This window comes from Littorina saxatilis, linkage group LG17 (genome assembly GCF_037325665.1).
Source record: "Littorina saxatilis isolate snail1 linkage group LG17, US_GU_Lsax_2.0, whole genome shotgun sequence".
In the NCBI taxonomy this organism is placed as follows: Eukaryota; Metazoa; Mollusca; class Gastropoda; order Littorinimorpha; family Littorinidae; genus Littorina; species Littorina saxatilis.
Window position 1 is genome coordinate 54,384,030 of NC_090261.1, and position 56,661 is coordinate 54,440,690.

General features: G+C 41.2%; 1 long non-coding RNA gene and 3 other non-coding genes across 4 annotated transcripts; 3 read left to right on the plus strand and 1 right to left on the minus strand.

Annotated features, from left to right (window-relative positions):
- Nucleotides 1-10,463: 10,463 nt before the first annotated feature.
- Trnar-acg (transfer RNA arginine (anticodon ACG)) lies at nt 10,464-10,536 on the plus strand. Its single transcript has one exon. It is a non-coding gene; the product is annotated as a tRNA-Arg (tRNA).
- Nucleotides 10,537-13,528: 2,992 nt separating this feature from the next.
- On the minus strand, nt 13,529-13,601 carry Trnar-acg (transfer RNA arginine (anticodon ACG)). Its single transcript has one exon. It is a non-coding gene; the product is annotated as a tRNA-Arg (tRNA).
- A 1,552-nt stretch (nt 13,602-15,153) lies between these two features.
- Nucleotides 15,154-15,226, plus strand: Trnar-acg (transfer RNA arginine (anticodon ACG)). The gene has a single exon. It is a non-coding gene; the product is annotated as a tRNA-Arg (tRNA).
- A 7,471-nt stretch (nt 15,227-22,697) lies between these two features.
- Nucleotides 22,698-26,454, plus strand: LOC138953989 (uncharacterized). Its single transcript, XR_011451660.1, has 2 exons — nt 22,698-22,816; nt 24,965-26,454. It is a non-coding gene; the product is annotated as an uncharacterized lncRNA (long non-coding RNA).
- Nucleotides 26,455-56,661: the final 30,207 nt, after the last annotated feature.

Consider the following 56,661-nt stretch of genomic DNA (forward strand, 5'->3'; position numbering starts at 1 on the left):
TTGTTCAATGTGAGTTGACCAAGACAGGTTGTTATCGATGTGGACACCTAGAACTTTGTGATGGTCGACTTTTTCCACTATATTGCCGTCAATCATTAAATCGGGACCAGTTGAGGTAAAATTCTGTCGTTTTTGTCTAGTTGTAATTATCATATATTTGGTTTTCTTTGGGTTAAGAGACATGTGATTTAGGTCAGTCCATTCTGTCAGCTGGTTTAGACTTCCTTGGAGGGATTCTGATAAGCGAGTTAAATTTTTGTTACTGGAGTGAATTGTGGTATCATCTGCAAAAAGTTCACATAAATGTTGAATATAAAGGGGGAGGTCATTAACATATATTGAGAAGAGCAGAGGTCCTAATACCGATCCTTGTGGTACACCGTAATCTACAGCTTGCAAGCTCGATGCTCTAGTGTTTGTAAGAACTGTCTGTTGTCTGTCAGAGAGGAATGAACTAACAAGATTGATAGTATCATATCCGACGCCATACAAACCGAATTTTCTAAGCAATAATGTGTGATCAATTACGTCAAAGGCTTTTGCAAAGTCTACGAAAATGGCACCACAGAATTCATTATCGTTTATTTTGTCCAACCACTGATCAACAAGAGAGATTAAGGCAGTGTGGCAGGAATGCTTAGCTCTAAATCCTGATTGTTTAGGATGGAATAAGTTGTTTTGGTTGAAATGTGTTAGGATGTGTTTGTTGATATGCTTTTCCAGTGGTTTTGATAACACAGACAAAATGGAAATTGGCCTATAATTTGAGGGGTCTCTTTTGTCACCTGATTTAAACAGAGGAATGACTTTAGCCTGTTTCAGGGCGACTGGAAAATATTTTTTGTCTAAACAGAGATTGTAAATGTAGGTAAGTGTTTCAGAAATTACGGGGGCTGACAATTTAAGAATCCTACCATCAAGCCCATCGAGCACCCGGGTGCCTGTTTGCTTGAGGTGTGTAAGTGCGTGAAAAACTTCAGGTACTGTAAGAAGGGGAATTTTTGCTTGACATGAAATTTGTTTTGATTTGCAAAATTCTTCTAAAACTTTCAAATCATTTAATTTGGACTTGTCATTTTTAATCACATTTTCAGCAATTTTGGAAAAATGTGTGTTTAAAGCATCGGGAGATATGTCCTTGATACAACTCGGATGACTGGCAGCCTTTTTATTCGTAAGTTCATTTATTGCCTTCCATATATTCTTTGAGTTTTGCTTTGAACTTGATGCTAGGTCACGAAAATATTTTATCTTTTTTGTTCGTTTAAGTGAATTTACCTTATTTCTCTGTTCTCTGTATTCCTCTTCCTTGCCAACCGACTTTAAAAAATCGCGATGGTCAATGGCATGTTGTAAATCATTATCAAACCATTTAGGTTTTACAATGTGCCTAACTCTCTTTATTCTCCACGGAGCATGTTTATCGTATATGTCATTGAAGGCACTAAGCCAATGTGTTAGGGCTTCGTCCGGATCCGTAAAATTGTAAGTATCAGATAGTGGGGAATTCCAAAGTTCATGTAGAAAGGTGTCTTCGTTAAATTGAGAAAAAGAGCGGTATTTTATTGTCTTGTGACCAACTTTAGACAGAGAGTGAGCGAGAGAGACACAGAGAGAAGGGGAAGGGGAGGGGCAAAGAGGCAGCAACTTTGATCAACAAGATAGACTCATGACGCCAAACCATGAAGGTGAACGGTTTTGCCGCCTGTGGATAGAACTTCAGTAACTAGCACGATCCCCTTCCTCTGCTCTCTGCTCCTCCCCATCGGTAGGAGGTTGTGCCCGACCCCGGGCCACTATCTCACGCCCCCTTACCCCCCAGGCATTCACATCAAAGTACCCGGGGAGGGACTATCGGGGCCTCACCACAGGGTACTTAGTTGTTCAGTCATACTGCCGGAGACTAAGGATTAAATCCTAAAGAATTTATTTTATAATGGCTGCGCTCAGCATGGAACACTTAACATGCATACACAATTCGACTCCATTTGAAGATCGCACGGCCGAGATATGATCGATTAAAAGTTCGATACAGAGAGATCATGGCATCACTCGCCTGCCATTCTGCAGCAGGAAGAGGGGGGGATGAGGGGGTTCCTGGATAGAGGGTAAGGGAGGCTGGCTATCAGTAATCTGATCGCCGTGACCGCGCGCTCGCCGGATGCTCTCACCATAACTCTGGTCTGACAGCACAGCCTGTCTTTGATACCATCTTGCTGGAATCTTCACAGTTTGATTATTTGAAGCAGTTTTTCACTTCAGTCTTTGTGATACACCAGAGCTGCATGGACGTTTATTTGTGGTCATCTACAACTTTAAAACAATGAAGGTTAGTTTTGGTTTGACTATTCCATAAAATACTTTAACTGAAGGTTTCACTGTCTGTACTGCCGCCTGAAAAACTCTCTTTAAGCAAGGATTTGTATGGCTGAACATTCCAGTCAAAATTCCTATTTTCATGTGTTTTAGTTGTTTTCCTCTAGAATCAACTGATTACATAAGTAACATGCAGGACGCACTATATATTATTGTGGTATTTAATGGTGGTGCTGTTATTAATGTTGAACATTACAAATTTGTGTTCATGAAAACTATTTTACTTGCAGCACTTCAAAGGCTACCACAATGGATGATCCATTAAAAACCTGTCCAATATGCAACGAACCATGTGACGTCGAGTTTAATACCCTGGGAAAGAAAGGATGTGCAAGTATGTTCTCTCTCTTGATTTGTTTCAATTCTTATGATAAATTTGAGTTTCTTAGTGTTCCGTATACTATAACGTTTGTTTGTTTGTTTGTTTGTTTTATGTCCTTTTTTATTTTGTTTGTTTTTGTTCTTTTGTTGTTTTTTTTCCCTTTGGTGTTCTTTTACATGTTGTGCTGTATTTGTAGTTTGTTGTATTACTGGGTGTCATCCAGTGAGACTTATCAAAGCAAGTGTGTGGGGTCATAGCCGGTTAACAAATTGCGTGCTTCTGTTGAAATGTCTATAAAAAAGAGTTTGTAGTGAGCAATGTTATTTGTTTGTTGATACAGGAATCAAGGATTCGAGCCAGAGAAGACAGAACAGAACCGTTCAGCCTACAGTTGGTCAAAGGGTGCATATCGAGTGTCGAAGGGATTACACCAACGACAATAATATCGAGAAAGACTTAAGACAGCAAAACAGAGATACCGATAAGACTGAGCTTGGAGAGCGAAGCACACGATCTAAGCAACACAGATTTGACTTTGCAAGTTGCTGCTTTTTCTGTGGGACTCGGGTAAATCTTTCCAAAACACGTGGACCTGATGAGGCATACAGAGTCAGAACATTATCTTTACAAACTGAAATTTTGAAAAAATGTTTCGAAAGAAATGATGAGTGGGCAGATATCGTCAAGGGAAAGCTTGAATTTGCAAGAGACCTGCATGCAGCAGATGCTGTGTACCATATAACTTGTAACTGTAACTTCAGAGCACTTGGCTGTCAATTCCCAAACGTTATAATGACAAGCCAGGTGCATACGCACTGACAAACGCTCCAAGCCGAAGTGTGGGTAGACCACCGGACACTGAAAAACTTGAAGCTTTTGAGAAAACAGCAGAATATCTCATTAACCACGATGACGAACAGATCACCATCGGAGAGCTTGTGCAGAAAATTCAAGAGTTCAGTGGAGGGGTAGGTTACACCACCAAATGGATGAAGGAAAAGCTCTTGGAGAGATTTGATGAAAAAATCATCATAGCGAACATTCTGGGCAAGTCTAATGTTGTAACATTCCGCACAACAGCTAAATCCATTCTTCATGATTTCTACAGTTCTCCGAAGACTAATGACGACGAAAGTGAAAAACTGAAGCTGGTGAAAGCTGCTGCAGCACTGATAAAGAATGAAATAAAAGCTGCTTCTGCAACGACAAACAAGGAATATCCAACATCAGAGGATATTTCTTCAGGGGCGTACAACCTGGACTTTGTTCCCCAGTCCCTTCAGCTTTTCCTGCGTTTGATTTTCAGCGAAAAAGATGCTGACAATAAAATTGCATCTGTGGGACAAGCAATTGTCCAGGCAGCTCGACCTAGGGTTGTCATCGCCCCACTTCAAATTGGACTTGGAGTCCAAATGCACCACCATTTTGGCTCCCGATATCTGATCGATGTGTTGAATGCGATGGGCTTCTCGTCTTCCTACACAGAGGTGCAGAGATTTGAGGCAAATGCAGCTGTGTCCCAAAGTACAGATATTCCAGGATGTGCCAAGAATGTGATTCTACAATACATGGCTGACAATGTGGATCACAATTCCTGTACCTTGGATGGATACAATTCTTTCCATGGTATGGGAATGATTGCTACCACAACTCCTGGAACACGACGAACAACGCCTATTCCTAGGTTGGATGTCACCTCCAAAGATTCAAAAGAAAAGGGAACAATTGACATCGTGTATTTCCAGTCAAAGGCAGTTCACTTTGGGAACACTACATACAGGGAACTAGAAAACCTGCGAGCTGTTGACCCATCTATACACCTTGATGTCTTGTGGAAGGTGGTGTGGCCGCTGAAGCCTGCAAGACCTTCATGGTCTGGAACGATGCAGGCTGTCCACAACGACCGTCACCCTGGTAAGTCGAGCGTTTTCTTCTTGCCAATGATCGACATGAACCCTGGTGATCTGACTTGCATTCACTCTACACTGCTGTTCACGGCGAAGGAAGCAAAGAGACATGGCTCGACTCCAGTGCTCACTTTCGACCAGCCCCTATTTTGGAAAGCCCATGAGATCGTCGCCAACAAACCTGATGATGCTGACTTGGCCTCCATTGTTCTAAGGCTTGGAGGTTTTCACATGGAAATGAGCTTTTTGGGCTGCATTGGACGTTTGATGGAGGGCAGCGGTCTGCAGGAGGTGCTAGAACTGACATATGCACCAACAGCTGTCAACTACATGCTTCAAGGCAAGACAGCAGTGTCCCGAGCAGTTAGAGGCCACTTTCTGGTTGACTCGGCTCTGAACGCACTCCTGACCTCACAAACGTTCAAAATCTCTCTGCCACTCCCAGACCTGGATGTGACACTAAGTGACGTCTCCATTGAGGAAATTGATAGCACAGATGTACCAGAAGATGTGCAAATTGCTGGGACAGTGGATGATATCGCGCCATCAGCAAATGAAGATGCTCCTGTCTCATGTGAGGAGCCTGATGGGGACCTTGCCCGTGCAGCCAACATGTGGGACTTGTTGATGAGTGGAGCTATCCCGCTAGGAGAAGTTTGCGTTGATGAGACAATCGCATCGATTCAGCTAAAACTAGAACGCCAAAAGCAAACCCTCAAGTGCTACCCCACAGCTGCACTGTGGATTCAGTACATGGACATGGTTGACATTCTGCGCAAGTTCCTCAAAGCTGAACGCACAGGAAACTGGGACCTGCATCTGTCCATTGTCCATGAAATGCCTTTCGTGGCAGCAGCAGGGCACAACCTCTACACCAAATCCCTCCACCTGTATCTCCAGGACATGCTGCAGCTGAAAGAAACTCACAAGGATGTCTACCAGAGCTTCCAAGCCGGTCACCATGTACGCAGGACGGATCGATGTTGGGCAGGCCTTTCTACAGACAGATGATTAAGAGAACAACTAGCATTGCTCTTTGGAGAATGTACAAATATGTATTGGAGACTTTCTTTATATCTATGACAGTGACCGGTGTGAGATGTTTTTCAAATGTACAAATGTGTATTGGAGCCTTTCTTTATTTCTATGACAGTGACTGATGTTGTGAGATGTTTTTCAAGGGACATAATTATTATCATTCCTGTTGTTTCCTGATTTTTTTCTGATTACGGAATGTGTTCAGATATTTGTATTCAGTGAATGCATTCATTGAGTGTTTTATGACTGCTTTGATGCTCAATTCTGCAGTCTGCAGTCGACCAATGCATGACTAACGCTGTGAATACATTATTGGTCAATAATGTTTATGAATGTTGTGCAATGTTTGTGTAATGATGTTGGAGTTATGTGCTTTGAATTTAAAATGTTGTCGATTATTTGATTATGTGATGCTTTATCTAATCAATTGCCTTGTTTACGTTTGTTGTTTCATTGCTTGTGTTTGAATGGTTTGCTTTTGTATACCCTGCCCCCTTGTCACGCGGTAGACTATCCAGCGACTTCCTGACATCATTCATCTTACTTTTCTTAGTTTACACTGCAAACTTTGTGGCCTTTTTACATGTTGCTTGAGTGCGCTTACATTCTCCTGTACAGGAATACTTATGTTTTTGTAGAACAAAACCTTCACAAAGATGATGTTTGGTTTAAAATGAGTACAGTATTCTACTTTTAGTTGAAAACAATAAATATGACCTTGTGTACCAATTACTTTGGAATTTCCCCTCTGTGTGTGTGTGTATGTGTGTGTGTGTGTCTGTGTCTGTGTCTGTGTCTGTGTCTGTGTGTGTGTGTGTGTGTGTGTGTGTGTGTGTGTGTGTGTGTGTGTGTGTGTGTGTGTGTGTTTAGCGCGTGTATAAACAAAATATTCGTTATGCTGCTGAAAATGATTACACAGCCTTCACTTCACGCATAAACAACAAATTTGACCTTATGACCCAATGACCTTGACCTTTTGATTTTTAATATCTTAGACATTTTTTTATATTGTAATCATAAACTGTGACTTGCATGTTATATTTGATGTTCGTGGTGTCAAAACAGTTCATACAATGTAAATAACGTAGAATCGCTTTGTGACAAAATACACACTGACAAACACACTTGATAACTTTTTTAAAAATAATTATATTTTTCTCGATTTTTGACCAGACATACTACAAACATAGCAGAACATGAATCTGAAAACAGAAATTCTTTAGCAATAAATCCTTGGTTATGGTGCCATTTTCCGTGGACTGACTAGGCAATAGGAGGCGTCAAACACAACGGAAAGAAAGGCGAGGAAAAGTTTTGAAAGGGCCCTCGGCATCGACTTTTAATAGTCACGGGTTGTCTCTTTGCTGAACGCGTACTGAAGGGTTGGGCTGTATTCATTCGACCTGAGCTAGTTCTCGATCATCACTTATCCACCTTGAGAAAAAGAAAGTATTAAAATGGAATTTTAAAAAACGTATTTTTCCTTAATACATTACTCTATAGTAGCCAGCAAACATTTAATCTTCAAAGATTTACATAATTATGAACCCAAGAATCTCACCTTTGGTCGATCTCACTAAATTGACTGACACATGCAAGTAAAAGAGCTTTCGAGAAATATATCCCAAATGCTGATATGTCTTCGTGAGATCTCTTAATTTCTGCTGTTCGGTTCATTGCAGCAACTGCAGAAAGAAAATCAATTTAATCACTTGAACTAAGCAAATGTGAAACCGGAAGAGGCTCTCAGATAGCACAGAAGACAGTCAAGAAACCTTTTCAACAAATTGGTAAGCCCAAATCTCAGCCATGTAAAAATTGGTAGACGACAAATTAATCCCATCTTGATTTATTCACCCACGATCCCAACACTTCGAAGACAGCCTGACACAGAACAGGTAAACGGATAATTCGTTCTGATCCGGAGACATGATAGCGTGAGACGGGGGTCCAGGTATTCTAATCCAAGGTTCTACCCCTGAAACAATAAAGCCGCTTGAAGGAAAGAGGTTTATGGCGAGGGAAGGAGGGTTTTATTGTGCCGGTGTAAGACGAAATTTTTACTCCACGTAAAATTTACTCCGGAGTAAATATTTCGTACAAAATTCTTACTCCGAGTACACTTTTCGTACGAGAAAAGAACTCCCCAAGGCACGAAAAAATTACTCCCTCCACGACATTTTTACTCCCCATTTTTACATTTTGTCAAGTTATGATTTTTTTACTTCCAGTAAAAATCTCGTACGCAAAAATGGGATGCGGGCGAAGGGATAATGCCAATAAGTGATCTCGCGCACACGAATGTCGCGCTACCCTCCTTCCACGCCTTCCACCACCAAGACTAACAGGGGACAAGGGAGTAAAAATTTCGTACACCTGGCATGGGAAGTTAAATTGCTCGTGTTGGGGTGAAGCAATTTATTCGTTATTTATTCGTCAGGGGAGTAACATTTTTGAACGAAATGTTTATTCGGAACTCACCTGTCTTGGGGAGTAATTTTCTCGTGCAATGGGGGGGAGTGCTTTTTTCGTAAAGGGAGTAACTTTTTCGTACAAAATGTTTACTCCGGAGTAAAAATCTCGTGGGAGTAATTTTCTCGTGTTTCACCGGCGCCGGAGCGCTGCCAGAGTTATGCAATAAGGGGCAGGGGTGGGAATCTGGGCTATAATTATTGTCATTCAGCTCTACAGGTAGAGAGAGACAATGGGAGGTCTTAAAAAAATTATATGTTTCGACTTGGCTTGCTTTTCAGTCTTTTGGGACATTTTGTCAAATCAAATTTGTGTGTGTTTATTTCTCTCTTTCCTTCTACTACTTTGTTCTTTCCTTCTTTATTTTTTTTCCTTCCTCCACTTTGCCGTCTTTCGTTAATTCCTTATTTCTTTCTTTCTTTCTTTTTGTCTTCCTTTCTTTCTTTCTTTCTTTCTTTTTTCTTCTAGTGAGTTTATTTCCTTCTGTCTTTCTTTATTCTTACTTTCTTTTTAACTTTCGTAGATTTTTTTTTTTTTGCTTCATTCCTTCCTGTCTTTTGTCTTCCTCTTTTGTTCTCTCTGGTCATGTTTTCCTTTCTTCCTTTCGTTCTACCTTTCTTCCTTTTTCGTAGTTTTTTTCTGTTTCTGATTTTCTTCCTTCTACCTCTCTTTTTACATTTAGTCAAGTTTTAACTATTGGCATTATCCCTTCGCCCGCATCCCATTTTTGCGTACGAGATTTTTACTGGAAGTAAACAAAATGGGGAGTAAAAATTTCGTGGAGGGAGTAATTTTTTTGTGCCTTGGGGAGGTCTTTTCTCGTACGAAAAGTGTACTCGGAGTAAGAATTTCGTACAAAATATTTACTCCGGAGTAAATTTTTCGTGGAGTAAAAATTTCGTGTTACACCGGCATAAATAGATCCCTGCGCCTTGAGTCCGAGTCTGGAGATACGCGCGCGATATAAGACTTCATATAATAAAAAGTTGTGTGCATGTATAGAACCAAACAAGTCGCGTAAGGCGAAAATACAACAGTTTAGTCAAGTAGCTGTCGAACTCACAGAATGAAACTGAACGCAATGCAACGCAGCAAGACCGTATACTCGTAGCATCGTCAGTCCACCGCTCATGGCAAAGGCAGTGAAATTGACAAGAAGAGCGGGGTAGTAGTTGCGCTGAGAAGGATAGCACGCTTTTCTGTACCTCTCTTCGTTTTAACTTTCTGAGCGTGTTTTCAATCCAAACATATCATATCTATATGTTTTTGGAATCAGGAACCGACAAGGAATAAGATGAAAGTGTTTTTAAATTGATTTCGAAAATTTAATTTTGATCATAATTTTTATATTTTTAATTTTCAGAGCTTGTTTTTAATCCAAATATAACATATTTAGGCCCCCAAAAAAAAATTGTCTGTTTCTGGTCACCCGACCGACCCTAAATTTCGGCGCCGACCCTAAACTTTTTTTTTCCAAACTCAAAAATTGTTTGGTTTTTTTTTTGTGGTAAAGGACAGGGTGAGAAAATGAACAACAAAAACGTGTGAAAACGAAAGTCCGCTGACGATTTGTAAATGTGTTGAGTGTCTTGTCTCTATGTATAGTGAATCCAGTCTCTTTGCGCGATTTTTAAAGTTAGTTTTATTGGTCTACATTTGGGGTAAAAAATTTAAAAAAAATAAAAAATAAAAAAATCCCGACCTACCGACCCTGTTTTTTTAGCCATGTTACCAGAAACAGACATTTTTTTTTGTTGGCCTTAAGTGTTTTTGGAATCCGAAAATGATGGAGAATAAGATGAACGTAAATTTGTATCGTTTTGTAAAAATAATAATTTTTTTACAATTTTCAGATTTTTAATGACCAAAGTCATTAATTAATTTTTAAGCCACCAAGCTGAAATGCAATACCGAAGTCCGGGCTTCGTCGGAGATTACTTGACCAAAATTTCAACCAATTTGGTTGAAAAATGAGAGCGTGACAGTGCCGCCTCAACTTTCACGAAAAGCCGGATATGACGTCATCAAAGACATTTATCAAAAAAACGGAAAAAAACCTGAGGATATCATACCCAGGAACTCTCATGTCAAATTTCATAAAGATCGGTCCAGTAGTTTAGTCTGAATCGCTCTACACACACACACAGACAGACAGACAGACAGACAGACAGACAGACAGACAGACAGACAGACAGACAGACACACACACATACACCACGACCCTCGTCTCGATTCCACCCTCTATGTTAAAACATTTAGTCAAAACTTGACTAAATGTAAAAATGGCCCTATTGCACAAAGTCAGTGTCAGAAGTTATAATCAGTTCTGTTCCTCATTGTATCGTACGGGGCTTGTGGCGCAATGGATAACGCGTCTGACTACGGATCAGAAGATTCCAGGTTCGAATCCTGGCAAGCTCGAAATCTTTTTTATTTTATTTTTTATTCATGTACGCAAAAGTAATTAGAGTCGGGTTTCATGGATATTTATTTATTGATCTATGTATTTATTCTTCTACTTATTCATTTACTTATCTATCTGTCTGTTTGAGGGCCAGTAAATGTAACGGTGTGCACCATATTTGCACGAGTATTCAAACACGTGTGGATAGTCAACTTTCGCATTTTTGCTGAGCTAGCTGATTAATATTTTGGCAAAATACTTTTTTTTCATAATAGGCTACCGCGCCTCTTTGTTTTTAATGACAAAAACATTGCAGCAATTCGACTAGTCGAAACTCTAAAATGGCCGTTTCAACAGAAAAACGGTTAATGCATCCTTTCAACATCCCGCTTATCAGATTCTGCTTTCTCACAAACGTGACAGCTTGGAAACTCCAGTAAAGACGTGTTTTGACAGTTAGAAGTGGCTCCGAACATTACAAGTGGAAAAACAAAACGGTGTTATGGCAGGGGATGGGAAGCTCTACACGTAAGCCGCTCGTCTTTCGCCAAGCTAGTTATGACAACTGCAAGAAAAAGAACACAATGCTAGATTAAAAACAGAAAGGATATACACGTGGGAAATGCGTGTGCGAACTGTCACGCAGAATTAACGAAGAAACGAGCATGCACGTGCGCCCGTTCTATTGTATTCAGGCGCGCGTGCGTATACACGACCACATGTGCGCATGCCGCTGCAGTACTATTGTATGTATGTATACGTGCGGGCCGGCGTACGATCTATATAATGGTACAAGTGTGCGCGGCAGGTGCGCATGCATACAAACACACACGTACAGGTTCACAATCGTACTTAACCAGGTGTGCTCGTAATCCGTTTAGTTTTGATTTGTTTTGTTCCATGCAGGTAGGAGGTATTTCTATAACATGAGTTCAAATAAACAAACCAAACAAAACGTGACAGGCAATAGGCCTACCACACCACAGTTTCACTGAAAGCCATCATCCCCAAATGACTTTTCCAGACTCATCACTAAGATTTAATCCCATAAGTTTCCAGACTTTTTCAGACACTTCACAGCGCCATTGTCATAGAGATTCAATCACACGAGAAGTCAGTGCGGTTAAAACAACAGCCGCTGAGAACGATATTGTTTTCTGTTGCCCGCGGTCGCTTGCGTTCGTAACAATGAAGCAAAAGTTACTCTCCAACCAAACAGCACAGCGGAAACGTTAATCTCTAACCTGAGAAAAAGAGCGAGTGTTTTGCATCTCATTAAGAAATCTTTGACTCACACGGGCCTGAGGGTTAGAGTGTGATGACTCCAAACACATGAGTGTTGACTCACTGGGGGTGAAGATGGTAATCCTGGAGGTACGAGTACTGGTAGTTGTGTCTTTGTTTTCTCGCTCTTGTCGTGAGCCGCAGGCGAAGTTTAAAGTCAGCTTGCCATGTCTTTCCCTTGCTACTTCTTTTCACCTTTTTTTTCTTTTCTTTTTTGACCGGCGCTTTTGAAAAGAGAACCTATATACAATAATTATTACTTACGACTGAACATTAAACACTCTCGCACACAAAAACATGCAGACACACACCATGACTGACATGTTGGGGAACACACAGCAGAGAGCACACACGCGCACACGCACACGCACGCACGCACGCACACACACACACACACACACACACACACACACACACTCACACACACACACACACACACACACACACAAGAACAGGTACAGAGACAAATTAACAGACATTACAATCCTGCATCATGGATGCATAGTGACAGTGTTTCTACTGAGTTGAAAAATTCAAAGGTGAACCGCACGATTCAGTTTCCCGTAACTCCTATTTCGCTTTCCTCATTGGCACTGTATCGAACAGAAATATTGAATATTCCTTCAGTCGAGGTGCAGCTTTTAAAATAAAAGGCGAATAACAGGTAGCTTGTACAACGTCCAATGTCCAAGTTGCAGTGTTTTCGCATCAAAGATTATTGTCTGGCATCAAATAGGCACATCATCAGGAAAAATATCCCCCCAAAATCCTTTAAATTAAAAACAAAACGCTTCTACAATGTCAAAAAATGTCTGGGTGTAAAACTAAAAGTGTATTTTCACTGCGTGTATGACGTCATGCACTCACAGACCCGTTGCTCTGTATTTTCCCATGCATGTATTATTTTTGTTTTTCAAAAAATAAAATTGGCTAAATTTCAAGCTAAAAGCGTTTCGAGCACAATCGAGAAGTGTCTTGCTACAGCAGTGACGTCACATTCCATTACGTCATACATTCAGACTCTTTGTTCAGTTTTATCCGCAGCCATGCTCTATCAAGCGCCCATTGGCTTACAAGACCCTGTCTGGCGGCAATGAAGAAACTGAGCATGAAGAGATAGCCAGTGGCGCAACTGGTGCCAAAGATTAGAGCATGCCCGCAGTTTTTAAACCCCCCTTCTCTCTCTGAGGAATTGCTGGCTTGCTGTAGCCGCGCGTGTTTATCGGAGCGGTCAAAACATGCCTCTCTAATCTTAATCAAATCGTAATCTCATCATGCCGCTACATGAGCTCCATGGCTAGCATTTTTATCCCAAAGCGCTTCTGTTTTGCTGACGCAGTTGCCTCTGTTATGCGATTCATATCTGCTGAACCTAAAATGAGTGCTTTGAAAATGTGTTCTTGTTCTAGAAATGTCAATATTTGTTTCTATTATACCATCTCCAGAACGGAATGAGATCTCTCTCCCTGTCTCTCCCTGTCTCTGTCTCTGTCTCTCTGTCTCTGTCTCTGTCTCTGTCTCTGTCTCTGTCTCTCTCTCTCTCTCTCTCTCTCTCTCTCTCTCTCTCTCTCTCCACCCCACAGACATGCATGACTAGAATCATCAAACTCAGATTAGTTAAACAAAGCGCGCTGTCGATTTTTTTAAAAATCAGGTTAAAGCTTTAATCATTGTCATCGGTTAAAAATGGAACCCTTAACTTTTTTTTGCCCACATACAAAATATCGAGCTCGCCAGGATTCGAACCTGGAATCTTCTGATCCGTAGTCAGACGCGTTATCCATTGCGCCACAAGCCCTGCCTGTGAACACGTGGAACAAAACCGGATTTATTCACAAGCTGTTCTATAAAATGTCCTGCATTTGTGCAAGGATCATGTCAGATTGTCTTCGCGAGCTTAGCGTAATCACAATTCCGAAGTTATGTGTGTCTCTGACATTAATATGTATTCGGTTTTTTTGTGTTTTTTTCCTTTCGGTTTTTTTTTCTCTCGAAATTCCACACTTTTCATGTGTGCGATAGTTGAAAACGACGTTAAACACCAAATAAAGAAAGAAAGATGTGTGCGATAAAGAGATCAACTTTTTGACACAACAGGTCCAAAGTTTTGGCAGAAACACCGACTTTACTTAAAAGCATTAGGTCTACACATCCAAGCGCGACAGCCTGTTTACTCCCAAAATTAACAACCCTGTACCAAAGCTTCGCGCAACGAGATTCAATCGTTAAGTAGACTTTACTCGATTAATATCAGGCTTTAAGAGACACCGACGGTGAGAGAAGACGCACGACAAAACTGTACGAACCATTTGACCTTCACATTACGTTCTGCCCAGCCTTTTCCTGTCAGTCTTCGCCGCAATGGTTTAAACAAACTCGCAGAGTAGCCTACGCCAAAAAAATACATTTACCCCCTAAAATAAGATAACAGTTTGCAACGCCCTCAAAAGAGTCTTTTTTCCAAAACAACTCTTACGGTATATTATGTCAAGAGGCATTCTGATAATCCTCGCTCCACGGCTATCGCCAGTTGTCTCTCTGACCGAACGCGAAAGTCCTACGCGAATCTATCAAAAGAAGAATACATAGTGATCTCCCATATGTTGTTCACGAGCCGTGTTCGCGAGACGAAAATGATTGCAGATTGGCCGACTTCGACAGTGATCTCCGTTCTGTTCTTCACAGTTATGATAAAGGCATCGTTCTAAGGTCAAAATAAGTCGAAATTTTGGGACTGCTGCCGGAAGGAAACCGTAATGCATCACTGTCAAAAAAATCGTCTGCTCCAGCGAGGGCCGAAACCAAACGGTTGATTATCACGTGACACTAATGCCATATTTAGAGTTGTTTGCACAGTAAATACATCCGCGAAAAATAGCTTGCTTGAAACTGTCTAAGATAAAAATTCCTCTGTAATTTAAAAATTACAAAACACCATGAAAAATCATTATCGACGATCGCGAATCTGCTTACATCCATAACACATTACAAAAAGCTCTAATATGGGCAAAATTCGGTTTCCTTGCCAGACAAGGAAACTCAAGGCATCCTGTCAGGGAGAGAATGAGCCGAACTCATTTTGACCTGAGCGGTCAGGATGGTCAAGAGGCTGATCATCTGTTCCGCAGCCACGGACAGACAATCAGAAAACTACGTGCAGATACTTACATTCTTCCACACTGTCTTTACATTTGTTTGCCAAAGCAAGTGTGACATCATCATTGCCAGAATAAAGACTTATTATAGACAAGCCTCAACACCAGTAAGTTGTGTTGCCTTCGCACAGTTCGACCAGGACTTATACGACTGTACCGAAATATAACACAAGCGATCACACCTACATTGCGACAGGGCTTGTGGCGCAATGGATAACGCGTCTGACTACGGATCAGAAGATTCCAGGTTCGAATCCTGGTAAGCTCGTAACTTTTTATTCGTGTGTACAAATAAACAGATGGATAATAATTTAACAAAGAGAAAAAAGTTGCAGTAATAACGAAAAACAAATTTTGAACTGATAACGTTTTATTCATATTTAATTGTCACCGTGATGTGTTTTGACCATGCACAAACTCAATGCTGAAAAACAAGAGACAGGCGGAACGAACTAAGATAAAGATAATCAGTGATTATGCTAGCCATATTCCAAAAAGTATTATATTCTTTACAAACCGTACGAATCCTGGTTCAACGAAAACAACGAAAATTAAACTAACTAAATTTACTCTTCAGTGCGGTTATATTTAGATACCCACATGCAGAGAACTCCGAGAAAAAATATACATAGCAGCCCCCAAAAATAAGAAAGTGCAAAAATGTGCAATTCCAAACATTGTTCCTTTACACGAAAACAAATCATGGCTCTAAAACAAAAATCAAAATAAAGATAGAAAAAAAATGGAAAAAAAGAAAGAAAAAACGAAGGAAAAAAGAAAGAAAAAAATGAAATTTACATTGAAATACTTTCATCAATACTGACTTGCTGAGTACCAAAAAAAAAACGACGCATACACCCCCTCCCCCCTTCGCCGTCCCCCCCCCCCCCCCAATTCTTCTCCCACCTCCCCTCCCTCCCCCCTCAAATAAAATAAATGTGCGAAGCCCTCAAAATAGCCTCTCTGCCAAAAACAGAACTGTTGTGTCAAGAGGGCGAATGAAGCTTTTATCGCGGACACGAAAAGTCTGGAACTCGGGAACCGTTCTGAATAGAGGCCGGAGGAAGGAGACAGGGACGAGCTGGAAACTCTCAGCACGCTGTCGTCAGAGTGACGTGAAGTTAGGGGTACACCGCTGAGTGAAAAGAATCGTGACGTCCTGAAAATGTCAAGGATGAACAGGTTTCGTGGTGGGGTAAAAAAAACGTGGACGGCGGGGGGGGGGGGGGGGAGAGAGAGAGAGAGAAGGAAAGGGTCAAGGAGTGGGGTGAGAGCGGAGGAGGAGAGAGGGGCATGATGGAGGAAAACAGGATTAATCCAAGAAAAGAAAACGAAAGAAAGTCTCGTAAAGATAGATGAAAAATTCAAAACATTAAAAAAAGACAGGCACACTATCAAATTGGAAGACAACGACAAATCACCAGGGAGAAGAATACAGCATCGCGGACGAGAGACTGTGGCGGCTAGAAGGAGGAGAGGATTCGGCAAACAGACAAAAACTGACAAAGCGGGGGAGAGATAGAGAGGAGGGGGGGGGGGTGAGAGCTAACGAAATAGGGAGGGGGAGGGGGGGTACAATTCCACAAAGTAAACCCTTAACCGATCGCTGCATGGTTTACTGGATTTTCGTGTACAGATCTACTACCATGACAGCACTACATCAAATGCAAGTTTTCGATTTCACAAAACAAAGCCTTTCATGGATGCCAAGGACTGCATGTCGCACGAGATCGACCTCACTCACCAACACACCTGGTTTAAGAGCAAGGAGACAGACAACACACACGCAAATGGCACAAAGCCGGAGAGCATCAACAACACCATGCACCACCACCATCATCACATTCTAAACCAGGAATCATGAAATTTGATGTTTGCATCACTCCTCACCGTGAGAGGTAGAACAGCATGCAAGGTTGGTTTTTTTGGTTTGTTTTTTTTTTAGGTTTTTTTTTACAGCATGCAAGTTAACAGAGTGGTATTAAACTCCACTTGACACGGCCGACGTTTAAGGTCCACACTTACCTTGGTTTGTTGCTTTGTACATTTCCCGAAGGCAGAAGTATCCATTCAATGTTTATTACACACGGTGCCAACCGCTAACATGACTGTATATATCCAGAGTTAGATGCAGTGAATACCCACGTTGCTTATTCTTCATGAAAATATCAATTTTCTCTAGGAAGCAAGGCGATTTTTAACTCTATGGACAATACATTATTTTATGTCTTATGTCTTTCATATATATTCACAAAAACTATAGCAAAGAATGTTGTCGTTTTGTGATCATACAACACAAGAAAGAGCATAATCTCGTCCAAACCTAAAGCCGCTGTGTTTTCATGCAAGTTATCAGGATATCTTTCCAAAGGTAATCCACGTGAACATCTATCTCAAAACAGATATCCATGCCCACTTGCTTTTCAGTGATTTAAGATCTCAAAGTTGAATGCTTATTTGGTATCAGAAGCCAAAGTTTATTGGGCACACTGGGATTCGCAGATTCAGTGTTTGTCACATTCATCTATCGAAGATAATACGACCGAATCTTCTCAAATCACTCCTATCGAAAACCAGTAAATATAAGATTAAAGCGATATAAAGTGTACAGGCTTCTTAACAGAGTACACTGAATCGAATCGGAATCCAAATCTGCATTGTTTTGGTATCCACAGGTGTAATCCACACATCAGTATCCATATAATTATATATAAGTTATCTGCTGAGTGGTGAGCTGTTAGACAAAGATTAAGGGTAAATCCGGATCCAAATAGGCGCCCGCTTGTATTCACTTGAATTATCCACACATCCGCAACGTGCCTCCTGTATCATCCACTCCTCGTCTATCCATTTACCATCCGTATTTTCAAGGACAGTCCACTTCAGAGTCTCTCCTATAAGCACCTCCCGAATCCGTATCCAGTTAAGCCACTTCGCATCTATCTATTTATTTTCAAGGACAGTCCACTTCAGAGTCTCTCTTATAAGCACCTCCCGAATCCGTATCCATACTGATAAGCCAATATCCGTATTTTAGAGTCCCTGCTTCGCACATCCGGAAACTGTATCCATATCGGCCACTTCGCATCAATCTATTTATCCATACGTATTGTCAACCACAGTCCACTCAAAGATATTCCAGGCTACACTAGAAAATCGTTGGTCCACTTCAGAGTCCCCACTATTGACACACCTCCGGCATCGTATCCAGGTATAAGCCACACCTCATCTATCCATCCATCCGTATTTCCTACCACAACACACCTTCGGGACTCCACATCCACCACTGAAATACACTTGGAGCGTCGGTGCCAAAGGTAAAACTCCAAGCAGGTAACAAACAGAACGGAATGTGCTTAAAACAGAGGGCCATCATCAATAGCACTCAGGGTATCTTGGGTGCTGACATCATGCTTCCACAAAGACTGACAGCATGAGGGTAGAAACACAGGGTGCTATTCTAAGAGATGACTCAATTTTTATTGAAATGAAAGATGCGGGTAACCGCAGTCGAGACTGAGAGATAGAGCAAGAGGGAGAGACAGCGACAGACAGAGAGACAGACAGGTGAACAGACAGACAGACAGACAGACAGACAGACAGACATACAAGGACAGAATCACATACACACACACACACACACTCGCACGCACACACACACACACACACATGTGCACACACACACACACACACACACACACACACACACACACACACACACACACACACACTACACAACTAGTGGATTGGGAGCGCGTGCGTATAAAGAGATGCGCAAAGAGATGTTATTCTCGGGGATGACTGGAGGTTAATTCAAAATGAACGAGGCAGGTAAACATGTACGAACAGCGTTTGGCAAAGGACACAGGTAGGAGGAATCTATTCTTAGATATGACAGGAGCTGATTGGCATGAATGATGCAGGTAACTATAGTTTGGTTGCGGTTGCATTCGTGTGCCATGCTGTCCTGATTGCATCACCGGTGTGTTTAGACACTGTTCAGCCTTTTTGTTTCGATCGTTTCACTCCCAGTGTGCGATGTCTGTTCAAGAGCGGTATATCAAAATACGGCGATGTTCTCATTGGTATCTGTGAGTAAACAGTTTACTTTCCGACTGATATTCTAATATCAGTAAAATAAAAAAAAATAAAAAATAAAAAACATAAAATACAAAAAACAGAAGTTAAGTCAACGTAAACGATTAATTTGATTTTTTTTAAAAACTTTAAATCGATAGCAGCTGGTAAAGTTCAAGCATCCATCGATTCAGTGTGTGAGGTGAGTGTGCTCTGTTCGGCATCTAAAAATAACGATAACGACTGAGTGTCAGAGAGGCCTGCAATGGTTTCATGTCGGTGTAATACTGAAAAAAATGTTGTTGTTTTTTGTTTTGTTTTTTTGTGCATGTAAGACGACAGGACACGCACAAGGATTCTCGAGCAAAACAAAACGTGCAAGCAAAATGAATAACCGAAGAAAATCATAGTGAAGCTTCTCCCCTCCTACAGCATCCAGTTACACTTTTAACCTGCACCGACTCAAACATTTTACAGGTAAAAAGCAACACAGTTGGAAAAACTCCGCCTGAACCTATACACCATAAATCAGCACACTGTTACCTGACACCCGATCAATTAAGATTAAAACACAAACATTTTGCCTCTCCTGCAAACTTTCACCTATACTGATATGAGGTCCAGTGCATGGAACCTCTCGTAAACGACTCTGTTTTAAGGACCCCACCCCCCCCCCCCACTCCATCCTCCCATACACACACCCTCCACCCCACACCCCCACACCCCCATCCCTTTTACGATTTTCAGATTGTTTGTTCATAACACCTGTATATTTTCCTCCGTTTTAGAATGACCCTCTCTTTTGTATGTCATGATTTCATATTTTCCGAAGTTTTTGAAAAGCCTCGAAGGCTCCCACTGTATGGAGAATACTTAAAAGAGAGTGGTTCTGATGTTAACTGGATGCAACTGGTTACGAGTGGAGAAAGATGCTATGGAGAGAGGGAATACAGTGGAACCCCCCTTTTAAGACCTTTAAAGTGTAACTAAACAAGCAAAAAGGAAAAACATCGTTCAGCAACCTTTACACTTTGATATGAAGAAGGGCCTCATATACTGTCGAACTGCGAAAAAAAAAATTTTTTCTCTCACTCGGACACGTTTGACGGACATGTGAAGTGCGCGCCAGGAACGACAATCTTCTTAGTTTACCTGATTAATGCCCTTAATTTTTGGTTCTGGTACTTTCAGTTCCGGCTGTTGTCATCAATCTACCAAAATAAAAGATCAAACGGAGTTTTCGATTTTTATTTCATGGTTCAGAAAAATATTGCTTATTTTCTGAAGTCAACCGTTTTAGCGAATCTTTCTATGATTCTTAAAAGTCATTTCAGATTTTTGAAAAATAGTTAACGGTTAGTAATTACCAATATATCGTAAACAAACATATCGATAGGTTTTGGTAAGAAGACACAAGTGCGATGAATGTGGTACCAGTATTTTTGTGGTAAGTAAAGATGCATTTCTTTGTTGTAAGCACATTTACAATGCACATTTAATCTGTTTAGCAACATAAACGAAAGCATGGTACAGTGCCGCTTGTTTGTGGTCTATCTTTTCGCGGCAGATGCGTAACAATTAGGGTCTCAGTTGGAAAAAGCTGCTCGGAACCAGAGCAGAATTGGCTTGGGTTCTTTGAGTGTGAATGATCGACGAGTGGCTTGACATTTTTAACGAATCATTACTGTAGCCTACTTGAAACCATCATCTGTTTCTGAATTTGTCATCAGTTATGATTGAGCAGTCTCATAGGAATCGTCCATAAAATGTTAAACCGAAAAAGGGCAGACGATTCTGAATCACACAGGCTGCTGTACAAAATCAGATCTAAAACGATATTTTGAACTGCGACGTCTGCGTAAATGCCCTGTAACAAAATACCTTGTCCTGGTCATGTGTATACACATCAGCTTCTATTCTGAAGATCGCCTTTGATTTCAGTTTCAGCGGCAAACTAGCAGATCTGATCCAAACCGGCATCGTTTCATGGTTGAAACTTGAATAATCCCAAATAGATCTGAGTGGGGGTAAGTTTTATAGTATTTCAATTTTTTACGGCAGTTTTATTTAAAGATAGTGTAGTGGATGTCTCTGGTGAAGACTACAGTTATATGAATTTTTTGTTGTAATATTAAAGGCACAGTAAGCCTCCCGTAAACCATCACAGAGCTCCCCGAGCGTCTAAATACAGTACAAGCATACTTCCATTTGAACGCTCACCGAACGGGAACATCCTGGCTGCTTTCTGTCGAGCGTGAGACATTTTCAAAGAATTTATTTTCGTAGACTTGTTCCGTTAACAACAACGGCGCCTCGTTTTTGCGCTAGACCTAACTTTTAAAATCTAAATAATAAATTGACAGCTTGTTACACAAACATTCTTTAATCATAAAAGAATTCGTTTTTCATCAAGACAAGATCAGAACAATTCGAAGTTGTGAAAGTTTAAAAAAAGAAAAGCCCGGAAGCAGGGTCACGCAAGGGTCGTAGCAGACGACGGCCGGTTTATCAGTGCAAATCGCCGTTCCTCTCAACAGTCAAAAGCCATCGCTAGAGTTCTTGTGAACCACAGCCGTTGTTTCGTGCATAAAAAAAAACCGTGCTATTGTAGATAAGCTCACGTCGAGTCGCATTCAAATGACTAACTATGACGACTGCATTGTGAAAAGGGAAAACTGGATCACACGGGTTCACGATGGCTCAGGGGTAAGATAAACCACGCAAAAATAAATTCTTTGAAAATTGTTCGCTCTTTACGGAGGGCACCTAGGATGTTCTCAATTGGTGAGTGTTTAAATGAAATGGTGTTTGTACTGTGTGTAAAAGCCTGACCGTATCTGTGATGGTTTACGGGAGGCTTACTCTGCCTTTAAAATGATTGTTCTTTATTTACACAATTGAATGATTTGTATTTATTTGTTTGCAGATGACGGCATACTGAGTGCTCCAAGAACATACGCCTGCTGGCATTTTGTGTCTTTTCTGAAGTCGTCGAGGCAAGCAGAAGTCACGGTCCTGGCCACACACACACAATGACATGAACAAGAAATGATATTTTTTCATGGGCATATCCAGTATTAAAACTTTATTGCCATGCAAACGCAACGATTAGAATTTCAGAGACGGTCATCGGTCACACACACACACACACACTGGGCGGATCCGGAGGGGGGTTCCGGGGTTTCCGGACCACTTAGGAGCCGGCCTTTGTATTCTAAGTGACGATTTTGGAAAGAAGTTGGCTAATTAGTTTGCTCAGGTTGTGCCAGATCGATCAATTGTCCTTGTTGTGATTCAAATTTTTCTTCTTAATATATTTACTTTTTTGGAAGGTGTATTAGGGGATGTTTCTTGGCTCAGATTGATCCATTTTCCTTGTTTTTATCAACATTTGTCGGACCCCCCCCCCCCCCCCCCCCCCCCCCCCCCCCCCCAAGGAGGTTGAACGCTTCGCGTCTTCAACTAAACGCTTCGCGTCGTCAAATTGTCCCTAAAAGAAATTTGGAAACTCCCCCTTAAAAATGATGTGATCCGCCCCTGCACACACACAAACACACACAAATAGAGAAGTAATAAATGGATACAGTTTTTCTTTATTTAAATTACAATCAGATGTGGTCGTAGAACAGGCACTGTAAACAAAACCTAGCATGATATACCACTTGTGTGATGTTTCGGTCAATATCTTTATTTTCCTTTCAGAAATACATTGGCGTTTTGAATGTCAAGGGAAGTGATACAAATGCTGCAGCGGGCTATCAAGAACGCGAAGACAAACAAGGTAAATACCTACTTCTGACATTAGTTTATTTATTAACTCTTTCTATACTGGCCATTATCTCCCCAGTCTCTCCCCAGAAACTGGCCATTTGCATGGGTTTGCAAAAAAATTCTCAAAAATAAACAAAACAAGATGCAGCCTTCAAACTCATAGGTTTTATTGTGAATGTATTGCTAAAACATATGCCAAAGTTTGGTTTCATTGTTGTGAAAACAAAATAAAAATATGATGTCCAGAATTTATGGGTATATTTTACGCAATACGAAAAAGGGGGTATGTATTTTGACTTAGAAGCATTTTTTCTTATGAAGGCTCTGTTTGCAACAAAACTGTTTCTGTTTACTTGTATGAAGATTGTGCTAACACAAAAACATAACAAATACCAACTCATTTTCCATTTGGTGGTCATGTAAGCATTGTGAACATGTCCGAAAAATCTGATCACACACCATGTGGTCGACACGCAGACCTGAACGGCCAGTGTATGGTGGCAGAGTTGGAAAATAGGAAAAGTCTTGATGCCAATCCTTCATCAAAAACCGAAGAAAATCGTCATTGTAATAAGTTTGCTTTATTCTAAATCAAACGACTAGGATAGATGACAGACACAACGACAAACACATTCAATTCTATGTAAAACATACACAATGCGCACGTTAACAAGCTGGCCATAACAATGTGCCCATCGTGCATGAAGTGTGGCTTTGGTCGGATCAGTAGCCGTGCTTTGTCTGCGATGCTAAACATGAAATTTTGTTAAAGCGACGATTTAGCAATGTTGTTGTTGCTGCTGCTGCTGTCTGTTCTTGTCACGACATCTCGCCATATAACAGTTGTTTCCCTCCTGATTCTGAGAAGAAGCTGTTTAATTGTGATATCAGGCCTAGGAACCCCTGATTTTCACTTGGAGCATTCTCAAAGAAACTTAGCGTATGTTAAGAAAAATGAGTGTACTCCACACTTTGTCTTTTGTTGTTCGTTGTCGTTGCATGTCTACCGTTCCACAGCCACCTACTATAAGTGCAAGTGTTAAATGACGTATTTCCACAAAAGACTGCTTGCAGAGAATCATGTGATGCCAATGACAGGTAAGGACATGTGGTAATACATACTACGTTTTGGAACCAGGGAAAATGCAGCACAAATTATTTATCAACCAAATTGATTGACTTGTGCACCATGACAAAAGTTTTCTTTGATCCATAAAAGGTCTTTTGCCAGAAAAATTGCTCTGAACATCAAGTACCCTGCAAGTTGTCACACATTTACATTATTGAAATAAAAAGAAAACACACCAGTAACCAGGTTAGGTACGTTAATATCTATAATCAATATCTCGGCACGTTACTGCCTTCTTCGGGATGATGGTAAGCTGAACATTATTGAATAAAATAATCGGTTTAGATTGTATACTTTGATTCCTGAACGAAGAAGCAGAGGTACTGCATACAACTAGGACTGTAATATCAGCTTTTGCCTGAAACACACACACATACACTTATAAAATTAATGCAATGTCATTGTATGAAGCCAGAACAATCACTAACTTAGTTGGTCACACAATTACCCATCACTGAACAATAAATCGAAGTCGGGTGGATTCAATGACTAAAGCAGTAAAGGCTTTGAAAAAACCCTCATCACAAAACATCCCCCCCCCCCCAAAAAAAAAAAAAAAAAATTGAAATAAAACAGGTTGTGTATATAGCGCAGTAAACACCATGCAGGTACAAGCGAAGATTTGACAGAGATTATCCTTGTTTTATATAGCACACATTTTCTAGTTTTAATCTCTCTCTCTCTCTCTCTCTCTCTCTCTCTCTCTCTCTCTCTCTCTCTCTCTCTCTCTCTCTCTCTCTCTCTCTCTCTCTCTCTCTCTCTCTCTCTCTCTCTCTCTCTCTCTCTCTCTCTCTCTCTCTCTCTCTCTGGAAAGTAATTTATTGACCTGTGGGTTATTTGCGTTTGTATACACATTGGTGATTCGTAAACTATGTCGAAAGAGATTGTCAAACAATATTATATGGGGTGTCTCAAAAAAAAATGTATATCAACAAAATCTGTCATTATTATCAGGCACACGGTTTTAACAAAGCTATGTCACGGAATGCAACATAAGTGGCTTAAAAAGTCGTGTTTTTGTGTGTGCAGGATATTCGCTAGGACAGGACCTCAAGCTGAACCAGCACAACAGCGATGCATTCTTCCATGGCTTCCACAAAAGTCTTTCACCAAAAGCGGGCATTGCATACAGATAGTCCAAAGAGGGTTAGGGTCACCCTAACCCTCCTTTTTAAAAATTCTTTAGACCAATTATCCCTCTGTTCCCATGTTAAACATGGAATAATTCTGGACAAATGCGAGGACGTTAGCTTTTTTTTATTTTATTTTTTTATCATTTTACTTATCATTAAAACTTGTTTAGATTTCGATTCGTAAACCATTTACAGTAATCCTTTGTTTTTTTAACTTTGTTCATCTTACCACAGTCACTTCGTTGTTTAGATTTATCATTAAATTTGTTACCATTATGCAGGAAAAATGTAGAATAAAGCCAGGAGAGCTTTCGGTAGAAGATATTTCCTGTGTCAAAAGTTAATGCTTATTCTGATTGATGGGTGCTCCAAACTAAGTTATTTTGACTGCCTTATTCGAATTCCTTTCCAAGACAGGGCTGAGAATTGGAGAAGCTTAGGAGAGTATCATAACAATTGTCTGGGTGTTTATGCAAAACTTTCGAATATGTCAGATTTTACTTTTGAGATTTTAAATACTGTTAACTGACAGAAATGCTATAACTTCTACACCAATTGACTGGATAACTTCATATTCAGCATACTTAAACTTGATTTTATGCATGTGCAGTTCACAAAGTGGCAAATTTGTAGGTTAAATTATCTAACTTTTGCATCACCAATGACACCAACGCTTTCGTGTCTGAGGATTGCCCTGAACCTAGCTGTAACTGCATGCTTTCTTCAGGTCATCGATAGCCTGGGGGTTGAAGGGGATGTTTTTACATACTCAGACATTCAAAATAATCAAAAAGGTAAAAGCCTGAAGGGTTTAAACTAGGTAAAAATGGCTACCGCTCAATGTCAAAACTCGTTCTGTTTAGTCGACCCCCGAATTTGGAGAAAAAAATTAAAATTGCACAAAAGTCAGACCATTCAATTTACAAAATTGCCACTTACTGGAAAGGCAGAACATAAACTGAAGTTAATGAATACCATATATAAAATAATTGGTTCAACAGATGCAGAAGTAATTTGCATGGTTGTGGGTGTCCTTTTTAGGGGGGTCAACCCTGTAGAAGAGACGATTTTCTTTAATTATCAATCCGTAATATATTGTTTGTTATGCATACAAGATGAACATTGACAAATACTTCAAGACTCCTCATTGATCTTAAGAAATGTTGTGGTTTTTTTTTGTTACTGACTGATTCACTTTCTATTCACTTTACTCTACATAAGTCACGACAAGAAAAGCAAGGGAGGTAATTTCTTTGGAAGAGGTAATTCTCTCCCCTCAGAACGATTGTTGTAGTTTGTTTGATTTTGTTCCCTTCTAATAAGTATTATTTAAAATAGATCTTTACATCTTGATGTGAAAGGCGCAGTACCCCCCTCCCCCCAGGATGTTAAATTCTAGGTTGTGTCCATGTAAAATCCTGATCCTAGTCAAGATCCGAGTTGGTTTTTCATGCAACTGTGCCTCTTTATGCCACTCAATTAGACATACTTTGCAATCCATAATTGCACGAAACTAAGTACAGGAAATACGTTGTTGTCGTGTTTTTAATATTACATAATGAAATAAAAAATGTCACAACTGGTTTCGTGTTGGGCTTTCTCTCTCTGTCTGAATCTCATAATTACTTCCTTCTGAGGCCTGAAATGTGTTGCAGGCATTGTTCAGCTTACATTTATTGTTACAATTTTTGTGGATATGTTATTAAGTGTGTCTGTGTTTCTATCATTCGTTATCAGTGTGGTTAAAAAAAAAAAGCACACGACTAAGTAATTTACCCTTCATCATTATCAAAACATGCAGATACAGGTAATACGTATTTGTGATACTTTAAACAAATACAATGTTTGTTTGTTGCGTCTTTTCTTTTTTTCAGAGCAAACACACATCGTATTTGTTCAAACGTGTATATTCTGCCCTTTCTAATACCCTGCATGGATCTCCAAATCAAGAATAATGAAAAGTCGTCTAATAGCCCTGCAGCACTCACACGAACATGATAGAAGCTTGCATGCACCCAGGCTCGCTGTCTTCGGCTAAAAGAGCTTACCGTTGGATCTTCGCTCGGACAAATGTAGCTGTCTTGTCCACTTGCTCCTGTCGCATAGATCTGCAATGTGCAACATCATCTTTGATTAATAAGTCTAAGGTACAGACAAACACACACGCGCGCACATTTGCGAGAGAATGCACGTCAGTCTATTCAATCAAACTGTATAAAAACATACCACAGACGTGGTGGTGGAAACTGGACATTCGCCGTATAACAAACTCAAGTGATTCATTTGTGTGTGTATGTTTGATCAAAAGTTCATCTTGGGCACATTCAGTCTGTATTGTAACAGGACCCATCCCGTAAAAACTTCGAACAGATCTATTAAATTCTGAAATCCTTGACAAGTTTTTTTTTCCAATCATCTGTATCGACCGAAGTAAAAAAAAAAATCAGCCAGTACACGCATCTACCCCCTCACACGACAATACATATGTGGCGAAAAAAGAAATCGAGAGGGGGGGGGGGGGGGGGGGACCAAGGAATAAATTAGATCCAGAAATAATTCCACTTCATCATTCCAAAATTCAAGTGTGAAGTGATCGGATACTGTGGTAAAGATACGTGCTTAGTATCATAACTGAAAATACAAGCCCTAGGGTTTTAAATCAAGGAAACAATTAAAGTTAAGGAAAGATCAAAAGAAATGTCGAGAACATGTAAAATATTGTACTTACAATCCATTTCAGCATGCTCTTCGAATAATAATCTCCCAGTCAGCCTCGTGCTTACGACTTCGACAGGATGTTGCCTCTCACGCTGAGCCAGTACATTTGGAGAAAATTCAAAGGCCAGAGATGCAGTACAAGCACATTAGTTAGATCCAATTCATTTACATTGCAACCTTGCCCAATTTATGGTTATTTCTGTTGGTAACATCACACATGTGGCAAGCAGTGCTTGTTGCCGACTCTGCTGGGACAGGCAGCAGACGATTTTATTTAGGAACCAAATTCTGATTGGTTAAAACATAAAACCGGAACTCAAAGTACCACTTGTTCTTTGGAAGTATCAAATCAAGAACAGATAAGCAGGTAAATCTGAAATGGGTTCAACACTTTTAAAAAATCGTAGTAAATCAGAAAACACAGTAAACGTTGGAAAAATCGGCCAGTATCGCTCCTACAGGTCTATACTTGGACAAAACATAAAGCAATTCAGTAAAGCTGACACTTCAAAATGTCTGTTTAGTTACACTTTAAACAATCTGAGAAAATCAGGTCTTAAAATGGGGGTAAATTTACACAGGTTATGAACAGAACATCTGAAAAAACAAGGTCTTAAAAGGGAGGGAGTCTTTAATCGGGGGGTCTTAAAAGGGGGGTTCCACTGTAGCCAAGGCGGGGGTTATAAGGAGGGGGGAAAGAGGTAGCAATAAATTTCAAAGGGTCGGTCTGAAAGTAGATAAAGAACAACATTACGAAGGGCGCTAACTGTCTATACATGTAGTAGCAACTGGTGAAAATCTTGTAGACAAGTTGCAGGCTTCGCGATTTGTCTGAACTGAAGGCCACACAAGAAGTATTTTAGAGTTAACTTTCTTTTCTCACAAGTTCGTTTCCGCCACTTACCAATTTCATTTATAACTTGAAATGATATTGTTTCCCCTGCACGCATAATTTTAGTTTACTCTCTCGTTTGTTATCAGCCATGACGTCTCTTTGCTTGTTTATTCGCGAACAGTCAGATTTGATTCATGGTTGTGTGTCTCGTTTGCTTATGTATCTCGTCTACCTTCCAATGTTTAGGTGTGTTCGTTTGTATGGTCTAAAAGATAAGTTAAAGCAAAGAAGGGACATTTCAAACACCTCCTTAAAGCATAAACACGCAGCAATCTAGTTTTGTTACTCTTTGCAAAGATAGAACAAAAACTGAGAGAGAGAGAGAGAGGGGGAGAGAGAGAGAGGGGGGGGGAGAAAGAGAAAGAGAGATAGAGGGGAAGAGAGAGAGAGAGCGAGAGAGAGAGAGAGAGAGAGCGAGAGAGAGAGAGAGAGGTGAGAGAGATAGAGATAATGAGAGAGAGAAAGAGAGAGCACGTCACGGTAAAATGTTCACATCTGGATCGATACATTTAACAACTGCATAAATGATTGGCTGTGTGCTAATATGTTTTTCGCAAATGTAAACACAATGTTGACAATGCATAAGTTAGTTAAAGTAAATACCAAATGCAAATACTGAATTATAGTCTCTAAGCATGAATTTTCATGAAGTCAAACTAAGAAAATGGGCAATCTGCGACGACTGTGGGATCGATATAGACAACGAAGCTTGTGTGTTAGCAGTCGTTACATAAATCACAAGCTTACTATGCTTGAGAAATAAAAGCATGATTGGGATGGACCATGGTATGTATGATTGGGTGGAGGGGTAGATTCTGAAACTGAATGCAGATTTTAGACATTCGAACAAATGAATAAATGGATATGTTCTTGCACCCTCCGTTATTTCTGGGTTGATTGAGTTTGTATCATCAAACCGTGCCAGTCGATATGGTAACCATTCTACAGATAATGTACTTTGTTAACTTCTTGTACGTAATACTTCAAATTGTTGGTGTCTTTTTCCTTGGTTTGAATAGCAGGAATTGAAAAATGTTGTCCGCCACTTCACAATTTTGACTTTAAGAACACATTTGTAAGTCTAACTTGGTGTGCCAAGTTCCCTTGTGGGTACGATATTCAACAGTTTTCTTTTTTTTAAAGTGAGAAATAATCTGCCGTTTAAACCAACTTAGATAAGGTAATGCACATTTTAGACACTACCTCCCCCACCCCAATAATCACACACTCTACCACAACTTTATATCTTTCCAGTTGATCCTGCATTTAGAATTGCATACACTCAGTATCGTATGCATCGTTTCAGCGTCTCTTCGCCAAATGATGAACCTACATTTTATTACTTCAGTTTAGGTGCTACAAAAACTGTCCTCAATCTCTGAAGCACCAGATACTCAAGAAACTGTCTACATCAACGTGCCACGCGTGTCTTTGGCCACCTTGGAGAGCGTGCCAGCAGGAAAGCGAAGACCTCACATATAACCCACAACAACGCCGTGCTTTTACAATGACTGAGGACCTTCATCACTACAGGCAAATTAGCAGGCTGTTCGCAGCGCGTATATGCTGCGTATGAGTGTGTGATGTTGTATTCTCGTCTGATCATCCCATTTTTCATGACTTAGGTTTGAGTGCTAGAAAAATAGCCTCAATCTTCACAGCACCAGACATGCATTCACAAGCAGTTCTACATGAGCATGCCACGCGTGTCTCTGACCGCCTTGAAGAGCATGCCAACAGAAAAGTGAAAACCTCACATATAACCCACAACACTGAACCCCGTGCTTTTACAATGACTGAGGACCCTGATCGCTACAGGCAAATTAACAGGCTCGTTCGCTGCGCGTGCCTGCGTGCCTGCGTGCGCACGTACGTGTTTGTGTGATGTTGTATTCTCGTCTGATCATCCCATTTTTCATGACTTAGGTTTCAGTGCTAGAAAAATAGCCTCAATCTCCACAGCACCAGACACTTAAATACATTTCGACATGAACCTGCCACGCGTGTCTCTGACCACCTTGAAGAGTGTGCCAACAAAAACCGCTCCGACATATAACCCACAACAACGCCGTCCTTCTTCCCTAACCCCTGAAACCGCAATTCCCCACAAAGATGTCGACTTTTCTTTGATCAGGGTTTAAGTACAGGGAAGCACAGTCGAAGGCTTTAACTCTCTTTTATGACTCCTCGTCTGGACTTTCCATTTTACGGTGCGATACGTGTGCCAAGTTTTCTCTGGTTTCCCCATGGCTGGACTTTCAGAACTTTGAGAAAATGATTGCAAAGCGTACACCGAGGATGCAGCCGTTGAGTCGTATAGCACTATAGTGGTATGTGTATACAACTCAGTGGATACAGCGGGCGTTAGTGCGTGTGATAAGCATTTATATAGTACGTGTGAGCAATCTTAAAAGTTTCTTCTTCTTGGCAAATTTCAGCGCGACTACTATAGGGTTCAATGATAAGTTATCGATTTAAATCAATCACGTTCATGAGCTTGCATGCAGCTTGAGTGGAACATAAAAGAAGAAGAAAATGAGCAAGAAGAAGAAGATTTACAAGGATGGGTTCGGGGGGGGTGGGGGGGGGTGGGGGGGGGAGAGAGACGGTCATTCAGACATAGCATGCCTCTCAGAATGGTGCATCACTTATTTGATTTCAGATCACCAAAGCTTTGGTATTTCAAAATAAACCCAGAGAAATAGCCACGACGGATGGAAGAAGGAAGCGGGGAGGGCCGGGCGGACGAATGGATGGACGGACTGATCACGGACATGGAGAAAAAGTATAAAAAGTAATCAGTCTCCCGCCGATGGCCAAAGAACTTATAAAAAGCGAGAGTGAAAACTCCAAGCTGTTGCTTATCACTACAAATGAACAGCTACTGCTCCTCTCGGGGCCTACAAGGGTCTAGACGCCTCTCGGGTGTAAAGCTGTTATCACAGTTGGGACACATGAGGTCAGTCTAGCGCATCGCTCTGAGTGACAGGGGAGCGTGCGGACCGTTAATTCCACACTGCTGAGAGAAAACAGACAGTGGCTATTTGCGATGGTGAGACTTGCTGTGTGCACTTTCTCTGCATGCTGCTTCTCCTCTTTTGCTTTTTTTCTTCTTCTTTTGTTTTTTTCCTTTTTGTAAACCATCTCTGTCGCCATCTGTTTTTGTTTGTTGTTTTTTCTTCTTTTTCCCTCTTGATCTCTGTCTCCCCCTATTTCCCCCCCCCCCCCACACACACACACACACTATATGCCCTCTCTCTCTCTCTCTCTCTCTCTCTTCCTATTTCTCCCTCTCTCTGTCTCTCCCTGAGGATGCCTCTGTGTCTTTATACCCCTCACCCCGCGCCCTCTCTCTCCCCCTCTCCCCCTCTCGCCCCCTTTTTCTCTCTCTCTCGATCTCTCTCGATCTCGATGCTCGATGCTCGTGTGCGTTTTCTCCCTGTCGGCTCTGACACGGAATAAACAGCACATTACCCGCAGTTATCTTGCTTGACCACACTGACTAATCTCTTATCGCCCCTGAGCGTGCTCTCCTGTCAGAAGTCATTTTTAGCCGGTACCAAAAGGTTGTCAGTGTGCCAGCGACATAGCTGAGTGCTGTTCCAATCAGGGCTGAATAGATTTGTAGTAGAATAGTTCTTATAACAAGTCTTAGATTTAAAATGAGCAACAAATATAATATCTGGCAGACTTAGATTGTATTGCAGAGACAAAGTTAATTGTTGTTCCAAGGAGTGTATACTACTACTGCAATGGGGCTAAAAACAAGCAAACAATAACAAAACGGAAAACAGCTATTGCACAAGACAGCACGTACACAATGGCATGTAGCAGTTACGATATATATTTATATATCATTTTGAGTATACTTGAGGATGGAAAGAGCAGTGCCAGAGAGCGGAGAGAACTACATTGCAAGACCAAACGGTGTACAAGAACAAGATTTGGACTCCTCAGCTGACATTACAGAGACAAAATGTATCGTTTTGAGTGTGCAAGAGACTGTAAAGTGCAGTACCAGGGAGGTGAAGAGAGCTACTTTGCAAGACCAAAGTGTACAAGGTTTGGACTCTTCAGATACAATTTCAGAGACAAAACATTATTGAATTGTTGATGTGTCCAGAGACAAGGTTTGGACTCTTCAGATGAAATGTCAGAGACAAAACGTTATTGAATTGTTGAAGTGTCCAGAGACAAGGTTTGGACTCTTCAGATGAAATGTCAGAGACAAAACGTTATTGAATTGTTGAAGTGTCCAGAGACAAGGTTTGGACTCTTCAGATACAATTTCAGAGACAAAACATTATTGAATTGTTGAAGTGTCCAGAGACAAGGTTTGGACTCTTCAGATACAATGTCAGAGACAAAACATTATTGAATTGTTGAAGTGTCCAGAGACAAGGTTTGGACTCTTCAGATACAATTTCAGAGACAAAACATTATTGAATTGTTGACAGTGTGCGGGGAGGACTGTGCCACTGGGCTAAAGGGAACTACAGTACCCCTGCAGAGAAGAAACCAAAGAGAACAAGAAATTCCTCCGAGGTAGGAAAAACACCCCCGTCCTTACCATTCTCACTGCCACCAACTGAGAAGGTTATTTCCCTTTGACCATTAAGATGTCCCTCTATAAGTCCTTGTAGAATCTTAATCCACCAATAACTCCCTAACCGTGTGTTTGACTGGTCCCAATTTTTTGTAAGGACCGTCTCAGGAATGTATAGAACCTGTTCACCAAGTTTGGTGACGATCGGTCCGTTCATTCTTGAGATCTATATGCGAACACAAACACACAAACAAACAAACACATCGAGCGAAACCTATACACACCCCTATACCGGGGGTGTAATAACGGCTATATAATTTGCAGGCGAAAGATGATTTGACAGAGACAACAGTCAATACGCAAGGAAGTGGAGAGTGTGGTACCAGTGGCATCAAAAGAAGCACTGAAGTGGCAAGACCCAAACCAACACAAAAATCTAGGCAGAATTACACAGACACAATGTATTGCTTTTATTATCCCTGTAACTGCTGCGTCAGTGGGCTGAACAGAACTATAGAGTGAATAACAGGAGCAAAAGATGACCTCAAAGATTAAGATTCGATTACTGAGACAAAAATGTTTCTTGTAAGTACACCAGAGACTGCACAGTGCTGTCCCAAGCGGATGAAAAGAACCAAGCAGCAAGAACAAAACAAAGCAAAAATAAATAAAAGAATACTATTTGTCAGAGTGAGATCGAATTACACATTCAGTAGTCCAGGGACCGCATAGTGCCATGTCGTGCAGTGGGCCGGTGTAACACGAGAAAATTACTCCCACGAGATTTTTACTCCGGAGTAAACATTTCGTACGAAAAAGTTACTCCCTTTACGAAAAAAGCACTCCCCCATTGCGCGAGAAAATTACTCCCCAAGACAGGTGAGTTCCGAGTAAAAATTTCGTACAAAAATGTTACTCCCCTGACGAATAAATAACGAATAAATTACTTCACCCCAACACGAGCAATTTAACTTCCCATGCCAGGTGTACAAAATTTTTACTCCCTTGTCCCCTGTTAGTCTTGGTGGTGGAAGGGGTGGAAGGAGGGTAGCGCGACATTCGTTTGCGCGAGATCACTTATTGGCATTATCCCTTCGCCCGCATCCCATTTTTGCGTACGAGATTTTTACTGGAAGTAAAAAAAATGGGGAGTAAAAATTTCGTGGAGGGATTAATTTTTTTGTGCCTTGGGGAGTTCTTTTCTCGTACGAAAAGTGTACTCGGAGTAAGAATTTCGTACGAAATATTTACTCCGGAGTAAATTTTTCGTGGAGTCAAAATGTCGTGTTACACCGGGAAGGACCGTAGAAAACAGCAAGACCAAAACTAGCAAAGACAAAGATATTTGGATGAAACTACAAGGACAAAACTAGCAAAGACAATGATATTTGGATGAAACTACAAGGACAAAACTAGCAAAGACAATGATATTTGGATGAAACTACAAGGACAAAACTAGCAAAGACAATGATATTTGGATGAAACTACAAGGACAAAACTAGCAAAGGCAATGATATTTGGATGAAACTACAAGGACAAAACTAGCAAAGACAATGATATTTGGATGAAACTACAAGGACAAAACTAGCAAAGGCAATGATATTTGGATGAAACTACAAGGACAAAACTAGCAAAGACAATGATATTTCGATGAAACTACAAGGACAAAACTAGCAAAGGCAATGATATTTGGATGAAATTACAAGGACAAAACTAGCAAAGACAAAGATATTTGGATGAAACTACAAGGACAAAACTAGCAAAGACAATGATATTTGGATGAAACTACAAGGACAAAACTAGCAAAGACAATGATATTTGGATGAAACTACAAGGACAAAACTAGCAAAGACAATGATATTTGGATGAAACTACAAGGACAAAACTAGCAAAGACAATGATATTTGGATGAAACTACAAGGACAAAACTAGCAAAGACAATGATATTTGGATGAAACTACAAGGACAAAACTAGCAAAGACAATGATATTTGGATGAAATTACAAAGACAGAACTAGTTATTGTCAGTATGCCAAAGAGTGCTGTTCCAGTGGGCCAACATCGAACCTCCTCGCAATACAGTGATACCCGTTACAAAAGCTCACCCTTGGGACCAACCAACGGTGTCCTTACATTACAGGTGCTTGTTCTTCCGTGACATGTCAATTCTGGTAAAGACAATAGACAAAGGGACGACACAAAACGTCCTTTCATTGGGAGGTGTACTCTAATCGGAGGGGCCTCACGTCGCAGGTACCACTGTCCCCAAAACGAGCAAGGACAATAAGGCTTGGCTTAGTAGACACAATTCGTTGTTCATTGTTGATTCTGGATTGTTTTAGGCCCAAACAATGCCAAGAGATCATGCCAAGGCTACAAGTTAAGTACAGTGACGGATGACTTGTCTTTTGTGATTCGACATAAAGCTTGAGCAGGATTTCGTATTGTATTACAAACTTGTCCTTGGTAAATCCAGTATATACTTAGCAAGTGTATGGGTGAAAACGTAAACTCTACACCGACAATTTTAAAAGTAACACATTTATTTAATGAGAGAGACAAATAAACAAACAATCATGCAAACAAATTAAATTAAAAAAAACCGAAACAGTGCAAAAGAAAAGAGTGAAAAAAGCAGAGAATTGGACAAGATGTTTAAAAGAAATCAACACAAGCTTTATCGTTCGCCGAGCAAACAATCACAGAGAGCTTTCGATAAAGCATAAAAGGGTCCTATTCGTACCAGCTTTATAGTTCTTTGAGTTTAAAAAAAAAATTAAAAAAATTTAAAAAACTTCACAAAACATAACACCAGATTTATTTTGCTATCACAGTAATTCCAAAACGTATACGCTCCAAGCATAAGACCCCTGATTACAAAGGTCCACAAAAAACGAACGGTCTGTACATCTTCTTTATCCTCGTGTCCCTAAGACAAAAGAGACGCTCATTCTTTTTTCCTTTTTTTAAAGTTTTCATCAAATACGGCCAACAAGATTCTTCTTTCCCCAAACAGTAGCAAAAACTCTAATAAAACGTTACAGAAGGTCAGAGGACTTGGACAATACAGGATGACCTCGCCTCACAAAATCAAGAGCTAGTAGTATCTGGTCACCTAGCGTCCCTAACAGAGGAGCAACCGATGAGGATGCTGGGTGTGTATGTGTGTGTGCGGGGGGGGGGGGTGAAGGGGGGGGGGGGGGTGGAGGTCGCAAAATGTCGCCCTTGTTCGGCTGTGATGCTGGAACAATGATGATATTGTGCAAAGGCGAAGCTCACGGCAAACAGGAACAATTTTGCTCAAATAAAATTCAAGTTCAGATGAAGAAACGCAAGGTTCTCAGGGATGGGACTGTGGGAGAGGAAGGCTACGAGGAATTTGGGAGAGAGAGAGAGAGAGAGAGAGAGAGAGAGAGAGAGAGAGAGAGAGAGAGAGAGAGAGCGAGAGAGAGAGAGAGAGAGAGAGCGACAGAGAGTGAGAGAGAGAGCGGAGAGAGAGAGAGTGTATGCGTGTGTGCTTGCATTTGCGTGCGTGCGTGCGTGCATGCAAGCGTGTGTCGTTGCGCGCGCATGTGTTTATGTGTGCGTGACCGTCTGTATGTCTGTCTGTCCACCTGCTTACCTTTATGCCATAAATGTCTGACTGAACTGGCGACCAAACGGAGAGGGCAAGTTCGTGTGGCTATACTCTCAATGAGAGTCTCAGTGTGTGTCCATATAAACACACGTCACGATCACAGACACCGACCAAGATGTTCATAGAATCAAACTAAACAGGACAAAATACAAAATTACCCCCACCCCACCCTTCCTCTCTCTTCCAGTCAAAACCCCTGCGAAGAAAAACAGACGGACTACCAAAAACAGATTGCTCCAAAAAACAGACAATGCGCAGCACAATTCTCAACAAAGCGTCCAACAAAAAGACACAATCCAACACAGAAGACAGTATCAAAACCTCCATATCAAAAGGTCCGAACTGTCCCGGGGAAGCCGGTCAGAGACTGGACAGGGGGCAGACAGAGTGCTGACAAGTTTATGAGAAGCAAACAAAGAGTGATGAAAACAAACACCGCCAAGGGTCGCCACAGGAAGCCACCACCATATGCTTCACCTGTCAAACCCCAGCTATCATAGTCCTCTCACCTTCTCTCCCTCCTCCCTCCAGGTATCATAGTCCTCTCACTTTCTCTCCACCCTCCCGCCAGGTATCGTAGTCTTCTCACCCCCCCCCCCCCCCCCCCCAGGTATCGTAGTCCTCTCACCTTCCCTCCCTCCCCTTCCCTTATCCTTACCCCCCGGCTTTCCCTCCTCCTTCTCCGCCTCCGAAGTGAAATTCAAAGCTTCCAGTGTTGTCAAGAGGATGGTATACTTGGAGGAAGGATGATACCGGCAGGGGCTGTATTACATTATATTCAATATTGGTATCACATCCTCCTCGTTCCTCCCCCCCCCCCCCACCCCACCCCCTCCCTCTCCAATATGAAACCCAAAGCTTCCAGTGTTGTGGAGAAATGATATACTTGGAGGAAGGATGTTACCTGCATGGGCTGAAATAAATTATATTCACTATTGGTTTAGTATTACATCCTCCTCGCCCCTTCCCCTTCCCTCCACCCCCCCCCCCCCCCACCCCCCCCCCCCTCTCTCCGATATGAAACCCAAAGCTCCCAGTATTGTGGAGAGATGATATACTTGGAGGAAGGTTAATACCTGCATGGGCTGTAATAAATTATATTCAATATTGGTATCATATTCTCCTCGTCCCTTTCCCTCCGCCCCCCCCCCCCCCCTCCGGTATATATGAAACCCAAAGCTCCCAGTGTTGTGGAGAAATGATATTCTTGGAGGAAGGATGCTACCTGCATGGGCTGTATCACATTAGATTCACTATTGGTATCACATTAGATTCACTATTGGTATCACATCCTCCTCACCCCTTCCTTCTTCTCCTTCCTGTGTATGAAACCAAACCTCCTGCTCTGGGTGAAAATACCACACCTGGGCCCTATCGTATTCGATTCACCTTTGGTATCCCCTATACCCCACTCCAAGGCTTCTGTGTTTCAAATTGGAGGATGGTATACCTCGGCAGTACGATCTGAGATTTACTTTGGGGTCTTAGCCCCCACTCCTTCGCCTAGCTGAAACTCAAAGACTTCAAAGACTTCTGTGCATGTTGGTGATGATATGAGATTTGCTTTAGGTATCACCCTCCTCACCTCTCCGACAAGCACCCCCGAGCTCAAAACCCCAAAGCCTCCAATGTTGAATATATACCTGGGCTGTGTGATAATGTGATTCACTTTTGGAATCGCCTGCTGCTTCTCCCCCCCCCCCCCCCCACCCTCCCTAACCCTCCGTCCCGAGCAAAAACGCAATGTTTTCTATGTTGGTGAGAGAATAATGAGAAGATACACCTGTTCAGTATGAAATTAGATTCGATTTTGATTTCTCACCTTCGTGGAGATGAAATTCAACCCCTCTTCTGTTGGGATGGGGAAGGGATGCATTGTATTAGATTCACCGTTGGCACACCCCCCCCCCCCCCCCCCCTCTCTCTTGCTCCCCAACATCCGCGACCCTCTGAGATGAAACCCAAACCTTCTGTATTGGGGGAGGATGCTATATACCAAGGCTGTATCGTATTAGATTCACTTTTGCCGTTGTCTGCCTTCCCGGGAATATGACCTGCTTACCAATATGGTGCCTGAGCGGTTCCTGTCAAGGTTGAACCAACAGCTTGATCATTTTCTGTCGAAGACGAGTGAAGGCTAGATCGGTTTTCTGTTCTGGCAGATGGTTGGTTGGTTCTCGCAGATTGGAGGCTAAAAGTTCCTTATTTGTTCCCACAAGTCGGTGCGTGTCTGTGTATGTCTGTGTCTTTGTGTATGTCTGTCTGTCTGTCTGTCTGACTGTCTGTCTAACCCTAACTGTCTGTCTGTCTGTCTACTCGGTTTTAATGACTGACTTTGGCCGTGTTAGAGGATGTGTTTTTTACATTTTTTATAGCACAGAAAATCAAGGTTTCGCAGATGGTGATTCAGTCATTCTTCATTTTTCTTCACATTTCTTGTTCCTTGAACCCGGGAGCGTCATCCTGAACCAATTCAGCTGTCTTCTTTGTTTCCATGTGTTAATCAATGGTTTTTTCTGGTTAACAATGATCCCGGCGTTACCTTTACCAAGGACATTTCGATAAAAAATTTAAAAAAAGCAAGACTGCCTCCCGTATTTTAAGAACATAGCAACAAAGTAACAGTCTAAACATCCATCATTCAACAGTTTGGGGAAATAAAGCGAAAACTTCCCACAGACCACAAAGTACAAGTAAAAGCAAGGGTTGAGAATGTCAGTGCAATAGCACCGCATGCATGCAATGAACTTCATCTAAGGCCGAATGTCTTACGTCACCAAAATAGGCATCAATAATATTGCACAACAACAGCCTGACACATTAAGAAATCATGACCCTTTTTTTCCTCTCTTCGGAATCCACAAGCTCGTTAAGAGACAAAAGCCATAAAAATACCCTTCGATGGTTATAGAAAAGTCTTCCTAAAGGACTAGGTACATCGTGCAACTTTGCTTCATTCATCTAGCTGTACATCACCTCGTACCGAAACATTTGCCTGCTACCATCTTCTGTCTGCTTGATGTGGCCTTTTCTGCAATCGCTGGGCACCATCAAGACCAAATTTATTGGTAGAACGAGCAAAATCTGAATACTTAACAAAAAGAAGGGGAACAAAGTTGTTTTTGAGGGTAGTTACATCTTTCTGTATAAAAAGAATGTTCTAAAGCTATTGTCGTTTCTGTTTTGCTCAGGTGGACATTTCTGTGATTCTCACGAAACATGAACAATTCCTGCGATAACAGTTCCTCGATTACTGTCCTTTCTAGATTTAAAACACAAAGTTGAATTTGATATTGTCCATCGCAACAAACAACAGTACTAATCATTATACGTTATATGGCATAAATTATGCTTTGTTGACCAAAATATTACATTTTACACAGCCGGATCGACTGAGAAAGCCTTTATTATCTAATACAGCGTAACTGTATCAAATGTTATATTTTGGTCAAAAATGCAAATAACTTTAATGTATCGATCTAATTTTTTTTAATGACTTATATTTTTAGGACTGAACGCACACTAACACGCACTATTTTGTAGTCTCGGCCAGCCGCCTACATTTTGAGTTTTAGTCGGCCTCTGACGTCACGTCATGGCTCAAATATATAGAAGACAGCAGTGCGATATCTATATATATATATACGACTAGTGTCTGTCTGTCTGTCTATCTGTCTGTCTGTCTGTCTGTCTGTTTGCAATGCACGGCCAAAGTTCTCGGTGGATCTTTTTCAAATTTGGACACCGTATTCAGCTACACCCCGGACACAACCTCATCGATGAGATATTTTAACACGTGCTCTCAGTGCGCAGCGCTGTGCGCGCTGAACCGATTTTTTTTGTTTTTGTCGGGATCCACTACCAGTAACTCTTCCTTATCTTCTCCAGTGTTTTCAGCCGCGATTATCTCCCTTCCTCCGTGTGGCGTCAATCCATATTCCCGTTACTACGTTACTATTTTTAGAAGGTCACTGCACGTTACTATTTTTAGAAGGTCTCCAGTGTTTTGCGCGTTTATCTCCTTTCCTTCGTGCGCCGGCAAAGCCGGGTCCCAGGCGCAGCCTGGTATTCGGCTCTACTTCTTCCCGGCGAAGCCGGTACCCGGCGAAGCGGGTAATCATCTAGTATCATATATCTTGATATGGGCAAAATCAAATTTTTGTTTTTGTTTTATCGCTCGTTCTTTCACATTAACGTCGTCTCTGAAGCTTAAGATATATGTATAGGATTAAACAATGAGCTCCGTGGTTCTATAGCATTACACATTTCGTTTCCTAAAATAGGCATAAGTCAGCCGGAGGACAATAAGCGCGCAATGTACCTGTTCGGCATCTGAGCAGCTCTCGCGAGATCTCTGCGAGACATGCTCTTTGTCACGCTTCAAAAGTCACGAGAACTACGACCTTCGGCCTTCGCAGCTCTCGCAAGATAGCCGTACATGCTACCGAGAGGACGTTAACGTTAAAGAACGAGCAATACACACACAAATAGAATTTTATATTCCAGATCGCAAGAAAACAACAGCGCTTTGTGGTTTTATCGTATTAAACTTCTCGTTTCCTACATAAGTGAGCCTGAGGACAATAAGCACGAAATAGTCGTAGTCGTCGATGCACGGTGTAACTGGTCCCTAACACAACGGCCTCCGGAGCGTGAGAAAGTAGCCACGTAACTAAGCGGCACTGCTGGGTGCCGCGCAACCGCCAATTGCTCTCCATACACTGCTGATAGCATTTCAAACATATTCATCACCGGCTATCGATTAGCCTACAAAGCAAACGGGGGGACCCTCGTGTGATAGATCAGCACTGACACTTAATCGACACTACTACAAATGTCAACAACTGATGGGCTGGGTGAGAAGGTGGGGGGTGGGGGAGGTGATGGGAGTGGGGGAGGGGGTCGTGGTTACACGACCTTACACAAAAAGCCTACTTTTTCAGTCAAAGGAAAAGCCTTTCCAGGGGGTTAATTGTTAATCAAACAGCGTTCGCTTTGATTCCAATCAACGCTTCGTCTTCGGTCTGAAACGGATCAGGAGTGGGAGGAAAAATGAGAGGAAAGGAGTGGGGTTGGGTGGCTAAGGGATTAGGATCGGGGGAGGGGGGGGAATTGGGGGTTAGCAGAGAAAGGGGACGATTTGCCTAAAATATATGATTTCAATCAAAAGAAAAGCAGCCAACACCTTCAATGTCCATGCATTTCTTGTGAAATTGACGAAAGCGCTCTTTAATCAGTTAGCAAATTGTATTGGTAAGGATGCCAAAGTATATCATATTCCCGTTGAAAGCAGTCCTCCTTCAATAGTATGCAATTCAGTTACAGTAAATTAATTGGCTTGATAACTTCTTTTGGTTTCACCTTACCCCGCAATGATAAAATGACGTTGTTGAATCAAGCGCATTTAGCTTAAACAGTCAAAACCAAACGATCCTTATCAACGCGTAGACATATAACTGTCTTTTTCCGGAGAAAAATATCAAGAACCAAACAAGATTTAATCATAACAGAATCTTTCAACGAAGATATATGTGCATTTAGCTGGCGGTTGTACTGATATGGTAATAATCCTAGCAGTGTAGCTGTGATTCTGTATCGAGTGAAGGCAAACATAAAACAGTTGAAGATTAATCATATACTTGTGTTTTTTCCCCTTTCCAACAGACACAAATCATTCTTTGTTAATTTTGTTCATTCTCATTAGGATACGGAAGGGATGTGGGGGTGTGAGTGCTGATCAACAAAGCAAATTAAAAACGACAACATGCTAGCTCAAACTCATTTGTCAGAAGAAGCCTTGAATCCACGTGAGAGTTCAAGGGGAGGTAATGGTAATTTCGCCCGAGAACTAAAACAACAACCCCAGACCTGGCAGCCCCTTTAAGCACAAGCACGCTTTTCCCCCTCCTCCAATTCAAAAAGCGTTTGCTTTTCCGAAATGAGGAAAAACAAACACTTTTATTTTTTAGCACTGGCACGAGATAAATCCATCAATCAAGTAATTTCCTTTTTGGAGTCCGCAGCAGATGACCAAACAAAACGCACAATACTCTGCGGGTGGTGTTTGGTCAAGCGACGCTAAATTTAAAGTCTTGTATGTTTTCTTTTTCTCTCAGACCCGTAGCTTGAACGACAGTTTCGCTTCGAGGAAGAAAACATTCTTTCGGGGGAAGCCACTCTCAAGGGCTTTGGCTGTCGAAGCAGACGACCCTTCCCGAACAGCTGAAAATGCAGGTGATTTGCGCGTTGTGTTTTGTTTAATTTCTATGCAAGGAAGGAACTTTGTACTGTACTTTCTCAGCTTATGACTAGTCTGTCTACGATTGCATGAATTGATGTATGGTTTTGAAAAAGAAGGTAATTTTTAAGGGCTTGTTCAGTTTGTGAAAGGATGTCATGTCAAGTTCTGTTGCCATTTCCGAAATAATCCCAGTGAATGATTTGTGTCACTGCCTGATCGAAATGAAAGGCGATGGTTGGTTTATTTTGCGGTTTTAGATGGGGCAGAAGAGAGAGCAATAGATAGAGAGAGAGCAACAGAGACAGAGCGAAAGAGAGCATGTAACTGTGATAGCAAACAAGAGGAGGGGCTGTGGTTAGGTTTAGATTAGACACAAAAAAATCTCCCTGCAGTAAAAACACGATGTTCCAAAGACTAACACAACAATGGAGACGGCAAAGACGGACACAATTTCCCTTGTTGCTGCTTGTGTGCACAAACCAGAAAGCCAAACCGTGTAGGCCCTCCCATTCCTCACGGACAGACCCCTCCTTCTCCTCCCCTCTCCTCCGATCTCTCCCCATCCCCTTCTCTTCGGATTCGCTCCGACGAAGGTGTAAGCTTTGCATGAAGACGTGTACAACCACAGGTTGACGACTTGCGAAGTGTCTATTGCAATGTCAGTCTATTTTCTGAAACCTTATGGAATTTTTGTAGTGTATTTATTATTGACAGTAAGCTAACTCGGCAATTAGAGAAGAGATATTAAATTAAGACATTAAAATACACTAACAATTGGCAATGGATTCAGAAAACAAACAGACAAAACCGGGAGAGGGGGGGGGGGGGGGGGGGCCCGAATAACAAATTATAGGCGACAAGGTCAACCAGCAATTGCATTTATAATAATAATAATAATAATAATAATAATAAATGAGCATTTATATAGCGCAACATCATAACTTTACAATTATGCTCTTTGCGCTTGACACATTTAAAATTTAAAACACAGTTATACAAGCATTTACATCTACATTCGTAGTCAGCGACGCTTAATTAAAAGCACACACCATCAAACATACATTACAAAAGATTCTTCCACTAACTAAGTAATAAAAACATGAATAAAATAGGTAGTGAAAACAAGGAAATACCAGCTGAATACCCTTAATCAAACAGAACATGTTATCAACAATACTGAAAACAGCCCTAGATGTTTATATACATTATGGAAATAGGCATTTCCATGTGGTTAGAAAACCATGATTATTTAATTTCCTCTGTAATTCAGCGACAATTTTGCAATAATGTTCCATCAGCACTCGAAGATGTCACGATGACAGCACTCACTTTAGCTAAAAAGACATCGAACAGACTGGTGGAATCTGCGAATTTGGGAATGCCAAGATTCGACCTTGACGAAGCTGCTCTTCCGCGAAATGAAAAATACAACTTCAAGGTCTTAATAATGAAAAGTTACGTCTACCTAAGACCAGCTAGAAGACTCCAATATTGATCAATATTCAAAAGTGTTGTAATATTTTAACAGGGCGTCACGCCACAGAAAAATAATCTACTGAAAGCTCACTATACAAAGTCCAGCCGTTCGACTGAAATGAATACAGAAAAGGAAGGAGGGACGCAAAGGGTCCCAAATAAAAAGTCAAGAGCAACAACACACAGAAGGGGCCAGCCGACCAGATGCCTCCATACACTCACTCCTCCAGCCTCAAAAAGCTCGGGTCAATATATGAGCAGCCACCACTGTCCAATATGATGCTTGCTGTTTGAGCGACGGACGCTTGTTTCGCCTTGTCTGTGCGTCAACAAAGGGGCATAATTGTCACTGCCCTGTGCGTGGTCTCCCCTTGTTTACCCTGTATTGACCGACGCGGCGCTTTTAATTCGCACACAAAACAGTGACGTGATACAGAGGGCTTCAGGGGGTTGACAAAGGCTTTGATTTTTTTTTCGTTTTGGTTACTCTGAGCTTCCTTTTTGAAGGAGACAATATTGTTTTGCTTGCCCATTTTTTGTCCTCACTCATTTTTGTCGTGGGAATATTTAATTGAGCAGTTGCGCTTGTGTGTGTCTGTGTGCGTTTGCGCTACATTTTGTGGTGTCAACTGTTCACCTTTTTGTAACTGGTGGTGTTCTGATCTTGTGTGGAACTTGTGTTGCTCTTAAATTGTGCGTCAAAGAATCACAAACATGCAAGTATTGAAATCGTCACACTCACATTGACAAACATACACCAGGTTAAACACCGTACGCCGGATGTTAAGCACATGCGCGCGTGCATGCGCACACACACACACGCACACACGTACACACACACCGTGCGCACTCTCTCTCTCTCTCTCTCTCTCTCTCTCTCTCTCTCTCTCTCTCTCTCTCTCTCTCTCTCGCTCTCTCTTTCTCTCTCTCTGTTCCACCAACACAGTAAACATTCTCGGTTAAACTTTAGCGACAAAAATTCATTGCGAAAATCAACAGCTTATCAAATATACAAAAGTCAAAGCTGTGACCTGTCACCAGCTGTCGTGCAGACCCCGCCCAATGCATGCCACAGTTTTAATGAGCCAGTCACTATACAAACGCCTATTTTATACGACTAGTCGCTTCTCCACTACTTTCCCTTCCACGTACGATCAATATAGGTCAAGGTGTATAAAGGGTTCAGTGAGATACTAGAAAAATCCGGCATTTTTTCTTTTCTTGTCTGTGTACCCATTCGTCGCAGGGTGGTCGACAAATTAGCTGGTTATTAAATACAAATTAATGAAGCTGAACTCGACGGTGATTGTCACCTTTGAACTGGGAATATGCTCTGGAAGTTAATGCCAAGTATATGTTCAGCTGACCTACTAAGGGTCTGCAGCCACCATGATCAAAGATACCTTCGTTCCCTTATAAAACGGTCGTTTACACCATCATATATCTGCTCAGGGTAGTATAGAATATTGATAAAAGCATTCTTATATTTAAAAACATACAAACAAATCAGCGCTTTGCTGACAAAAATGTTGATAGAAGCAAAACAAAAGCAAACAACAACAACATAATGTAAAATTTTTTTTTAGATTTAGAGGTACATAATAACGTGCTATTGCAGATAAGCTTACAGCGAGTCGCATTCAAATTACAAACTGACGACTACATTGAGAAAAAAGGAAACTGGATCACAAGGGTTCACGATGGCTCGGGGGTAAGATAAACCCAATAAATTCTTTGAAAATTGCTCGCTCTTTACGGAGGGCACCTAGGATGTTCTCAAGCGGTGAGTGTTCAAATGAAAGGGTGTTTGTACTGTGTGTAAAAGCCTGACAGTATCTGTGATGGTTTACCGGGAGGCTTACTGTGCCTCTAATTGGTCTGGTCGCACACCTCTGAGTGCCCTTGATCCGAGTAACAGATGCCCGAGTGAAGGGCATTGTGGACAATAAATTACTATTCATACGTTACACTTTTTAAATTTGTAGGACTATAAAATATGAACATCGCATGCATAAATGACGATGACCTATTTTGCAAGTCAATTTTACGTTTGAATTCTGAACACTTCTCGAACTCCCTGTAGAGAATTTTATCCCCTAAATTTGTATTGGTGTCACGGTGACAGAATGACCCAGGAAATCATATTAATTGTTATTTTTTTCTATTGAATTAGTGTTAATATCAATGATCGTGTTTCATATTTCATTGCAAGTAACAATATACATATGTATACATGTATATGACTTTTGTGTCCTGAGTATCTTCTTCTTGTCGATCACTGAGATGGTGTCCTGACGTGATGACAAATGTTTTTAATGGGAATTTTCAAAAAACCTATACTTTTTATTACATGATCGTCATGATTGGATATATATGTCTTACAGTACGGCATTTTTATATGAAAGACTCTATGTTTATTACTGTTTGTTTGTTTGTTTGTTTGTTTGTTTGTATATTTGTGTATAGGGCTTATGTCTTTGTTTTTTGTGTGTGTTGTTTTGTGTATGTGTTTGTTTGTTTGTTTGTTTCTTTCTTTCGTTCTTTGTTTTATTCCTATAATCCTTGGGACATTTCCTCAAAGAAATTCGGGGTGATCGCGTTCAGGGGCGGAGTCGCACTACACAACAACAATGTACTTACCTGTGTGCTTTTCTTTTCACTTGAAATGCACGGAGGTGGTCTTTTGAGGATGAATTGATTCGGAGTGCATCTGGGCGGTCTGTACTCCTTTGATACAGTAACACGAAATTCCATCCAGTTTGTGGACCCAGTTCGCTGTACTCCATATTGACATGCACGCTCTGATGGCACAACAGCTGTTCACTTATCCCACAATGAAGAACTCACGAATGACACAACCACAGCCCATTTGGGTATATCTGGAGCCAGAAACTTCTGCAAATTTACTCCAATTTACTCCAGTCTCGCGGTATCCTGCTTGAAGTACTCCCGTTGAAAATGCTCCAGAAGTTTGTGTTACTCCTATCCTCCTTGATGAATAGGCAAACATAAAAATAATAAAAATAAATAAATAAATAAAAATGAACAATAAATAAATAAGCAGTCGTGTGCAGTGCCAACACACTTCCTTGGTACAACTCCGATATCAAATCAGACAAAATATACCCGAATGCTGCGCATATTGTACACTTCAAGAAGTTTCGAGTCCCACTGGGTTCAATTCTACGCATTCAGAATACACCCATGAAAACTTACTGCGTTTTGTACTTCCGGATATCTTGAGCAAGTGTACATTTTGGCAAGTACCACAATCATGTGACGCTATAGTACATGGCTGTAGACTACTCCCACACAGACTTACTGGGTCACGTACTCCTGGACAGATTGAGCTGGGTATACTCCTCAGCAATGACCATTAAATGTATCTTACATGATGCCGTAGCCTGCCATAGCTTTAGCAGGCCTGAAATTATTGTATTTTGCTCGCCATGGCGAGTAGAAACATGTAAATGGCGAGTAGAAATGTTAATCCACTCGCCAAATGCGAGTAAAGTTGCTGAAACAAATGGTTGGTTTGGCGAGTAAAACGACTAGCTAGTGCCCCATTTTGTGGACTTTCAGCGCTGTTTGGAATACTCCGACGTTTCACGTAGTAAGACATGCACTTCTTAACATCATGTTCAGAGCACTCTTCAATGTGTGCCCTGCTGAATAAGGGGACTATGCATGGTTGTGAAATACTCTGGCGTTCCGTGTAGTAAGAAATGTACTCCGTAACACATCGAATGACGTACTCCTAAAACTGCATCAAGGGAGCCGTCCATGGTGTCAATACTCGTTTCAGAATACTCCGACGGTCTGTACAGTAAAATAAATTCTCCTGAACACCTTGAACAGGGTACTCCTCAGTACGTACCATTATGTACATGGTGCTAGGACAATGAATGTAGAATACTCCGACGTTCTTTGGACACAGGTGCATCCCTGGAAGTCTTGAACTCTGCGTAAAACAAAGCGTTGAATGAAGGCCAGCAAATTCAGGTTCGCCAGACAGGTGGTTTCGGTTTATTGTTTAGACATTAATCCGTCACAAATGAGAGCCTGGAATGGAATTATGCAATCATTTGTTAAAGGTTACTTTTCCAACAATAACTGATCGTTTGTTGTGCAAACATCTGTGTCTTCTGCATCGTAGGCACAGAACGCCTTATTGTGAAGCCATTTTTTTCAGGATTTAAGCTGCAAAGTTCCATTTTAGTACTAACTCCGACAAACACAATTCTGCGTCTTATCCTGAAACGGAAAGGAACAACAATGAATTCTGTGTAAAAACGTGTTCGAATTGACTATAAAGGTGGCTGACGAAAATATGAGTTCATTGCTATTTTTGTCCGTGACGCAACAGCATACAGGCTTATCGAATAAACACACGTAGTACTTTATTTAGTTCGTCACGAGCTGACCTTTTGGATAGACTTTCTTTGTCTATACGAAATCAGTAACGACTCAGACTTGATGAACAAAAGATCACTGGGTTTTGACGGACGGTACGAATTATACTGAGAGTGGAGTTGTGACGAACGAAAGAATTACTGAGACGTGTTTTAGTTTTTTTAGTTTTTGTGGGATTTTTTTTTATGAATGAGGAGAATTACTCAGACAAAAGTTTCGATGATTTAAAAGGTGGATTGGGCTGGTTCTGACAATTCGTAGTGAAACACGATATTGTACGATCTTTTCTGGGAGAATTAAGGAAGGTACTGCGGCGGAAAATGTTTAAGTGCACAGATAAAGTGGGCTAGTCAAGGCTGCGACGACTCAACGTCAATGACACCTTCGTTCTCGTTTTAAACGATAGCAAACCGATACAGATTTAACCAAACTTTTTTTGAATGGAATTAAAACATCCTCCCACTTGGACCCATGTTAAAAATCAATAGCTTATAGCTGCTACGCCCTGCAAATAAATTATGTGACTTGTTTGTATGTGCTGAAGTAAATTACAGCTACCGGCACGGTTGGCCTAGTGGTAAGGCGTCCGCCCCGTGATCGGGGGGTCGTGGGTTCGAACCCCGGCCGGGTCATACCTAAGACTTTAAAATTGGCAATCTAGTGGCTGCTCCGCCTGGCGTCTGGCATTATGGGGTTAGTGCTAGGACTGGTTGGTCCGGTGTCAGAATAATGTGACTGGGTGAGACATGAAGCCTGTGCTGCGACTTCTGTCTTGTGTGTGGCGCACGTTATATGTCAAAGCAGCACCGCCCTGATGTGGCCCTTCGTGGTCGGCTGGGCGTTAAGCAAACAAACAAACAAAAACAAATTACAGCTATGTCAATCTGCAATACTGTATTTCATCAACCTTTTCCCACTCTGCCCAAAAAATCGACCAGACTGTTGATTTATGGAATGTGTCCAAGTGGAACTCGGATGCTCTCATCCCACGCACACGGCTAGACAGCATTGTCATCGTTCAAATCTGATATTAAATGGGCGAAGTCCACTTCACGAAGCTCGCTGCATGTAACTTTGGCATTGCATTTTCGGTAATAACACTTTGCGAAGTCAATTTCTGGCTTAGTTTAAAAGCATATGTACTCGATGACTATACACGCTAATTGCTTTACCAACAGCTGGAGACATGCTAAATTAAGTTCCCTGCAAAATATTGTGGTCTAGGACCCCTTCAATGTTGAGATATGTTAATTTTCATTTTGATCTGGATCGTCCTATTTATAGATTTGGCAACACATGTAACGTTGATGCAAGGGAGCTAACACCGCGGCTTTGTTGACATCCTCACTTTTTCAGAGGCTAGAACAAGCTGTAATGCATGTATTATGGTCCGCGCATGGTGACATATCGTCATTATATGGTCTTATGGTGCGTTTGACATCGATTATGGGCAAACTACACTTTGTAAACACGGGAGCGCGTACATATGCCTTTAAGGACATCCTTTATTTGATCGTTTATACAGGTATAGAGTATAACCAGAATAACACGGAATTAGGTATATCTCCCGATTATCAAAACAGAAGATCATAATTATGAGCATGACTTTGCTTGTTGTTTTTTAGTGACAGACAAAGTCGATTCTTGTTGTGATTGGCCAGTTTTGGGCCCCAAAAAATGAAAACAACACGCTGAAAGATGCTAACGTCAAGCATTTGTTCTACTGTTTAATGTGTATTTCTATTAGTTTATTATGATTTATTTTAAAAAGAATCAAAGGCACCACTTACTTCATCATAAGAAAGTACAGAATCACAGGGGTAGACTATGCGCATTGTTACCAGTTCTGAAAATGAGATAATATCGGTTCGCTTCCTGTCAGCTGTCTTGTGATTCGTGATCAGCTGACAGACCTTATCACGGCGTACCTCACGCTTTCCGCCCACTATATTACCCCGCCTGGAACAAGAATTTGCATACATGTGTGTTAGATACATGCATATGTAGTTCTCTGCAAGATTTTGTGATGTGAATGCTTGTTTATTTTTTACATTTAGTCACGTTTTGACTAAATGTTTTAACATAGAGGGGGAATCGAGACGAGGGTCGTGGTGTATGTGTGTGTGCGTGTGTCTGTCTGTCTGTCTGTGCGTGTGTGTGTGTGTAGAGCGATTCAGACCAAACTCCTGGACCGATCTTTATGACATTTTACATGAGAGTTCCTGGGAATGATATCCCCGAACGTTTTTTTCTTTTTTTCGATAAATACCTTTGATGACGTCATATCCGGCTCTTTGTAAAAGTTGAGGCGGCACTGTCACACCCTCATTTTTCAATCAAATTGATTGAAATTTTGGCTAAGCAATCTTCGACGAAGGCCGGACTTCGGTATTGCATTTCAACTTGGTGGCTTAAAAATTAATTAATGACTTTGGTCATTAAAAATCTGAAAATTGAAAAAAAAAAAATTTTTTTTATAAAACGATCCAAATTTACGTTCATCTTATTCTTCATCATTTTCTGATTCCAAAAACATATAAATATGTTATATTTGGATTAAACACAAGCTCTGAAAATTAAAAATATAAGAATTATGATCAAAATTAAATTTTCGAAATCAATTTAAAAACACTTTCATCTTATTCCTTGTCGGTTCCTGATTCCAAATACATATAGATATGATATGTTTGGATTAAAAACACGCTCAGAAAGTTAAAACGAAGATAGGTACAGAAAAGCGTGCTATCCTTCTCAGCGCAACTACTACCCCGCTCTTCTTGTCAATTTCACTGCCTTTGCCACGAGCGGTGGACTTACGATGCTACGAGTATACGGTCTTGCTGAAAAATTGCATTGCCTTCAGTTTCATTCTGTTAGTTCGACAGCTTGACTAAATGTTGTATTTTCGCCTTACGCGACTTGTTTATTTTATTGTTTATTTTTGTTTGTGTGTGTGTTCCGTTTGAACAAACAAGTGTGATCCCCATACCCTCTGCTTACCCTTCGGAGAAAACAACTGGTTTAGTATAATTGTGACGTGTTGAGTGGATTTTTTATTTTTGTTTTCATCTAAACAGTTTTCTGCTGTAAGAAAGTGTATGCGTTTATATACGTATATATACGGTATACGTTTAACTCTTATTAATATGAAAAATATAGATAGGTATGATAACAACTTTCAAACATGTATGTTGAATCTTTATCTGTCTGTCTGTCTGTCTGTCTGTCTGTCTGTCTGTCTGTCTGTCTGTCTGTCTGTCTGTCTGTCTGTCTGTCTGTCTGTCTGTCTGTCTGTTTGTCTGTGTTTGTCTCTCTCTATTCTCTCTCTCTCTCTCTCTCTCTCTCTCGCTCTCTCTCTCGCTCGCTCGCTCTCTCTCTCTCTCTCGCTCGCTCTCTCTCTTTTTCGCTCGCTCGCTCGCTCTCTCTCTCTCTCTCTCTCTCTCTCTCTCTCTCTCTCTCTCTCTCTCTCTCTCTCTCTCTCTCTCTCTCTCTCTCTCTCTCTCTCTCTCTCTCTCTCTCACTCTCCCCTACCCCTCTAAAAGAAGGTGAAGTTCTGATGGGGTGAAGGCTGGGCGTTCAGCAAACAAACAAACAAACAAAAAAGCCATACAGCCCGAAAAACCGTACGAGCACACGTCTCTAAATTCACACGAAAGTGGCTAAATGTAGAATATGACCTGTTTCATTTTCCCCCTGGCAAATAACAGATAATTCTCCGCAAAGAAAGTAAAATTGTAGAAACCTACCAAACTATATATAGTTTCTATGAAATAAAGTGTCTTTCCCTTGAATCTCTTATATATACTGTTCGTTCAACCCAAATGAAACGTGAATACTAACCTTGACACTCAAACAAAAGTGTTAAATGTAGAACATGATGTATTTCATTCCCCCTTTCATGCACGCAATTACTAAGTTCTAAATGATTCTTGTGAATAAAGTGAAATGGTGGAAACCCACTACTATACTGAACATGCTTTGTCAAAGTCAATGTTCCTACCTTTGGATCTGTTCAGGCTGAATAATACTGGTATACACCACTCACTTGTTTCGACAATGACATGAAAGGTAAATGTAGAATATAATTTGTTTTATATCCCCTCCCCTCCTACGCAGTTGGGCTCATTTTCACTTTCCGCCTATACAACTTTGAGGGTTGTGAAGTCAGCAATTTTTTGTATAATCAATAACGCTTTTGTTTTCTCTCCTCATTTGATTTTGCATCGCTCACATCATATGCTGTCTATATACGATGCGAGAGGAGGCAAACTCAGCAGTTTTTTATGGATTGAATCGTTTTGTGTTAAAAATAAAAAAAATACGGTACACGGATTTCATCTGATAATTGTGTAGGCTTATGCGGGGGACCGAAAACAAATAGTATAGATATGTGCTTGGGTGTACGGAGTGTATTGTGTATGGTTGTATTGATCATTGTATTTTGATCATTTATCATTGATCATTGTATATTGTTAGCAAGATACCTGTTTCGGATTTGTTTTTGTATTGATAATCGTATGTCAGCGTGAGCGTGGAGGGATTTAACCTATTATTTGTGTTTTGGGCTTTAAAAGGGCAAGTTTCGCTAACCCGGTCTGTCAAATTTATAGAATATTTTTTCCCTAATTGTTGTCTTTTGTGCCTATAATAAATGTGAGTTTTAAGGTGTAAGGGTTATACGCACTTAATCTGAGGATATTTTATTGGTTTTAAGTTTAACTAAGATAGAGAGTGTGTATGTGCGCGCGCGCGCGCGTGTGTGTGTGTGTGTGTGTGTGTGTGTGTGTGTGTGTGTGTGTGTGTGTGTGTGTGTGTGTGCCGTGAGAGACTGCTTCGGATTTGTATATGTGTTTTAGTGCAACTCTAAATTCTTAGTAAATGTGATACGGTTAAGTGTTGTTAGTTAAGTGCAATCCTTAATTCTTAGTAAATGTGATGTATTTTATGCCTGTGATCGCCTGACACTGCATGGTTTTACAAGGACAGTAACATTTTGAGTCTTGAGTCTTGAAACTATTAAAGCTCACGTCATGTCACAGTTCCCGTCATTCCTTGCCCGTATAACTTTAACTTTACCTTTCGCTTGCCAATGAGGTTCTATAGTCATTGTACATGCCTGTACTGTGTGAGTCTCCTTTGCACTCTCGCTTGCTGCAAGCAAAGATTTTACAGAATAAAAGACATCTTTGCTGCAGGGAATGATGTTTGAGGTTGTAAGTTTGGAAGATTGCCAGCGTCCATCAAAACGCCCATATCATTCCGGATCATGGACTGACCCCGACATGGACGGAAAAAAACGAAATTCTATATAACGACCCCTCAGTAAAACGACCGAATTTCGGTTACAGTTTCAAAGTCGTTCGACAGAGGTACCACTATACCTACCGCCGAAGACCTTATACTTGTAACGCTGAGTGGACGGAGACAGAGATTCTACCTAGGGATACAATTCCTTTGACCGAGAGACACATGCACCTGCAACTGGTCAAGCGGAGACTCCGCTGGTCAGTCCTTCCTGCAGAGACATCGTTTCCCCCACAGCGGCGACAGAAGGTCAAGGTATCGACGCATCCTGTGTTGGTGCACGTGACAGAAGTGAAGAGAACAAACATGCCAAACATTGCACCTTCATGTTTTACAGCCTTTTTTCCACATTCAAGGGTTGTTGTATCTATGTGTTCTTTGAGATGGACAATGCATGCAGAAATTCCTTGGAGAAAATGCTTTTTTTTGTATCCCCTTTTGTAGAGTATTCTTTGAGGTGAACACTGCATGCTGTGATACCCTGGAGTAATGTCGTTTTTTTCCCTCTTTGTTCACTCTTTGTGTCTATGTTCTTTTGGGATGGACACTGCGTGCAGTAAGTCCTAGGAGTAGGCTTAATGTCATATTTCCTCTTTTTTTTTCTTCTTTTTTAGGGGGGGAGGGGAAAAGTAGTCCAATTGGTCTTTGTATCTTTGTTTTGTAGGATGGACACTGATGCCTAACAGTAGGTTGAATTACTGTTTTCTTCTTTTAGTCTTACACTCTTTTTTTTTTATCTGTGATCTTTGAGGCGCGTACTGCATGCAGCGATTCCTAGGAGTTATGTCGTTTCATTTTCTGGATTCCTTCATTCTGTGCATAGCGCAGATCCAATGACGTTGATTACTAAGCCAGTTTGTTCGAGAAATCTCTTTTGTCCTGCCAGCATCTCAATTGAAATATTTGGATCGTTACTTGGTTGTTTGGTTGGTAAGTTGTTAGCGTAAACTCCTTAACCGAGGATTACCTCATTTTAACAGTTAAGGCCTGTCCAGACACTCCAGGCTGACCCTGTCCACATTTGACTTATGCTCAAAACGGTCCCGCTGGGCTCGCCGCGGCGGGCTATGATCGCGAAGCGTTATCTGCAGAAGAATAGAGCGTGTTCTAATTTCTCTGACACAGAAATAGAACGACGAAAATTTGACCAATCAGAGAAAACCAGAGCGATGACGTCAACCGTCAGATCGAGTTGGATTGTGGGTAGACTCTAAGTATCTCTTCGACACAAATCGGCGAACTTATCGATCTATACAGAAGCCACGAATCCCTGTGGAATACATTTTCCAAGTTATACAAAAACAGGGACGCAAAGTTCGCGGCGTGGCAGTCGATGCAACTGTCACTGTTTTGTATGTACGCAGCCATCTTTGCAAATTACCGCTGGCGTGTTGACCTTCCTGTCAGTTGACCTTGACGCTTGCGCTCCACTGATACCGCGTTGTGAAAAAAGTCGTCGATGTGTGGCCACTCGGCAAAATCCCGCGCGACGCACAAAACGGCCTGCGGCGCATATAGCGTAAAACGGCGTCCAAGTCTGGACAGACCTTTAAAGACCGTTTCTGCACTACAGGAAAGTTAACTAGATAGTTCTGCCTTTCGACACAAAAAAACATACCATATCACACCGGTGACACTGTGACGGTTCCCCTACGCTTTGTGTTCGGTGCCCTGACCCTTTGTGTTCGGTTCCCACTCGGTTCCCACACGCCAAAATTCGCGGACAAAACATCCATTTATGGTAGTATTACGCAATGTTGCTCTCTGAGAATGGTCTTGTTAGATCTGTGAGTGTTTACACTACATGCCTAGGTGCTGTTGGATTGAAGGTTTTTGATATTTTAGCCGTTATTAGGTAGAATGCCTTCCACTTTACTGCAAAACTGCATAATTCGTAGCATCGGCAAGAAATATCCTACCAAAAAATGCCTGCTTGGAACTGTCCGTGGTCCAGCAAAAAGTTCAACATGTCTGTAGCAGACAGCCCAAGTTTCAAGATTGTAGGGCCATCCAAACAGCCGTAATAATAAAAACAACAAAAGTAGTCAGTGAAATTGGCTGTGTTCGGTCCCCACACACTTTTGTGACGTAGGCGTGACGGTTCCCATAATTCATTGTGTCGGTCCCCACTTTCTGTGTCGGACCCCACTTTCGACCTAATTTCTCTGTGACGGACCCCACAACCAGCCTATTTTGTGTCGGTCCCCACACCTTCTTGGATTTATGACTTGCCGGTTACTTGTATCATTGTATTCATTGAATCTAATTGTCTCGGAGTTATTTTTCAGCAAAAACCGGCAAGGCAGCACCTTTTGTGATACCAAGTAAGTCAGATGACATCAGTATGTGTGTGTGTGTGTGTG